We start from the raw sequence: 72,089 nt of genomic DNA, 5'->3' as shown, positions 1-72,089 counted from the left end.
CTCGTACTCCTTCTGTGACGCCAGTTCTATTTCGCCTAAAATTAGGGCAGGTTTCACCACAATTCCACCAGTTTCTGTGGCCTCAAAGAAATTTTCTCTTTACTTTGGGGCTCTTACCCCCAGGAGGTCTGATTACTTCTCTTTTAATGCCAGGCCAGTTCCAGAAAAGCCTATAGCTGCTTCTTGGGGTTACAAATTGAATGATAAAACATTTGTTAAACCCTTACAATGTTCCAGGCACTGTGCCAATCACTGAGATACAAATAAAAACGAGCAAGGCAGTCCCTGCCCTCAAGGAGCATGCATTCCAATGGGGGACAAAAATACATAACATGGAGTTATAATAGAGTGAGGCATGTGGGGGAAAGGAGTACAGGGAGGCATTATTTGAAAATGTCCAGGAAGTGGTGTGGAGGCTTGGTTTCAGGAAAGATACGGTGAAAATTCACTTCTCAGAGTCCAGGGTCCCAGAGGCAAATCCAGGATCTGGCGGGAAGGGGATGAAGAAGATGGCTAGAGTTGATGGCATGGTTTGGCAGAGGACAGGAAATAAATTTCATGGGAAGTTACATTTAGGTAAGACTCTGTACTTGCCTTCATGAAGCTGACAATCAAAGTAGGAGTGACTCATGGTTACAAACGTGAGATAAGAACAAAGGGAGATCTAGGCAATATTTTGTGAGAAATTTTAGGAGGAAGAAATCACTTTTACCTGGTTGTGGGAAGTGGTCAGGAAAGACTTCAAGGAGGAGGTGGCCCCTGACATGGGCCTTGAGGGAAGAATGGACTCCCACAGAGGCAGGGGTGGCATAGAGACTATTCTCACCTTAGGGATGAAGCAAGGAAAGGGTAAAGGGCAGGATGAGGAGGAAGGGTAAAGATTAGTAGAGTTTGGCAGAAACATAGCAGACATGGATCAATCAATCAACAAATAAGAAACATTTATTACATACCCATTGTATGTCAACCCTGTTCTAGATAATAGGGATAAAAAAAAAGTCCTTGCCCTCAAGGAGCTTACATTCCATGAGGAGAGACAATACATTGCCTTAACAACCTAAACACAAGAAATATAAGATAATTCTGGGATATGGTATTAGTATCTGGGAGACATGATTTGGTAAGATGACATATGGAGTTGAGCTGAGAACTGAAAGAAACTGGAGATTCTTTTTCACAGTAATTAATTATTTCCCCCAATCACATGTAAAAACAATTTTTACTATTCATTTATAAAATTGAATTCTAAATTCTCTCCCTTGCTTTCTCCTTACCAGGTTCCATTGAGAAGGCAAGCAGTTTGATAAAGGTGATATATGTATAATCAGGCAAAACATATACATTATAGTCATGCTGTGAAAGAAAACAGACAAAATACTCAAGAAAAATAAAGTAAAAAAAGCATATTTTAATCTGTATCCAGACACCATCAGTTCTTTCTCTGGGGATGGATATTGTTTTTCATCATAATACTTTCAGAGTTGTCTTGGATCATTGCATTGCTGAGAATAGTTAAGTCTTTCACAGCTGATCATCTTACAGTATTGCTGTTGCTTTGTACAGAGTGCATTTTACTTTGCATCGGCCCATGCAAGTCTTTTCAGGTCTTTCTGAGAGCATACTGTTCATCATTTACAATACAATAGTATTCCATCATAATCACATACCACAACTTGTTCAGCTATTCCCCAATTGATGAGCATCCTCACAATTTTTAATTCTTTGCCCCCAGATATGAGCTGCTATAAATATTTTTGTGCATATATATCCTTTTCCTTTTTCAAAAATATTTTTTGGGATACAGACCTAGTAGTGCTATTGCTAAGTCAAAGGGTATGCATGGTTTTATAGCTCTTTGGGCATAGTTCCAAGCTGCTCTACAGAATGGTTGAATCAATTCACAACTCCACCAATAGTACATTAATGTCTCGTTTTCTCCCACATCCCCTCCAACATTAGTCATTTAACTTTTCTGTCCTATTAGCCAATCTAATAGGTATGAAGTAATACCTCAGAATTGTTTTAACTTGTGTTTCTCCAATCAATAGTGACTTAGAGTACTTATTAATATGGCCATAGATGTATCACCTGAAAACCGATCCTGTCTTTTGATCATTTGTCAGTTGAGGAATGGCTCTTATTTTTATAAATTTGACTGAGTTCTCTATATGTTTGAGAAATGAGGCCTTTATCAGAGAAACTTGCTTCAAAATTTTTTCACAGTTACTATTGCTAACTGTATTTCCCTCCATCCCATCTTTCCTTCCCTGTTTATTCTATTCTCTCTCTCTCTCTCTCTCCTTTTACCCTGTCCCTCCTCAAAAGTGTTTTTCTTCTTACTACTCCCTCCCCCAATCTGCTTTCCCTATTTACTGCCCCCCCTTTTATCTTCTTCCCCTTTTACTTTTCTGTAAGGTAAGATAGATTTCTATGCCCCATTGAGTGTGTATCTTATTCCTTCTTTGAGCCAATTTTGATGAGAGTAAGATTCACTCACTGTCCCTCACCTCCACCTTCCTTTCTTCCACCATAAAAGCTTTTTCTTGCCTCTTTTATGTGAGATAATTTACGTCATTCTACTTCTCCCTTTCTTTTTCTTCCAGTACATTCCTCTCTCACGCTTTAATTTTACTTTTTTAGATATCTCCTCTTCATATTAAACTCACACCTGTGCCCTCTGTCTACCTTAACTACCTTAATAAGGAGAAAGGTCTTATGAGTTACAAATATCATCTTCCCATGTAGGAATGTAAACAGTTTAACCCTATTAAGTCCCTTTTAATTTCCCTTTCTTATTTACCTTTTTATGCTTCTCTTGAGTCTTATATTTGAAAGTCAAATTTTCTATTCAACTCTAATCTTTTCATCAAGAATGCTTGAGAGTCCTCTATCTCATTGAATATCCACTTTTTCCCCTGAAGGATTATATTCAGTTTTGCTGGGCAGGCAATTCTTGGTTGTAATACTAGCTCCTTTGCTCTCCAGAATATCATATTGTAACCCCTACAATCCTTTAATGTAGAAGCTGCTAAATCCTGTGTTATCCTGACTGTGGCTCCATAAAACTTGAATTATTTCTTTCTGGCTGCATGCAATATTTTCTCCTTGACCTGGTAACTATGGGATTTGGCTATAATATTCCAGTTTTCACTTTGGGATCTCTTTCAGGAGGTGATTGGTGGATTCTTTCCATTTCTATTTTACCCTCTCGTTCTAGAATGTCAGACCAGTTTTCCTTGATAATTTATTGAAAGATGATGTCTAGGCTCTTTTTAAAATCATAGCTTTCAGGTAGTCCAATAATTTTTAAATTGTCTCTCCTGGGTCTATTTTCTAGGTCAGTCATTTTTCCAATGAGACATTTTACATTGTCTTCCATTTTTTTCATTCTTTTGGTTTTGTTTTATTGTTTCCTGATTTCTCATAAAGTCATTAGCTTCCATTTGTTCCATTCTAATTTTTAAGGAATTATTTTCTTCATTGAGCTTTTGGACCTCCTTTCCCATTTGGCCAATTCTGCTTTTTAAGGCTTTCTTCGTCTTATTTGCTTTTTTGACCTCTTTTTACCATTTGGCCTAGTCTGTTTTTTTACGGTGTTATTTTCTTCAATAATTTTTTTGTGTCTCTTTTACCAAGCTGTTGACTCCTTTTTCATGATTTTCTTGCATTACTTTCATTTCTCTTCCCAATTCTTCTTCTGCCTTTCTTATTTGACTTTGAAAATTCTTTTTGAGCTCTTCCATGGCTTGAGGCCAATTCATATTTTTCTTGGAGGCTTGGATGTAGGAGCTTTGCCTTTACCGTCTTTTTCTAAGTGTGTGTTTTGATCTTCCTTGTTACCATACTAACTTTCTATAGTCAGAGTTTTTCCCCACTGTTTACTCATTTTTCCCAGCCTATTACTTGGCTTTTAACTGTTTGTTTAATAAGGCTCTACTTCCAGGATGGAGAGTGAATTGTCCCAAGGTTATGTGCAGCTGATTTAAGAAGTTCTTCTAGGGACCTGTAAGTCTTCAATTCTTCCAAGGTGGTATGATCCAAAGAGAGGTGTTTATTCCTTTCCTGGCCTGTGCTCTGGTCCCTGAGCAACCACAAGCACTCTTTTCTGCCCTGGAAATGTGAGGAGGGTCCCCCCTTCTCTGTGGCTGCAAACCCTGCTATGCTAGTGCTCCTCCTTGCCTTGGGACTGCCACCCAGGATTGTGACCCAGATCTGAGTATAGGCAAAGCAATAGAGTCCTGTCACAGTGCTAGCAAAGGGACCCCTCTAATCTCCTTCTGATCAATTGTTCAACCCCCTTACATTCTGTGTGTTGAGAGCTCCAGAAGCAGCTACTTCTGCTACTGATTCAGTCACTCCCAAGGTCTGCTCTTTGCTTGCTGGGGCTGGTGCTGTGCTGGTGTGGCCTGGGCTGGACTGTGCTCTACTCTTACCCAGGTGTGACAGACCTTTCCTGCTGGCCTTCCAAGTTGCCTTTGGTGTCTGTGGGTCCAGAGGTCCAGAAACTGCTACTGCTGCCAGTGATTCAGTCACTCCCAAGGCCTACTCCTTGTTTGCTGGGCCCCGACAACATAGGCATGACCTGTGCTTAATTGCGCTCCTCTCTTACCTTGGTGCAACAGACTTTTCCTGCCAACTTTCCAAGTGGTCTTGGGCTGGAAATTTGCTTCACTCCATCTTTTTGTGGGTTCTGCTGGTCTAGATTTTTTTTAGAGTCATTGCTTTTGTTTTAAAAATTAAATACATATTTTCCCTGATTTATTAATTTATTTGTCTTCAGTTTTCTAGAGTCATTTCTTACAGGTTTTTGTAGGGGTTTGAGGAAGAGTTCAGGTGAGTCCCTGCCTTCATTCCTCCATCTTGGCTCCACCTCAGAACAGGAGATTCTAAAAGGTAGAGTCTTCTAGACAGGACATTGCAGGCAATAACAGCCAATGCAAAAGCATAGAGATAGAAGATACAATGGGAAGAATAGCAAGAAGGCAAATATGACTAGACTTCAGAGTGTTTGAATGGGAGTTATATTTGATAAGGCTCTAAAGGGTACTTGTAAAGGGTTTTAAACACTCAACAAAGGAGTTTATATTTGACCCTAGAGGAAATTGGTATTGTTGTTCAGTCATGTCTGACTCTTTATGACCTCATTTTGCAGATTTCTTGGCAGAGATACTGGAATGATTTGTCATTTTCTCCTCCAGCTCTTTTTATAGAGGAGGAACTGAGGCAAACAGGGTTAAATGACTTGCCCGGTGTCACACAGCTGGTAATTGTCTGAGACCAGATTTGAACTCAAGAAGATGAATCTTCATAACTCCAGGCCCAGCAGTTTATCCACTCTGCTACCTACAGAACTATTATTAATGTATAGAAGGCAGATATGGTTAGACATGTGCTTTAGCAAAATCCTTTTGGCAGCTGAGCTGGAGAGAGGAGACCCATAAAGTAAGGGGACCAATTGGGAGGCAATTGTAATAATCCAAACAAAGGTTGACAAAGTCCTGTATTAAGGGGTGGCCATATGAATAGAGAAGGAGATTAATGGAAGAGATGATTGGCAGTAGACTAAACAATATTTGGCAACTAATTAGATATATGGAGGAAGGGGGAGAGAGAGAGAGACATATAGACAGAGAAAGACAGAGACAGAGACACAGAGACAGAGACAGACATATAGAGAGACAGAGACAGAGAGACAAAGAGACAGAGAGGAAATGATTGTGGTGGCCATCTGCTGGAGAGGAAGGGTTTAAAGATTTACATAGAGAGGTTGGCTTTGGCATGGAGAAGGGCTACCTCTTCATCAGAGGCTGAAATAAGGAGGAGAGTATGGAGGAAGGTGTCAAGAAGTTAGAGAGATTGAGAAGAGGAAGAGAGAGTTAATGTGGAATGATCTGTATTTCTCAGGAAATATGAGATATGATATGATAAATGGTGATATGGGAAGTGTGAGAGAAGTGAAAGTTTGAAACACCCACTGTGGCAAGTGGGATAGAGAAACAGTTAGAAATTAGCATATATATATATATATATATATATATATATATATATATATATATATTGTGCTATGAGGGCATGGCTGAGATTAGATAACATAAATTTGGTTTTTATTGAAATATATTTTAATTTTTTTCAATTAACAATATCCATCTTCTCTCCTCACTTTCCTTCTTCTCATTGAAAAAGAATAAAAAACAAAACCTTTGTAAAAAGAAACCATAGTCAAGAAAAATAGAAGCCTGCATTGGTTCTATGCAAAAATTGATGTCTAAATCTGCACCCTGAGTACATCATTTCCCCATCAGGAGTGGATAGCATGTGGGATCATGGTTGGTCATTGCAAATAACATAAATTTTTAGTGGACTTAATAATTTTTTATAACTTCTTCTTGATTTGTTTATCAGCACATGACTAAGAACAGAAGAGGTAGATGATAGTAGCAATCTAGAGATGGGGTTTGGTAAAGTATGATCACTAATAAGACAAGGGAAAAGGATTAAAGAGCAGAAGACAGTATAATATTTAACCAATTAAAAAAGTTAGGATTAGGAGTGGAAGAAAGTGAAGCTATGGTTGGGGTGATGGGCTGAGAAAGTACTAAGGGATGGAAGGGAACTCATGGTAGGAACCAAGATCAGATTGAGAAGGAAGATCTTTGGAGTGAGGTATAGAAAGAGATGGCATAATAGTTATGAAATTTCAGAATTCTTGATCATGGAAGTGGAAATTTTTGAGTGATGGCAAGGTCAAAGGTACTCCAATCTTTGCCTTTGTGTGGCTGAATTAACATGTAGGACTAAGCAAGGGGAGCTGAGAAGATTGAGAAACTGAGAGGCTAAAATATTTGAAGGAATATCAACATACATATAATATAACCTAGCATGACAGGAGTTAGAGTTGACTTGAGTAATGTGAGCCAAATATTGAACTTTTTGAGGAGAGAGGGAGAATGATCTCATCAGTAGGTAACTCTCAACTGATTTGGTTGTGTATTTGGATAGAGTGAGACTCAATGGAGGAGAGGATTAGTCAGTGTTCTATAGCAGCAGAAAATCATAATGGGAGTGAATGGTATTCTGACTCCTCCCAAGGACAAGTGAGGTTGAGTGATATGAGAAAAGGTACAACCAATATTGAAAAGGACATCCAAGGAATGCAGTGTCCTCTAGGGAAGGTCAGGTCTCAGTAAGGCTAGAAGATGGAAAGAGAAAGAGAAAGATGTCTATAATCAAAGCCATTCTGTGAATTAATTAAGGAACATCAAGCAAGAAAGAGGTCTAAAAGGAAGGTTTGTTAATTAAGGAAAAGGAATTCTGGAAGACACAATGGAAAGGTGGGCAAAGCTGGAGTAGTCCACCTTTATGTATGAAATCAGTTTGGGTGCAATTGGGACCATATTTCATGTCTTAATTTTGGTAGTGGGTTTGGATCAGTTGCTCAGGGTGCTATATCTGTGTGAGGCACCAGGTGGTACTCAAAGCTTACTAAACTCAATTTCAGGCACCAGTTCTAGTTCATCCCCAGTTTTTCCTTACAAGAGATTTCAATGCCCCTGAGTTCCTATCTAAGGGTTTGGATACTCCAATAACAACTCCTAACTCTCTTTGGCCACATAGCTCCCACCTGCTTGAACTCCATCTACTTTTCCTTCTTGGCATAAACAATTAGCCTACAGGCTAAGATTCCAGTATTTCATAAAAAGCAAAAATAGAATGTAATAAAAGATTTGAAGCAATCATGTCCACTCATGTTGAAGATGAATTTCCAAATCTCCACACCTTCCTCTGCTTCATGCCTCTCTAACACTCACAGAGGAAGGGGAGATCTTTGAAAAAAAAAACCCTTTCAAATCTCCCAACCTCAAAGTCACAATGGGAGGGTAATCATCACACTATGTTCTAACTTGCCTTATCTCACTGCTGTCAAAGAAAGTGAATTTAGTTCCTGGCTCACTGCCTGGTGACTGCTTCTCTGCTATGTGTCCTACCAGATTGATCAATAAATCAGAAGACTGGCTCTGGAAAAAACTCAATGCTATCAATGCAATCTCAACCCCTGCCTCCCTAACTTTTCACATGTAGCTTTTTGTAGGTGATTCGGTTGCTCATGGAGTGACCCTAGAGTTCCCCAGGCCAGCCTTATGGTAAAATGCAGGTCTTTAGAGAGCTGCAGGTTTGTAAAACACTTTATATATAGTATGTATTTTGATCTTCACAACAACCTTGTGAAGTAGGTGCTATTATCATCCCCACTTTACAGAAGAGGAAAGTAGACTGACAGAGGTTAGGTGACTTGCAGATTTGAAGTCAGGAAGACCTGACTTCAATTTCGGCACTTTATCCACTCTAGCACAAAATCTTGGTTTTGTGCCAGTGTCTGAGTAACACTCAGAGCAAATTTCAAACAGATGAGCTAAAAGTTCCCCACAGAAGGCTTCAAAATCTTTTTTAAAAATCCCACTTGAATGTGTAACATCTACATAGCCCCTTGTAGCCAGAATGTTACCAGAATATCCCTAAAGCCCACCCTCCACTGGGCTTCCATCTCTCTGGCTTCTAAAGCTCTTCCAGATGTAGGGGGAAGACAGCTTCAATTTGAAGCAGAAAGCCCCTTCAGACATGAATGCCATCTGTGATATTTCATGGGCCAGGATGTGATACATTGAAAGTAGCATGGATTTGGAATCCATAGACTTGAGATCAAATCCAGGCTCTCCTACTTATGACTTCCTCTATGACAATGGGCAAGAAAATCACTTAGTTTGTCTGGGCCTCAGTTTTCTCATTCGTAAGATGAAAAGATGGGATAGATGGTCACTGTGGCTCCTTCCAACTCTGAGTCCTAATTCATGGCTTCAGTCTGTACAGGACTTCCAGCTGCTGAAAGCACTTTCAGTCCTATACCAACTCTTGTCTCTTTTTCTTTTCCAAAGATCTGGGGAGTAGCCCATTGGCTCCATTTCAGATGATATCTCTGTTGCTGCTGGCTGTGGGCTAATTCCTTGAGGAATATGTTATAGTTATGTAGCTTGGTCAACTTCCTAACTCTTTCTGTGGATAGCACATTTGCCCCCTTTCAGCTGCATTTAGTAATGACCCATACAGATTATCAAGGTAATGGTCAGTCACAATGGCCAATTTGGAAGAGAAGGAAACAGAAAGCATACTTCTAAGGAAGAGAGAGGGGAAGATGTCATTATGAGGACTCAGGGACCCTAAAATGAGGACTGGAAATTAAAAAGTACAACCTTGGGAACTAGGGGTGGGAATCAACAAAATAGTATCCATTCCCACTGTCTTCAAGGAGTATGTGAGCACACAGCCCCCATCTTGAAGCATAATGCGGGTAATCTCATGGCACTGCTTCCAATTTCCTGTTTCTTCTTAGGTTCACCTTCTCTGCCTTTTTTTTTTTGGTGAGGCAATGGGGGTTAAGTGTCTTGCCCAGGGTCACACAGCTAGTAAGTATCAAGTCTCTGAGCCTGGATTTGAATTCAGGTTCTCCTGACTCTAGGGCCAGTGCTCTATTCACTGTGCCACCTAGCTGCCCCCTTCTCTGCCTCTTCTGCCCCTACTCTCACTTCTTCCTTACCCCTTCCTCAAAATCTCTTAGGTCAGGGGCTCACATTTCAGTAACCTGGTTAGACCACATTTAAAGTATCATGATTTTCTTTGGCACCACAACTTAGAAATGACATCGACAGCAGGAAAGTGATTAAATTACAAGCCTCTTTCTGCAAAATGTGAGCTGCTTGAGGGCAGGGATGGTTTTATTTTTGTCTCTGTATCTCCAATACTCGAAACAAAGATGTTCAACAAATAGTTGTTGAGTAGAATTAAATTAAAGTCTCGTAGTCTGGCTGTATCTTTCTGAGGCTCTCCTGAATTCTAAGCCCTGTTTAGACCTTTGTTGTTTCCTTTTCTCTTCCCATATTGCTCCTGGCCTCACCATCATGGGCTCCTACATTCTCTTCTTGTGCAGTCTCTGTAGATGAGACATAGGGGCTACCGGTGGGTTTGTGGTGGCTAGAAGAATATGAAAAGTTGTCCTTCAAGTCATAGGGAACCAGATTCTCTCCATTTCTCTTATTTCCTCCTCGAACCAGTAGTGTTCCACTATTCTATGACAGGGGCATAGGTGAAGATGCAGAAAAGTCAAGGTTGCAGCCATCCTTTGGGGGCTGAGGAACTCTTTTAAAAGTTTTTTTGTTTTTTTTAAATTTATAGAATAAAACAAGTATTTCCATGACATAGTATAATTTTTAAAAAAGATGATTGCACCTGAAACTGCAAATTTATTATGTGCTACTTGAAATTACTTTTTAAATACATAATAAAGTTATCATGTAAATTTCTTTTTTTCCTTTTTTCTTCCCCCCACCCTAGAGATAACTACCATTAGACAAAAATATGTGTACATATTTTAAATGATTCTGTACATACTTTTTCTATCATTTCTTACTCTGGATGAAAATAGAGTTTTCCTTCATATATCCTTTGTAGTTAATTTGGGTATTTGTAATAGTCAAAATGACTTGGTCACTCGAAGTTGTCCTTAAAACAATATTGCTGTTACTATACATAATGTTCTCTTGGTTCTGCTCATTTTACTCTTCATTATTTCATTCAAGTCTTTCTATGTTTTCTTTTTTGAAATCAACAAACTCATCCTTTCTTATAGCACAGTACTATTCCATCACAACCATATACCACTTGTTCAGCCATTCCCCGACTGATGGGCATCCCCTCAATTTTCAGTTCTTTGACACCACAAAGAGAGCTAATATAAATATTTTAAAATACAGAGGTGCTTTCCTTTTTTCCTAATCATCTTTGGAAATAGACATAGTAGTGGTATTGTTGGGTAAAAGAGTATAAGCAGTTGAATAACTCTTTGGACATTCCAGATTGCTCTCCAAAATATTTGGGTCAGTTCACAATTCCACCAACATTTAATTAGTATATGAATTTTTCTACATCTCTTCCAATATTTGTTGCTTTCCTCTTCAGTCATTTTAGCCAATCTGATAGGTATAAAATAACATCCCAAGGTTCCTTTCATTGATATTTCCCTAACCAATAATGATTTAGAGCACTTTTTCATATGACTATAAATTGGTTTGACTTCATCTGAAAATGGCCTGTTCATACCATTTGACCATTAGTCAATTGGGGAATGACTCATATTCCTAGAGAATTGACAAAGTTCTTTATACAATTTGAGATATGAGACCTTTATCTGAGGGAATGTCTATAAATTCTGTCCCCCCCTCCGATTTTCTGCTTTCCTTCTGATCTTTACTACATTGGCTTTATTTGCACAAAACTTTACTAATTTAATATAATCAAAATTATCCATTTTACACCTCATTATGTTCTTTATCTCTTGTTTATTCATAAATTGTTCACTTATCCCTAAGTCTGATAGGTAATATGTTCCATGTTCTTCAAATTTTCTTATAATATCTCTCTTTATACCAAGGTTGTGCATCCATTTTGACCTTATCTTGGCAAATGGTATAAGATATTGGTGTATGTCCAACTTCTGCCATTCTGCTTTCTATTTTTCCCAACAATTTTTTTTTACCAAATAATGAATTTTTGTCCTAAAATCTTAAGTCTTTACACTTGTCAAATACAAAGTTACTATATTTATTTGTTGGTGTAAATTATGTCTGCTATGTTCCATTGATCTACCTTTCTATTTCATAGCCAGTTCCAGATAGTTTTGATAATTATTGCCTTATAATATAGTATAAGATCTGGTATTGTTAAACTTCCTTCCTTTACATTTTTTCTCCCTTTAATTCCTTTAATCTTCTTGACCTTTTGTTTTTCCAAATGAATTTTGTTATTATTTTTTCTCACACAGTAAAATTATTTTTTGGTAATTTAATTGGGATGGCATTGAATATGTAAATTAGTTTAGGTAAAATCATTATTTTTATTATATTTGCCCTGCCTATCCATGAACAATTAATATTCTTCCAATTATTTTACTTTTATTTCATTTGTATACATTTTTAAAAATAATTTTGTCTAGATAGTTCCTGGGTTTGTTTTGGCATGTGTACTCCCAAGTATCTTGAGTTATTTTTCATTGTCTGGAGTATCTCTTGCTATTTCTTCATGGAGGGTTTTGTTTGTGATTTACACACAGGCACACACATGTATATATGAATGTAGATGATTTATGTAGCTTTATATCCTCTTACTTTGCTAAAATGATTAATTTGTTCAACTAAGTTTTTAGTTGATCTCTGGGATTTTCCAAGTATAACATCATATTGTCTGCAAAGAGAGATAGTTTTATTACCTCATTCCCTATTCTGATTCCTTCTATTTCTTTTTCTTCTCTTACTGTTATTGCTAGGATTTCCAATATGATACTGAATTATATTGATGGCAGTGGGCATCCTTGTTTCATATCTGATCTTACTGGGAAGGCTTCTAGTTATTCCCATTACAAATAATGCTTGTTGATGGTTTTAGATAAATGCCTTTTCTCAGTTAAAGGAAAAGTACACTTATACCTGTATTTCCAAGTGTTACTGATGGAAACAAGTATTGTACTTTATTAAAAGCTTTTTCTGCATCTATTAATATATTCCTATGATTTAAATTTTTTATTGAAGTAATCAATTATGTTGATAGTTTTCCTAATATTAAACTAGGGGTTGTGGCCTTAAGGCTGCAGGTTCCCAACACCTGTCATTTAGACCATCCTTGCATTCTTGGTATAAATCCCACTTGATCATAATGTTTAATCTTTGTAATATATTGTTGTAATCTTTTAGCTAGGATTTTATTTAGGATTTTGTATCCACATTCATTAATGAAATTGGCTTATAATTTTTTCTCTATTTTTACTCTTCCTGATTTATGCATGAGTATCTTATTTGTTTCACAAAAGAAGTCTGGTAGGCCCCCTTTGCCTATTATTCCAAGTAATTTATTTACTATGGGAATTAGTTGATGTTTAAATATTTGATAGAATTTACTTGTAAATCCATCTGGTCCTAGTGCTTTTTTCCTTTGGAAGCTCATTTATGAACTGTTCAATTTCTCTCTCTAAAATAAGTCTTTTTAGATATTTTATTTCTGCTAATCTAGGCAATTTTTATTTTTGTAAATATTCTTCCATTTCACTTAAATTTTAAAATTTATTGGCATATAATTGGGCAAAATAACTCCTTATAGTTGCTTTAATTTTATCTTTGTTAGTGGTATATTCACCCTTTTCATTTTTCATTCTAGTGATTTGGCTTTCTTCTCCCTTTTCCCCCATCAAATTAACAAATGGTTTATCTATTTTTCTTTCATAAAACCAACTCTTAGTTTTGTTTATTAACTAAATTTTTTACACTTGACTTTATTAATCTCACCTTTAATTTTTAGGATTTCTAATTTGGTATTTAATTGGGGATTTTTAGTTTGTTCTTTTTAAATTGCCAATTCATTGTTCTGCTCTTTCTCTCCTTGATTGACATAAGCATTTAGAGATATACATTTTCCTCTGATCACTGCTTTTGTTGTGATATGATGCCTTATTGTCATTCCTTTTAATGAAATTATTGATTGTTTCTATGATTTGTTCTTTAGGCCACTCATTCTTTAAGATTAGATTGTTTAATATCCATTATGATCTGAAAAGAATATTTTTTAATATTTCTGCTTTTAACTATAAAATTTTTATATCCTAATACATGGTTAATCTTTTAAAGGTACCATGAACTGCTGAGAAACAAAGGTGTATTCCTTCCTATTTCCATTCAATTCTCTCCAGCTTGTTAAAAATTCTATTCAATTCTTTGACTTGTTTCTTATTTATTTTTTGGTTAGATTTATCTAGTTCTTAAAGGAGAAGGTTTTAGTCCCCCACTATTGTGCTACTACTATCTATTGCCATCTGTAATTCATTTAACTTTTTTTAAAAAAATTAGATGTTATGGTATTTGGTGCATGTAGGTTCAGTATTGATACTGCTTCATTGTCTACAGTACACTTTATCAAAATGTAATTATCCTGTTTACCTCTTTTAATTAAATCTATTTTATTCATAGTTTTGTCCGAGATCATAATTGCTACCTGTACTTTTTTTTTTTTGCATCAGCTGAAGCATAATAAATTCTACTCTATCCCTCAATTTAAACTCAGTGTGTATTTCTCATTCTTAAATGTGTTTCTCGTAAACAACATATTGTTGGATTCTGATTTTTAATCCATTCTACTATCTGTTTCCATTTTATGGGTGAGTTAATCCCATTCATATTCAGTTATAATGACTATTTGTGACTTACCCTCCATCCTATTTTTACTCAGTATTGTCCTTCTCTGCCTTTTACAATATCCTTATCATATCCTCTCTCCTTTCTATCCCATTTTTATTCTACCCAACCTCTAAGAGTTCTTCCCTTATTCTCTCCCTCCACCCTTGTAAATCATAATCTACACAGCCTTCTAAAAGTCCCTCCCTTACCCTATCCCTTATTCCTCTTATTTCTTTATAAGTTTTGAAGACTTTTATACCCTTTTAGATGAATATATTATTCCCTCTTTAACTCAGATCCAATGAGAGTAAGTTTCCATCACTACCAGCCCTTCACTCCCACCTGCTTCCTCTGTACCAGTTCTTCCTTTCATACCCCATTTGTATGAGATAATAGCTTTTAAAAAACCTTTTCCTTGTAAATTTTGTTTTTTAGAATCACCCCTTCATACTCAGCTCAGCCCAAACTTTTCTTTCAAACTACCCGAGTAATGATGACAGTCTTAAGAATAATAATAACATTTTCAAATGTTAGAAGTAAACAGTTTGACCTTAATGAGTCTCTTATGAGTGTTTAATGTTTTCCTCATATTTCTTCTGGATTTATATATCAAATTTTCCATTTAGTTCTGGTCTTTTCATCAGAAATACCTGATTATTGATATATGATTATTAAAAGTCCATTTTTTTTTCATTCAGGATGCTAATCAACTTTTCTGGGTAAGTTATTCTTGGTCACAGCTTTAGTTCTTTTGCTCTTTGAAATACAATGTTCCAAGACCTGCTGTCTTTTAGTGCAGAACTGCTAGGTCTTGTGAAATCCTCATTGTATCTCTCCAGAATTTTTTTTCTTTTTGCTTGCAATTCCCCCCTCCCTTAATCAGGGAGTTTTGAAACTTGACTGTGATATATTCCTGTAATTTTCCTCTTGGAATCTCTTTCAGGTGGTGAACAGTAGATTTTTTTTTCCTATTTCTACTTTACCCTCTTCTTTTAGAACTTCAGGGTAATTTGCTTTAATAATTTCTTGTAATACTGTATCAAGATATTTTTTTTGATCATAACTTTCAGGTAGCCTTACAATTCATATGTTGTCTCTCTTCAATCTATTCTCTAGATCATTTGTTTTTCTAATGAGATGTTTCAAATTGTCTTCTATTTATTTTTATTTTTAGTATTTCTTGGTGTCTTGTATTGTTGTTTGATTCCCCTTGTCCAATTCTAGTTTTCAAGGAGTTTTTTCCTTCCTTAAGATTTTGGACCTCTTTTTCCAATTGGTTAACTTTCTTTTCATAATTTTCATGGATTGCTTATATTTTTTCCTATTTTTTTTCTTGATTTGTCTTATTGGATATTTGAAGTCCTTTCTGAAGTTCTTCCAAATACTCTTTTTGGGCTTGTGACTATTTGATGTAGCTCTTTGGGGTAGGAGTGACTTTTTTTTTAATCTCACTTACTTCCTCTTATGAACCCAGTTTGAACCCAGTTCTTCTTTTATACCATAGTAGTTATCTATGGTGAGATTCTTTTCCTTTGTTTACTCATTTTAATTTGGTTTTATTTTATTTTAGCAGCTTATTATTGTAATCAGGTTTTAATCCTGACTTGTGGGTAATGATGTTCCAGGCCTGAGGTCTTCCTTACTGTTATTTTCTGTCCAGGGGTTCAACCTCAGGCACTCTTCTCCTCCCCTAAGCCATAGTTAGGGCCCCCAGGCACATGCTGAAAATATTCTTGCTTCCTGAAGTAACTCATTCACTGGCATGTGCTTGCTCCTCCTTGCCCGCAGTTGCAGCTTGGGATCCTGTCTGGTCAGCAGAACCTGGTATCCAGAAATAGCAGAGGTCCTAAAATCTTCCCCCACACAGCCATCTGATCCCCCAGCTGTTTGTTAGATGAAAGTTTGTGAGGTGAAATTTCTTGAGGCCTAGTCCACTTCCTGAAGGAGTTGCCTCCAGGGCCTGCTGTTTGTTGATTCGGCAGAGTTTGCCTGGAGGTGTCTATACTCACTCAGGTCAAACCTCAGCCTCTGGAGGTCCTGTCTTTCCTGAGGTCCTCTCAAGTTGTCTTAGGAAGACGACTGTGTTACCCCTTTATTTTTGCTGCTCTACATTCATTCTGTGGTGATGTCCTGTCTGTTTGTGGAGGAAATTTGGAGAGCCTGGAAATTTCACTCTGCTCTTCACTTCAGCTCCTGACACTGGGCATCTCTACCTTATCCTCCATCTTCCCAGAATGCTTCATCTAGGAGATTTTTTCAGTACTTTTTTTCAGGTCAGTTCCCTGGCTGTGTGAGATCAATGGGATCCTGGCTGTGACTTGTGCATTTGAAATTGAAGTGACCCTTTATTACCTGTGAATACGACATAAATGCAGAGGTAAGAAGGGGATAAGTGGTGCAGCAATGTGTTGGAATCATAGGATGATAATAAAGCTCCAGCTGGGCAATCCCTAAGCAACCCAGATCCTGTGGGTCCACTAGTCTTTGTGCTGTCCTGACTCCTTCTAGCTCCGGGTAGCCCTGGTCTGTATTTGCCCCTCCACCCCCAACTCTGAACATATCAGATCTGGGCACATCTCAGCCCACGTGCTGTCATGAACTCTGATTGGGTTCCAGTCTCTGCCTATTTCTGGCCCCCTTGTGTCCCCCAGTCCATGTGTAGGCATCCTTCTAAGTGTTCCCTGACCCTGAATTTTTTCCTACACTCTTTGCAAAACTGATCCAAATCTCCCGGTCTTCACATAGTCTTGACCCCCAAGTGTGACCTATTCCCTGAGCTCAGTGTCCTCCCCCACCCTCTTCAATGTACATACCTAAAGTGTGGAGGACTGGGACCCTTCCAAGTCTAGATTAATTCAAATGGAATGTGGTGCATAAGAATCCATGTCTAGAACCCAGGGAGGGACTTGGAGAGGACTCAGAGGGCCCAAGGTTCTGCCAAGGGGCCAGAAACAGATATTCCCAGCCCTCTTTCCCCAGGAGAGCTGGCAAGGGTCATCTTGTTTCTTCTTAACGTCAGCTCATGGGTCCTTTTTGGCTTACAGGGTTTCTTTATAAGGAGTTATCAGTTTGGCATGACTGGAAATTTATAGGGGCAGTTTTCATGTTGGTAATTTTAAAGAGTGTTCTGGTTTTAATGGAAATCATATTAATTGTGAGACCATATGTATTAAGAATGTTCTGTCACCACACCTCACCAGGACCCAGAACTGATAATAAGGTAATTTCAGGTAGGACCTGCATTTGACTTAATTACAGGTGAACATCCCCATGGGCAGCTGATGAAAGACCAAGTTGAGCCTAGGGGATATGTGGTTAGTTGGGGGTAGAGGTAGGTTTGGTATAGAAGTGGAAAAGGATGAAAGGGAAGGGACAAATCACAAGAAGGTCAGTGGGAGGCTTGGGGGCATGGACCAGGCTGAGGAAGACTGTGGACCTTCCTCAGACTGGGCTGGGAAGAGGACAGGAGGGGCAGGTCAAAGAGAGGTCACTCTCCCTCTCTTCTTCCCACTTTCCTTTCCTCCCATTTTCCTTAGGCCCTTTGTCCTGTCTCCTCCCTGCACTCTCCCTCTTCTCTCCTTCTCTGCTTCTTTCTGGTGTTTCTCTTTTCTATTTTCCCTCCATACATTTCTCTCTTTCCTCATCCCTCTCTTCTTTTCTCTATGCATCTTCTTTTCAAACATATGCCTCATCACTGAGCTGAGTCAGCCTGATCCAGTATACAAGCTTGTTTCACTCCCTTTTTCCTGATTGGGATCAAGGGAGCAGATGCCATGTCCAGGTCTCTGAGTTGCAGTAGGAGTTGGGGGTGGGGTTGTATGTTAGGTGAAACCCCTTTGTCTTTTCTTTCTAGGCGAGTGGCTGAGGACCACCTTCCCCTGCTAGGCTCCCCAGTCCTTGATTTGCTTAAAGCCCTTGACAGTCAGCTCTAACCTCTCAGTCACTCACTATCTGCATTTCTTCCCTGTGGGTCAAGTTTTATGGCTCATGGTAGTTAGTCCCTCGGTAAATATTTGTTATATACCTACTATGTGCCAGGCACTTTACTAAGCCCTGGTGTTATAAAGAATAGCAGAAGACAGTCTTTGTTCTCAGGAAGCTCACCATTTAAAGGGGAAGCAACATGCAAACCATCATATACAAACATATACAATCATATACAAATCATATACAAAAGTGATATGCAGGATAAATTGGAGAAAATCAGCACAGGAAAGTCACTAGAATTAAAGGGGAAGAGGAATGTGTTTTCATAGGAGGTGTTATTTAGCTGACACTTGAAGGAAGCCAGAGAAATTGGGTAGCTAAGATGAGAAGAGAGAGAATTCCAGACATGAAGGACAGCCAGTGAAAATCCCTGGAGTTGGGATACGGAGTATCTTGTTCAGGGAACAGGAAGGTCAGTGTCACTTGGTCACAGAGGACATGCGGTAGAGTTGTAAGAAGACTGGAAAGAGAGTGGCAGGTTATAAACCTGCCAAACAGAGGATTTTATATTAGATCTCCCTTGCAACCTGAACCTCTGTTCTTCATTCTTACCATCACCTCCATCCATCAGCCCCTCAGTTCTTTCCCAGACCATCACTCCTATAGTTGTTGCACTCTTCTCTTCCCTATTTTATTCCCTATTCCCTGGAAAACCAGTTGAGCTCTCTACTTTCCTCTTCTCTTGAGTCCCTTTTCTCCTTTGCCTAGCTTGCCTTGCAAAGCTTCAGCTTTGGATCACTCGCCCCATCTTGTGCCTTTGTGCCTACACACCTGCAGGTAACAGAAGCTGGAGAGAATCACAAAGCCATGCTAATGGGGTCCACTATAAAAGTGAAAACAATTACATTACAATTACATTGTTTCAACTCAGACTCACTGCTGCAAGGCAGTCCTTTTAAATTTCCCCAATTGTTTCACTATCCCCTTCACCACAGTAGCTCTTCCAAATCTTTTCATCCCTCCACAGGCGGACCCTCCCCCCACCCTCTCAGCTGAAACATAGCCTCATATTTAACTAAAAAATTGAGAGACATCTCCAAGAGATCTCTTTTCTCCCCTCTTCTTCATCTGACATCACTTTGATGCCTCCTGTCACTGTCTCCTCCTTCACCCATGTCTCACACAAAGGAGTGGCTCTTCTTGCCAAGGCAAACCCCTCTCCATGTACAAGTGGTCCCTTTCTGTTCTGCCTCCTCCAGCAGATTTCCCCCTTTATCACTGTCACTCTCTCATTCATCTTCAATCTCTCTGTATCTGCTTGCTGATTCCTCTTTGCCTATGAACATACACATGTTTCCTCCATTCACAAAAAAACCCCAACTGATCATCCATCTCTGCTAGCTATTGTCATATCTCCCCTCCCTTTTGTAGCTAAACTCTTTGAGATGCATCTATAATAGGTGCCTACTTCTTACTCTTCCTAACTCTCTACGATTTGGCTTCTCAGCTCATCATGGAAAAGAAACTCCTCTCTTCAAAATTGCTAACAATCTTCTAATTGTCAGATCTAATGGCCTTTTATCAAACTTCATCCTTCTGGATTTCTCTACAGTTTTTGATACTGTTGAGGCCTTTTCTTTTGTCTGTTGTTATTTCCAACTCTTTGTGACCCCGTTTTGCAGTTTTCTTGGCAAAGATACTAGAATGGTTTGCCATTTCCTTCTCCAGCTCCTATTTACTGTCGAGGAAACTGAGGCAAACAGGATTAAGTGACTTGCCCAGTGTCACACAGCTAGTACGCGTCTGAAGTCAGATTTGATCTCATGAAAATGAGTCTTCCTGATTCCAAGCCCAGTGCTCCATCCACTGCAGCACCTGGCTGCCACTTTCTTTTCTCTAGATTTTTCTGATACTGCTCTATCCTGGTTCTCCTCCTTCATGTCTGACCAGTCACCTTCATTGGATCTTTATCTGGGCCATGTCTATTAACCATGAGTGTCTGACAGGGTTCTGTTGTGGACCTTCTCTTCTCCATTTATTCTATTTCACTCAGCGATCTAATCATCTCAGGTGGATTCAATTATAATCTCTTTCCTGATAATTCTCTTATCTATTTGTTCATTCTTAACCTCTCTCCTGACCTCCAGTCTTGTATATCCAACAACCTATTAGACATCTCTAAACCAATGTTTCATAGACGTCTTATGGTCAATATGCTCAAAACTGACCTAACCCCCCCTCCCCATCCTCCTTTTTCTTACCTTCACTCTTCTATTCGATGGTATCACTATCTTCCCAGCCATCCTGGTTAGCAACCTAGGGGTCATCCTTAACTCGTCAGTTTCTCTGACCTCTCCCCCATCTCCAATCTCTTGATGAAGTCTTTCATTTTTACCTTTGTAACATCTCTCCTATATGGTCCCTTCTCTCTGACACTGCTATCACCCGGGGAAGGCCCTTATCACCTCATACCTGGACTCTTGCAAATGCCTGCTACTGGATTTCTCTGCTTCAAGTCTCTTACCATGCCGCTCCAGAACATATACATCACCAAATTCACTAAATTCTAGTGGCTCCCTATTACCTCCAGTATCAAACATACAATCCTCTCTTTGCCTTTGAAAGACCTTCCAAATTTGACTCCTTCCTACCTTTGCAATTTTCTTATACCTTTCCTGCCTCCGTGTTCTCTGCAATCCTGTGATACTGGCCTCCTGGCTGTTTCTTGGACTTTTCACTCCAGTTCCTGACACTGGGCATTTCTACTTACTGTCCCCCATGCCTGCAATTCCCTCTCTCTCCTTACCTTATCCTCCTGCCTTCCCTGGCTTCCTTCCAGTCCTAGTTAAAATCTATAGATATCACAATCCCTAGTCACCAACGGATAGGCTATGTGAAGTGAGAGACTTAGGAATTAGCCACCCAAATGATACTTCACTCTGAACAACTGTCATGGTCCCTCCTCCTCCCTAGCACTCCTTCCTTCCTAGTCCTGACAACTTTTGTATCCCATGATTGTGCTTCCCATTTAGTTTTGTCACTTCCCCCTCATTAGTCAATCCCTGTGGAACAAGGGCCCTTTGACTTCCCTACCTCCCACCAGGTGGCATGCTCAGTAATTATTCTTGTATCTAGGTGACTACATGGAAGCCTGGGGGCAGTGCTGCATTCAGCCAGGAATGACTGTTCTATGAAGGATTTGCAATGGTAGATGACTGCTGAGCTAGAACAGATGAAGCCTCATCAAATGTACAAAAAGCAAGCTGCTAACCTCCTGGACTCTTCCCTTCTAGTCTTCAAGTTTGAGGTCTCTTTACTGTTGCAACTGAAGAATCAGGTTGGGGAAGGGATGATTGTCCTGTTTTCCACCCAGCTGCCATGTATCTATGATCACACAGCCACTTCTACATCTTGTGTGTTGATATTGTCCTGACTTTAGCAAATAAGTTTCCCCTGCTGGATTTGTCAAGCACTGGCTGGGACCTTGTGATTTGAAATTCCTAAATTCCAGTGAGCAATTGGATATCAAAAGGGACCATTGCTACATCAGAAAAGGTGCCACCTGAAAGATGTCTGGCCCAAGCTCGGCATTTGATCTGTCAGAACTGAAATGTAAAGTGTCTGCTTAATGTATTGCAAACTGCCTTACAGGACAACCAGGTGGCAGAGTGGATAGAGGGCTGGCTCTGAAGTTAGGAAAATTCATCTTTGTGAATCAAATCTGGCCTCAGACACTTACTAGCTGTGTGATCCCAAGCCAGTGACAACCCTGTTTGCCTCAGTTTCTCATCCATAAAATGAGATGGAGAAGGAAATACTATAGTAATCCTGCCAAGAAAATCCCAAATGGGTTTACAAAGAGTTGGACATGACTTAAAAATAAAAACTGCCTTATGCTTTGATATAGTTTAAATATTGGCCTCCCAGCCTATTGTGCATGTAAGGATAAGTTACTGAAGTCTTTTCTAATCACATTGTTTATGCGTACTATGATTTGTCTATACTTAGCATTCTTTTTTGTGAGTAGGAACAAACTACTTGTCCCATTCTTGATTTATATTGTACTTTAAATACCTTTGTTACTCTCCCCTTCTGAAGGAAACTAAGACTTGAAAGAAATAATCTTATTTTCTTTGAACTTCGTGGTAGAGATTTGTTAACCACCCAATGCATGTGAAAAAAGGGAACCTTCTCTTAGCAGAGGCCCAGCTGCATAGAGCTGAAGCCAAGTCAACCACATGCATAGTACAAGACAGAGAAGAATGAATGCGCCAGCACCTGTGGTTTCAGTCAGTCATATTTCTAGGTTTTTCCTAGCATCTCTGTACCTGTGATATCAGAGAAAGGAAACCCACCACAGCACCTGGGGGAAAATAGTCCCATAAGCCTCATGACCTTTGGCTACTCAGAGAGCTACCCTCCTGTGAATATTCCCACGACCTTTGACTTAAAAGGAGGGGGGAGAACTCAGTGGAGCTGGGTATGCTTTTCCTAAGAATCATTGCTGATCCCCTCTCACACTTTCCTTCCTTCTATGTTGACCCTAAGACCAGGGATACCTTATCTCAAAGTGACAGCTCTGGTTTTATCCATCTCTTGATGCCCCTACTTCCCCATGCTCTGACCCAGTCATATTTAATTTTAGGTTTCAGTCTTTCCTTTGTAAGTGTGATAGGAACAGCAGTTTCCTGAGGCTGCTTCCCCAACTTCCTGACCTAGCTTCCTCCCCTCCACAAAATCCTGATTGGTCCAGTTTCCCTGATACAGCTTCCTGGTCTTGGGGCACCAAGGTCCCTGCCATATGTAGTAGTCACCTCTCAGAGGTGGTGGGTGCTTGAGACTGTGTGAGTTACCATATCCTGGCAATTGACTGACCACATGCATTTCCAGAGGAGACAAAGGGGACTGCATCCAGAGGAGCCAAGTGCCACTGTGTCCTTGTTACATATCCTTGCTGTGTTGGGGCAAATGTTTTTAAATGTGTAGTGTTAAATAGTCAGTGACTTGCAAGTGTCTCATTTTTTCTCAACATTAAACCTGAACCTGAGAGGGTTAGTAGGCTGGTATTAGAGTCATGCCACTAAGACATTACTATGCAATGATGAAGGATCTAAGAGGCAGCATGATGTAGTGGTCAGGAGGCCAGGTTTGGGCTCAGAAAGTTCTGTCTCTGGCAGACACCCCAGCTCTGTGACCATGGGCAAGTCGTTTAACCCCTCATTGTCCCAAGCCATTCTCCAAGGTAATTGTATTACTAGCAGAGGATATTTCCATACCAGTCATTCCCTAAACATTCCTAGTACCAGACCAAAATAAAGGAAATAGTCCCCAATTGATACATGAATAGTCTATCTTATTCTTTTGTGAAAATGGCTCCAAGTTTGGAAGGCATCATACTATAATGGAAAGAGGGTCACATGTAGAGCAGGAGTCTATTAAGTAAAGTCATCAAAATCTATTAAGCATCTTATATGTGCCAGGCACCCTGCCTGGGGATATAAAAAAAGGAACTCTCAGCCTAATGGGACATCTCCTGAACAGACAGATATAGCAATGGAGAGGAGCAGTCAGAGGACATAAGCCCTGGAAGGAGCAAGTAAGGGTTTGTGTATTGTGGTGGGAGTAGCCTGCGTTACATCATACTGACACCACAGGAGGTGTGGAACAGGTTTCAGAAGGGGGAGTAGAAACTGGAGAGACCTGGGCTCTGTTCTAGGGGATCTCCTGTTTTGAGCTTAAATGTGTCTGCTCATGCCCTGCCTGGGGAAAGGAGGAGGTCCGGGGGATAGAGGAGGCAGAAGTGAATGGTGAAGTGATTTGTTTCCAATACAAATGACTGGCTCCCAGCCCATATAGCACCTAGGAGAGATCCTCCTATTTAAGAGACTGCACACAGGTCAGCAAACACAGGTATTCAGCATTGTCCCTCAGCTCAGCTCAGCACAGGTGAGGAGGTAAGTCTGGCTTTAACCTCAGTCTTCCTCCTCCATTTTCCCCCTCCTCCCATCTCCCCACCCATCATCCTCAGCTCACACTGGCTCTTTCTGGGTCCCTAAACCCTGGGCATGGGGGCAAAGGAATCCTTTCCATTCAGCATAATGTCAGGGTTCAGATACAAATCATGGTGTACATCGTCCCTGGGCCTGAACAGTTATTCTAGCCACCCTGGTTCTCATGTGCTGGATGAGATCTAAGGGGACAGAGGTGGAACAGATCATTACAGGCTGTTACAATCAAGGTGGGCTGAGTGAGGAGAAGTGAATGCAGAAGGGTACAGCAGATGGGGGGTGGGTGTGGATGGGACAGACTAGTGGAAGTGCCATGAGCATTACAAAAGTGAGGGGACAGAGTAGCTAGAAAGGATTGCATGGGGCGGAGGACACAGAGTGGATGGAGTGGAATCAGGCTGCATTGAGCAGCATTGTGCACAGTAGATAGGAAGGGATTGGGTCATTGTGAGCTGCCTGGCTCAAAGTCTAGAGCATCATCTTTCGTTTTGGGTGCTACATTTCAGGAAGGCCAAAACTACCTTAAAAAGCATGTAGAGGATGACTGGGTTGGGAAAGAGCCCAGAGATTCAGAAACTGGCAATGTTGAGTCTTCCTAATCCCAGGCTGGCACAGCACCTTGCAAATACTTCTCCATGGGATTTTATACAGAATAGAGGGTAACAAATAGAATGGAAGCTTTTTGGGGGAAGGAAATGTCTTTCTGTTTGTATTTGTAATGCCAGTGCTTAGCACATTGTCTGACAAATAATAAGCACTAAAAATGCTTTTTAAATGTGAATAAACATATGAATTAATTTGGGTAAAAATGTCATTTTTATTATATTGGTTCTGCTTACCCACAAACAATGCATATTTCCCCAGTTATTTAAGTCTGATGTTATTTGTATAAAAAGGTTTATTTTTAAATATAATTTTGTTTATATAGTTTCTGGGTTTGTTTTGGCAGTGGTACTCTCAGATATTTAATGTTGTCTAGATTTATTTTACATAGCACATCTATTACTATCTCTTCTTGAATATTGATGATTTATGTGGATTTGCTTTATATCCTGCCACTTTGCTAAAATTATAAATTGTTTTAACTAACATTTTAGCTCATTCTGTGGGATTTTCTAAGTATATCATCATTTTGTCTGAAAAAAAGATAGTTTTGTTACCTCATTCCCTGTTCTGATTCATTCTATTTCTTTTTTTCTCTTATTGCTATTGGTAGGATTTCCAAGACAATATTGAACAATATGGATGATAATGGGTATCCTTGTTTCACACCTGATCATATTGGGAAGGCTTTTAACTTAACCCTGTTACAAATAATGCTTCCTGGTAGTTTTAAATACTTTTTATTAATTTAAGGAAAAATCCATTTATATCTATACTTTCAAGTGCTTTTAACAGAATTGATTGTTGAGCTTTATCAAGAGATTTTTTCTGCATCTGTTGACATAATCATATGATTTTTAAACTTTTATTATCGATGCAATGGATTATGTTACTAGTTTTCCTCATGTTAAGCCATCCCAGCATTCCTAGTATAAACCACACTTGAGCATCACATATAATATTTGTGATATATTGTTGCAATCTTTTAGCTACTATTTTATTTAGGGTTTTTGTATCCTTAAAGATATTGGTTTATAATTTTATTTTTTTACTCTTCCTGGTTTAGGTGTCAGTATCATATTTGTTTCATAAAAGAAGTTTGGTAAGACCCTCTGCTTATTATTCCAAATAATTTAATTAATTATTTTCAAAAAAATCAAGATTATTTTAAAAAATCATTCTGTTATATTAGAAAAAATAATAACAATTCATTGGAAAGAACAGAAAGTTAAGAATATCAAAGGAACTAATGAAAAAAGATGTAAAGGAAGGTTTAGAATATCAGATCTTATAAGGCAGTAATTATCAAAACTATCTGATACAGGCTAAGAAATAGAAAGGTAGTTCAATGGAGTGGAATAAACATATAATTTACAGCCATAAGTAAGTATAATAACCTTATATTTGAGAAGTGTAAAGACTTAAAATTTTGGGTTAAGAATTCATTATTTGGTAAAAAAAACTGTTGGGAAAGCTGGAAAGCAATATGGCAGAAATTGAGCATAGACCAATATCTTACACTATTACCAAGATAAATTCAAAATGAATATATGATCTAGGTATAAAGAGAGATATTACAAGAAAATTAGAACATGAAACATATTACCAATCAGACTTATGGATAGGTGAACAATTTATGAATAAACAAGAGATAGTAAGCAAAGTAAAGTATAAAATGGATATTTTTGATTATATTAAATTAAAAAGGTTTTGTAGAAATAAAACAAATGTAGCCAAGATCTGAAGGAAACCAGAAAATTTTTGGGGGAAATTTTATAGGTAGTTTCTCAGAAAAAGGTGTCATATCTCAAATACTTAAAGAATTTTGTCTAATCTGCAAGAATATGAATCATTCCTCAACTGATAAATGGGTCAAAGGATATGAATAGGCAGTTTTCCAATGAAGAAATCAAAACAATTCATAGTCATCTGAAAAAATACTCTAAATCATAATTGATTAGATAAATGCAAATTAAAAGATGTCATTTTACACCTATCAGATTGACTTATATGATTGAAGGGAAAAGGACAAATGTAGGGGATGTAGAAAAATTGGGACACTAATTCATTGTTGGTGGAACTGTGAAATGATCCAACCATTTTGGAGAGCAATCTGGAATTATGCCCAAAGAGTTATTCAACTGCCTATACATTTTGATCCAGCAATACCACTAGTACATCTATTTCCAAAGATGATTAGGGAAAAAGGAAAAGGACCTATATGTTCTTAAATATTTATAGTAGCTCTCTTTGTGGTGGCAAAGAACTGGAAATTGAGGGGATGCCTGTCAATTGGGGAATGGCTTAACAAACTGTGGTGTATAATTGTGATTGAATACTACTGTACTATAAGAAATGATGGGGATACCCTTTGACTCTGGGTGTCAGTATAAAATAACTGATATAATGATAAAAAACATAATTAGGAGATATAAAGTGATGGTTCTGGAAGAAGAGGTAAGGAGGTAGTAGAAAAGGGTAAATTACATCACATGAAGAGGCACAAAAACATAGTAGAGGGAAAGAAGGAAGGAAGAAGAGTAGTATATGAGCTTTACTCTCATCAGATTTGGTTCAAGAAGAGAATAACATACTTTGATAAGTATAGGAATCAAACTTCTCCTACAGTCAGTAGGAGGGGAAAGGGGAAAGAAATGGGGGGGTGGTCAGAAGGGAGGGAAGAAGTAGCAAGGGGAAAAGGGTAAGATAAGGGAGGGGAATCAAGAGGGAGGGTAAATTGAGAAAGGTGGTGGTCAAAAGCAAAACTCTTTTGAGGAGTGGAAGGGAGAAGGGAGAAATAAAAGCATAAACAGGGTGGGGGAATAGGATGGAGAAAAAGACACAACTTGTAATCATAAGTATGAATGTAAATGGGATGAACTCTCCCTTAAAACAGAGGCAGATAGCAGAATGGATTAAAAACCATTATCCTACAATATGTTGTTTACAAGAAACACATTTGAAATGGAGGGATACACACAGGGTAAAAGTAAAAGACTAGAGTAGAATATATTGTGCTTCAGCTCAAGTGTAAAAAAGCAAGAGTAGGGGCATCTAGGTGGCACAATGAGTAGAGCACCAGCCCTGGAGTCAGGAGGACCTGACTTCAAATCTGGCCTCAGATAGTTGACACACTTACTAGCTGTGTGACCTTGGGCAATTCACTTAACCCCAATTGCCTTGCCTTCCCTCTTCAAAAGCAAACAAACAAACAAAAGCAAGAGTGGCAATCCTAATCTCAGACAAAGCAAAAGCAAAGATAAATCTAATTAAAAGAGATAAGGAAGGACACTATGTCCTCCTAAAGGGCTCCATAAGCAATGAAGCAATATCATTATTTAACATATATGCACCAAGTGGTATAGCATGCAAATTCTTAGAGGAGAAGTTAAGGGAGTTACAGGAAGAAATAGACAGCAAAACCATACTAGTGGGGGACTTCGGCCTCCCCCCATCTGAACTTGATAAATCTAACTTCAAAATAAACAAGAAAGAAGTTAAGGAGGTGAATAGAATTTTAGAAAAGGCAGATATGATAGACATCTGGAGAAAACTGAATGGGGATAAAAAGGAATATACTTTTTTCTCAGTGTTACATGGCACATACTCAAAAATTGACCATGTACTAGGGCATAAAAATCTTACAATCCAGTGCAGAAAGGCAGAAACAGTCAATGCATCCTTCTCAGATCATGATGCAATAAAAATTACTTGTAATAAAGGACCATGGAAAGATAACTAAAAATTATTGGAAACTAAATAATCTAATCCTAAAGAATGAGTAGGTCAAAGAACAAATCATAGAAACAATTAATAACTTCATTCAAGAGAATAACAATAATGAGAAAACATACCAAAACTCATGGGATGCAGCAAAAGCAGTTCTTAGGGGGAGCTTTATATCTCTAAATGTTTACTTGAATAAAATAGATAAAAAGGAGATCAATGAAATGGACATGCAACTGAAAAAGCTAGAAAAAGAACAAATTGAAAATCCCCAATTAGATACCAAATTAGAAATACTGAAAATCAAAGGAGAGATTAATAAAATTAGAATCAAGAAAACTATTGAACTAATAAACAAAACTAAGAGCTGGTTTTATGAAAAAAAAAACAATAAAATTGATAAACCCTTAGTCAATTTGATAAAAAAAAGAAGAAACACAAATTACCAGTATCAAATATGAAAAGGGTGAATTCACCTCCAATGAAGAGGAAATTAAAACAATAATTAGGAATTATTTTGTCCAATTGTATGCCCATAAATTTGACAACCTTAGGGAAATGGATGACTATTTACAAAAATACAAATTGCCCAGGTTAACAGAAGAGGAAGTAAATTACCTAAATAACCCCATCTAAGAAAAAAAATTGAGCAAGCCATCAATGAACTCCCTAGGAAAAAATTTCCAGGGCCAGATGTTTTTACATGTGAATTCTATCAAACATTTAAAGAACAATTAATTCCCATAGACTATTTGGGAAAATAGGTAAAGAAGGAGTCCTGCCAAATTCTTTTTATGACACAAATATGGTACTAATACCTAAATCAGGAAGAGTCAAAGCAGAGAAAGAAAATTATTGACCAATTTCCCTAATGAATATTGATGCAAAACTTTTAAATAAAATATCAGGAACTTATCAGGAGAATAATACACTATGACCAGGTAGGATTTATTCCAGGAATGCAAGGCTGGTTCAATATTAGGAAAACTATTAGCATTATTGATCATATCAATACAACACCCATTCCTATTAAAAACACTAGAATGCATAGGAATAAATGGAGTCTTCCTTAAAATTATAAGTAGCATCTACCTAAAACCATCAGCAAGCATTATATGTAATGGGGATAAGCTAGATGCATTCCCAATAAGATCCCGGATGAAACAACGATGTCCATTATCACCCCTATTATTCAATTTGGTACTATAAATGTTAACTTTAGCATTAAGAGAAGAAAAAGAAATTGAAGGAATTAGAATAGGCAAAGAAGAAACTAAATTATCACTTTTTGCAGATGACATAATGATTTACTTAGAGAATCCTAGAGAATCAAGTAAAAAACTACTTGAAATAATAAAAAACTTTAACAAATTTGCAGGATATAAAATAAACCAACATAAATCCTCAGGATTCCTATATATTATTAACAAAGCCCAACAGCAAGAGGTAGAAAGAGAAATTCCATTTAAAGTTACTGTAGACACTATAAAATATTTGGGGGTCTACCTGCCAAGACAAACCCAAGAACTATATGAACACAATTATAAAACACTTTTCACACAAATAAAATCAGCTCTAAATAAATGGAATAACATCAGTTGTTCATGGTTAGGCCAAGCTAATATAATAAAAATGACAATTTTACCTAAATTAATTTACTTACTCAGTGCCACACCAATCAAACTACCAAAAATTATTTTATAGAGCTGGATAAAATAATAAAAAAATTCATCTGGAAGAACAGAAAGTCCAGAGTATCAAGGGAATTAATGAAAAGAAATGTTAGGGAAGGTGGCCTAACCATATCAGATATCAAACTGTACTATAAAGGAGCAGTCATCAAAACTACCTGGTACTGGCTAAGAAACAGAGTGGTGGATCAGTGGAATAGGTTAGGTATGCAAGACACAGTAGTCAATGACTATAGCAATGTACTCTTTGATAAACCCAAAGAATCCAGCTTCTGTGCTAAGAGTTCACTATTCCACAAAAACTGCTGGGAAAATTGGAAAATGGTATGGCAGAAACCAGACGTAGACCAATATCTTACACCATATACCAAAATAAAGTCAAAATTTGTTCATGATTTAGGAATAAAGGCTGATACTATAAGCATTTTGGGAGAGCATAGAATAGTTTACCTATCAGATCAATGGGAAAGGGAAGAATTCATGACCCAACAAGAGATAGAGAGCATTACAAAATGCAAAATGGATAATTTTGATTATGTTAAACTGAAAAATTTTTGTATAAACAAAGTCAAAGAAGACTTCTAAAACTCTTCAGATATATATGTTGTTTCCTCTTCAATCCAGATGAAATTAAGCCTCTGATATTACCAGTCCTCCACGCCCCCCCCGCTTCCTCTATATTAGATCTTCATTTAATGCCCTGTTTTTATGAGCTAATTTCTCCTTTTAACCTTTTCCTGCCCAATTTTGTTTTTTAGAATCACTTCATCATATACAACTCAGCCCCAACCTTTCTTTCAAACTACCTTAGTAATGACAACTGTTTTAAGAATATTATTACTACTAATAATAACAAATAATTACTAATATTAATAGCATCTTCATATATCATAAATAAACAATTCAACCTTAATCAGGGTCTTATAATTTGTATTTAATGATTTCCTTATATAGATAAGGGAGAGACTTTCGGGGAGTAGGGCAAAATAAAGAATAAGAGGGTAAGAGGAGAAGATAAGGTAACAGGGATAGGATGAAAAGAGAGGTTGAGAAGGAAAATAGTGAGTAAAAATAAGATGGAGGCAAGTTCACAAATAGCAATTACAACTTTGAATGCAAATAGAAAACAAACTGGGGAATGGCTGAACAAGTTGTGGTATATAATTGTGATGGAATACTACAGTGCTATAAGAAAGGATGAGCTCAATGATTTTAGAAAAGTATGTTATGAATTCCATGAAATAATGAAGAGCAAAATGAGCAGAATCAAAAGAATATCGTATACAGTAATAGTAATATTCTTTTAAGAATGATTTTGAACAAATAAGTTGTCTATTATAAATATACAAATGTTTCCAACATTTTCATCAGTGCATGGAGTACAGTATGAGATAGCTTACAACCAGTAATAGAAATGGTGGCTAGGAAAATAGTATCATCAGAATGGATTTGGGTCTTAGTGAGAGCCAGATGTTGTAGGGAAGAAAAGGAAAAGGTTTAAATGAAATTGTGTTTGTTAATTATGGAGCAAGCATCTTAGAGAGCACAGTGGAAACATCTGGTAGATCTTGGTTAGGACATTTAGGAGTTAGTTTTGAAGACAACAGGAGTAAAAGAGACAGCAGTAAAGGATGGAGAACAGAGTTTGTATATTGACAAACAGGATTTCAGAATCACTCCACTGGATAGAGAGAGAAGGTGGGATGATGCTAATCACTGAAAAATGTGTCCAAGCCAAATATCAGTGGAGAGAGTTCTGCTGGGGCAGAGAGATGATTTCATATAAGATCATTCGTCTAAGACCAACCTTATAACAGGTGGAGAGATTCAATCCTGAGATGATCAGGAGGGCTACCTTAGAGCAGGCATGACCAGGAGAAGGTGTGACCTGGGGGATTCTAGACAGGAGGTTAGAGTTGGAAATATGAGGTTGATGTGATCTGAGAAAATCCTCTGGAGCACTGGTGAAGGCTCTAGGGAGAAGAGTAAGGCCACAGATTCGGTTCTGGGTTCAAGGCTGATACAGGACATTTTGGGTAGGCTTTGGCATCAGGTAGCCCTGAATGGGATTGATAGAAGTCACTGACAACCATCACACTGATGATTCCCTATGTCCTTTTCATAACTGTTGATGCCCTGTGTCCTAGTCATAGCCAATGATCTCCAATGTTATCATCAATCACAGTCTTTCTGTGTCCCTGTCAGAGATACTGATCGCAATTAGTCATTGGCTTCCTGTTTCCTTGTCACAATGTTCCCACTCTCTCTGTCATAGTCATTTACCAGCACATGCCCAAATTCCCATCAATCAATAATGTCTCCCCCTTCCTATGTATTCTCCAAGGTTTGATGGAGATTCTCAGTCTTTCAGGCTCCCTTCTCTCCAGTTTTGTGATTACCTTCATTCTCCTCCTCAAGAAGCCAACATTGGCCTCAGGTAAGAGTATTTACTTCTCTTTGACTCTCAGGGGTGAGGAGTGAGGTTCTAAACACTAAGGGTTGACCATATAGAAATTTTATCCCACCCTAGTACCCTCCTAAACCATTCCCTAATGCTTTCCTAGTCTCTTCATGAGATTTTCTCAGTTTTTCCCTTTTCTTTTTCCTATGGTCTTCTCATTGTCCTTATATACTGTCCCCTCTTTTAGTTGCTTCCTTAATATTTTCCCCATCCTCCCTCACTCTCTCCTTTCATTTTCCCCTCTCCCCATGCCATTTTAGTGTTCTGTCCTTCACACCCTTCTTGCATAAACCTTGTATATCTTTCCACCTTCTGCTGTTCTTTTCTCTGACCCTCTGTCTCTTCTTCCTGCCTGATTGAATAGGACAGTTCTCAGTGATTGGACCTGCAAGACCCATCAAGACCCCACTTGGGGGAGAGGCAGAGTTACCATGTTACCTGTCCCCACCTCAGAGTGCTCAGCACATGGAGGTGGTCTGGTTGCAATCCACTCGAGTGGTACATCTCTATCATGATGGGGAGGATCAGTTTGGAGACCAGACCCCTGATTACCGAGGGAGGACAGAACTAGTGAGAGATGGTATCACAAATGGGAATGTCACCCTGAAGATACGAGATGTAAGACTCTTAGATTCAGGAAGGTACAAGTGTCTCTTTGAGGACGGTTTTCACCAAGAGGAAGCTTATGTGGAGCTGAAGGTCTTAGGTGAGGAGCTGGGGCCTGGAATGGGCATGTTCATACACATGTATGGGGGAGGAGAGATGTCTTTTTCAGCTCTGTCATTAAGAGAATCACAGGATATCCTACTTGGAAGTGAACTCAAACATTTCTTAACAAGAAACCTCTTTCTACTTCTCCTATATCCTTGGCCCCTAATCTGGGACCTAGTACATGGAAGATGCTTAATGAATGATTGTTGAATTTGATAGAGTTTTTGGTCTTTGCTCAAAGACGTCTAATGAGAAGTCCTTTTGCTTTCTTGGGGGAGGTGGCCCTCTCCAGTTCTGGATAAATTTAGTCATTAAGAATTTTTTGCTGATGTCAAGCTTAACTCATCCTCTCTGAAGCTTTCATCCATTGTTACTCTAATTCTGTTCCAGAGGCACAAGTGGAACAAGTTAATTCCATTTTCCATTTGTACTATCTTTGCAAACCTGGACAAATCATTTTGCTTTTTTCTGTCTCAGTTTCCTCATCTGTAATAAGAGAGGGTTGGGCTTGACAGTTGTATTTGTCTCTTTTAGGTTTAAAGCTATGATCTTATGATAAGTATGAAGTGATTTTCTCATCTTACTCTTCCAGAGTAAGGCTAGCTACATCTCCTCTCAGGCAACTAGGAGGAACAACGGGGTTACCCTTCTCTAATGCTTTTAGAACCACCATCTTATTGTGTTTCCTCCATTGTTAACTGCCAGTGACTTATTAGGACCCCAGTTCTATTTAGCCAATTAATGTCAATTAACTTTTACAAAGGAATATTTACTAAAATATTGAAAGAACAGAATTACAAATATTTCCTCTTTTGGGCACACTCTTCCTGATACCACCCCAGTCCCTGGGAATTGTAAGGAGAGTAGGCTCAAACCAATGGAAATTTCTACATAGCATGGATCCAAATGTGACTTAGCCTATGAAAGGATGTCTGCTCCCATGCTTCTACTGTACTGAGTTCTTTAGGTTCCTTGGGACTTTGCTTTTCACTGTCTGGCTACTAGCAGATCCTTGCAAGGACTCCAACCCCCAGATACTCTGATGGTGTCTTTTGAAGCTCACAAGGTTATATCCATTTTAAAGACTCTTTACCTGAAAGCAGGGAAAGTGCCTACACTAGAGACAGAAGTAACAGCATGGCCATGTCTTCTCAGCTTCAAGTTGGCTCTGGGTGAAAGGCACTTCAAAGTCCCTCTTCCCATCCAGAGACCCACCGAAGCTAGGTTTCATAGCAGCTTGTCTTCTCTGAACACCAAATTCAGAGAAGCAAGTTTAGGCTTGGTGTATGGAAAAACTGCCCAACCAATGCCAAATAGGGCAATACCAAAGTAAAAGAGGCCCCCGTAGGAGTTACTTAGCTACCCTTCCTTGTGCGACTTAAATCAAAGGCTGGAAGATCACTTGTAGGGAGAGACTCAAGACAGAGTCTGATTAAAGTGTGTGTTGAACAAGATGGGCCTCTGAGTTTCCTTCCAAATCTCAGATCCTGTGAGTATAACATCCATTCAAAAGTACATAAAACTGGTCCTCAATTTTACTTATACTTACTGGTACAATAAGTGCAGCCTAATGATGTATCTCACAAATAAGTGGGGCTAAAACCAGGTGATGTGGCCTGAGCTGGGGATGGAGAAAGGAGATATGGGTACAGAGATGTCATTGGTGGAAGGGGGAGGAGTGTCTGCTGTGGGGTGTAAAGTTGGAGTAGGGAGCAGCAGGGGTCAGGGGGACCCAGAATTTGACCATAGAGATGACCTCGCCTTCTGCTCAGTGGGGGTGTGAGGGTGGGAGGTAGGGAGCAAAGATTGGTGCATTACTTCTCTGATTCTGAGACTTATGTGCAATTGCGTTTTAGGTCAAGAACTTGAGTCACACATTATGCCACCAATTTACTTTTTGTTCCTCCTTATGATTTGTGTGGTGATATATTTATCAGTTTCATTGTGGATGCTGCAATTCCAAGGTAATTATGAGGGGAAACTGGGGCAAAGGCTTCCTATCCGGCTCATTAGGCATTTTGGAACCCAGAGTCTTGGGAAGCTGACTTTTTACCTTCTCCACGTTTACTTGCAAAGGGTTATACTTTGTCCACCCAGGACACTCTACATTTCATGTTCTTCAATAATACCCATAGAACCCTGCTCCTCCCAACTACCTTTGTAGTTATGTGACCACATGAATTCTCCCTCTCATCCCATCCCCTACTCTACATTTTTGGAGGCCCTCTGAGAAGGACTGCTCCTGTGTATCCATGGCTTTCTTTCCCCAACCATTCATTCATCATATGTTGGTCAACTGGACATGTCGAAGTAAGTACTAGGCTTCATGGGATTAAAAAAATTATTTCATTCCTCTCCCTCAGTTGCAATTCATGCCCCTGGGTAGGGTAGGCAATGTAAGGGTCTAAATAAAGATCATCTTTGACTTTTAAAGCAATTGAAAATAGTTTAAATTAACCAGCATTTTTAAGAACTGACTTATGCTTTGCTTTGAAGTATGGGCTGAAAAAAGAAGTTGACATTTTCATAACTTGATTCTCTCCCTTGGTAACTCAGGAACTTGTCCTTGCTCTCATAGAGCTAACAATCTCTGTGAGAGTGAGTCATGGATACAAAACTGAGATAAGTATAAAGGGAAGATCTGGGTAATATATTGTGAGAAATCTGAAGAGGGAGAAATAAATTTTACCTGGTGATAGGAAGGGGTGAAGAAAGGTTTCAATGAGAAGGAGAATGGACTTAGATAGGAGTGGAGGTCCCTTGGGAATGAAGCAAGGAAAGGGGAGAGGACAGAGTGAAGAGGAAAGACAGAGACTAGTACAGTTTCTATAAAATTTAACCTACTTGAATTAGCTAATCAAGAAATAAGTATTTATTAAGTACCTACCATAGGCTTGGCATTATACTAGGTACTGGGGATACAAAGATAAATAAGGAATATCCTTGCCCTCAAAGAGCTTACATTCTCTCAGGGGAGACAAAGTGCATAAACCTAACAAATGAATACAAGATAATTAGGGAGGGGAGGTACCAGCATCTGGTTAGATGACATTTGGAAAGATGGGGTGTGGATGGTGGCAGTTGAGCTAATATTTGAAAAAAAACTAAGGATTATAAAAAGTAAAATTTAGGAGTGCATTTCAGGGAAAGGTGACAGCCTGTACAAATGCATTGAGTTGGAAAATGGACTGGGCGGGGGACAGCAGGAAGGAGACCATAGAAGACCTTAGAATGTTTGAAGAGAAATCATGCACCATACAGCTCTAAATGTAGGGCCAGGTTGTAAAAAAGTTTAATGCCAAACAAAAGAGTTTATATTTGACCCTAAATGGAATAGGGAGTCACTAGGGTTTGTTGTACAGAAGAGAGGCATAGTTAGATTTGTGCTTTAGCAAAATCACTTTGGCACCTTAGTGGATAATGGATTGGAGAGGAGAGACCTTTGAAGCAAGGAGATTAATTGACAGGTCATTGTAATAATCCAAGCAAGAACTGAGTAAGGCCTTTATTAGATGGTGGCCATGTGAGCAGAGAAGGAGACTAATAATGTGATGTGTTGGAATTAAAATTAACAAGATTTGGCAACTGATTGCATATATGGGGTGAGGGAGAGTAAGGGACCATAGTTTACATTACAATCTTGAATCTGTGTGACAGGAAGAATCGAAGTATTCTTGAGAGGATTAGGGTAGTTTGAAAGAGAGTTGTATTTTGAGGGTTAGACAATGATTTAATGTTTAGCTGGTTAACTATAAAGTCAACATTAGGAACAGAAGAAAGGGAAGTCATGTCAGAGATGATAATCTAGAAAAAGTGTTAAGGGGTGAAAAGATGAGAGGTCATGGTGAAGAAAAAGATTAGATTTAGAAGGAACAAGGCACAGGGAAAAATAGTATGAATAGAAATTTGCAGGTGATGGGAAAATCAAGGGTGTGACTATGTGATATTTATCTGGTAGAGTTGGAGTGGAAGACTAAACCTTGGGACCTGAAGAGTTTAAAAAATTGAGAAGCTAATGTGTTTGAAGGAAAATCAACACAGATGTAGACATGTCCTTGTATGACAAGAGTTGCAGTAGAAAGAAATACTGTGATCTAGGTACTTTCTCATTGAGAAAGGAAGAATGATCTGGAGGCCAATAGGAAACTGTTGACTAATTGGGTTGTGTATTCAGATAGAGTGAGCCTCAAAGGAAGAGTGATAGCAAGAGAGTTAGAGTGTGGATGTAGCGATTGAAGTGAATGGCTTTCTGAGTCTCTCTCAAAGACATGACTCCCTATACCCTCTGGGGTCAAATATAAACTCCTTTGTTTTGTATTAAACCCCTTTTCAACCTGGCCTCACGTTTAGAGCCATATTGTATGTGACAAATATTGGAAAAGACATCCAAAGGATAAAGTATCCTTGAGGGGCAGCCAAGTCTCACTGAGTGCCAGAAGATGGAAGGAATAAGAGAGAGAAAGATAAAAAATGAAAATTTTCTGAATTAATTAAGGAGCAAGAAGCAAGAAAGAGATTCAAAATGAAGAAACACTTGTTACTAAGGAGCAGAAATTCCAAAGGGCACAATGGAAGGGGGAACGGACCACTTGTATTATATGAAGTTCAGTTTGGGTGCCACAGGGACCATGTTTCATCTATCATCCTAGGTTGGTGTAGCTGCTAAGGATGATGTATCCATGTGTGCAACCAAATTGTACTTGAAGCTTGCTATGGGGAGGGGACAGCAGAGAAAACAAAATCATAGTCATGCTCTCGGGATGGGGGGCTTCTTTCAGTATATTTTCGCAGGTCCAGACCCTGGATGGGTGAGATTAGTGGGGTTCTGATTCTGACTTGTGCATTTGAAATTGAAATGTGTATTTTTTACTTGTGGACACGGCACAGATGCAGAGGTAAGAAGGGAGTGGGGACCAAGGTGATAGAATCATGGGATGATAATAACGTTTCAATTGTGCAATCCCTAAGCAGCTTGGAATCTGAGTGTACCTCAGTCTTTGTGCAATCCTTACCCCTCCTTGTTCAGTATAACCTGATCTGTATTTGCTCCTCAGCCCCCAAACATAAGTATTTCTCACCTGTGTAGTCCTCAGCCTGTGTATTGCCCTGACCCCTGATTGGGCTCCAATGTAAGCACTGCTCCAATTCCTTTGTGTCCCCGAATTCATATGCAGCCATCCTTCTGAGTGTGCCTGAATTCTGAGTGTGACTCATTTTCTTTGCAGCCCAGACCCTGAATTTCCCCTCACTCTTTTTAAAAACTGATCAAAGTACCCTGGTCTCCACATAGTCTTGACCCCCTAAGTGTGGCTAGTCCCTGTGTAACCTTGAGTGCTAGACTGATTCTCTGCCATCTTCTATGTCCTTACCCAAAGTATTGAGGCCTGGGACCCTGCTGAGTATGAATTAACTAAGATAGAGAGAGTGTGGCACATAAGGTACGTTTGTATTCTGTACGGAGAGGCCTGAGGGCTCAGGGCTGCCAAGGGACCAGAGACAGATAGTCCCAGCCCTCCTTACCCAGGAGAGCTGTGAAGGGATATTTTATTGATGCTCATTGGTCCTTTCTCATACGCAGGTTTTTTTTTTGATGAAACATCATTTTTGAAAGAATGGAAATTTGCAATAGCAATCATTTTGCTGGTGATTACAAAGATGACTCCCATTGTACTTCAAATAAAATACTTCTGTCAACAATTCCACCATCACCACAGCATCTAAGCAGTCAGTCCCCAGAGCTGACAATAAGGTAATTTCAGGTTGGGTGTGCATTTTACTCAATAAGAGGTAGGGTTATTTTTTTTAATTTTTTTTGCTTTTTTGGCAGGGCAATCGGGGTTAAGTGACTTGCCCAAGGTCACACAGCTAGTACATGTGTCAAGTGTCTGAGGCCAGATTTGAAATCGGGGTTAAGTGACTTGCCCAAGGTCACACAGCTAGTACATGTGTCAAGTGTCTGAGGCCAGATTTGAACTCAGGTCCTCCTGACTCCAGGGCCGGTGCTCTACTCACTGCACCACCTAGCTGCCCCCAGTAGGGTTATTTTTGCAGCAAACTAGTGAGGAACAAACCAAGGGACACGAATTCTGAGTTGAGGGTGGTGCAGGAGTGGAAGAGGATAAAAGGAAAGAGGAGACTCATAACAATGAGCTTGGTGGGAGGCTTGGGAGTATGAGACAGGCTGAGGAAGGCAGTGGGCCTGACTCAGACTGGGCTGGGAGGAGGACAGTATCAAGGAAGTTAGACACTATTCTCCTGCTTTTCTTTCCATTCTCCTCCCCTCCTTATCAACTCACTCACATGCCTGTTGCTATCTTCTTCTTAGCCCCTACCTCACATAATAAAGTGGCCTTTTCCTCGCCAAGGTCAATTCCTCTTCATTCATCAATGATTCCTTTCCATCCTGTCTCATCCAGTATATTACCTCCTATGATTGCCATTCTCTCACTTATCTTCAATCTTTCTCTGCCTATTGGCTGCTTCCCTACAGCCTGCAATCATGCTCATGTCTCCCCTATCCTTAAAAAAATTGTCACTTAATCCGTCCATCCCTTTAGTAATTGTTCCATATCTTTCCTTCCTTTTGTCACTAAAATCCTTGAGAAGATCACCTACAAGAGGTGCCTCCACATCTTTTCCTTTCACTCTCTTCTTACCTCTACAATCTGGTTTCTTATTTTATGATTCAACTGAAACTACTTATTCTAAAGTTACCAAAACTTTTTCAATTGACAAATCCAATAACTTTTTTTTTTCAATTCGCATCCATCTTAAACTTGTGGCAGCCTTTGAGACTACCACTCAGCCTCTTCTCCTTGATACTCTATTCTTTCTACATTTTCAGGATAGTACTCTTTCTTGGTTCTCCTCTTACCTATCAGAATGCTTCTTCTCAGTTCTTGTTGCTGGATCTTCATTCAGGCTATGCCCAACAACTATGGGTTATCCCACGGGGTTCTGTTCTGATCCCTTGGCCTTTTCTTTTTCCTCTTTACTATTTCACTTGATGATCTCATCAGCAACTATGGATTCAATTACCATCTCTATGCTAATGATTCTCAAATCTACTTATCCAGTCCTAATCCCAGTTCCTCATCTCCAATAATCTATTGGACATCTGAAATGTGTATGTCCTATAACCATCTTAGTTTTAACATGTCCAAAATTTAACTCACTATCTTTGCCCCCAAATCATTCCTTCTTCCTATCTTCCCTATTACTGTACAAGATTCCACCTTCTTCCTAGTCATTCAGCCTCACAAACTAAGTGTCATCCTCATCTCTTTTCTCTCTCTCATCCCTCTAACTGCCAACATATCTGATTTGTTGCCAAGGCTTGCCTACTTCACATTTGTAACATCTATGCTATATAACCCCTTCACTTCTTTAACAATGCCACTCTGGAACATGTCTTAATTGGGATTATTTGAATAGCCTGATTGGTCTCCTTGCTACAACACTTTCCCCCCACTCCAGTCCATCTTCCAAGCAGCACGCAAAGTGATCTTCCTAAAGTATAGTCAGTCACGGGTCTTGAGGACAATTTATTGTCTTTCAGGGGATAGATAGGTTTCATAATATGCTGGTTGATCTTATATATATTGTTGACCTCAGGTGCCCAAGATAGGTCAGACTCTGTTTTTTTGGTTGGCTTTTCCAAAGATATGGGGTTTAAAAAAAAAGGAAAAACAGGAATCAGATGTAACTACCTATTTACACTAAAACATAGGCACATTCTAGTATGGTTTCATTTATGTCAAGAAAGGCAGAATACTTTGACCTTCTCTGCATCAGATAAAAGGAAATTTGAGAGGGAGAGCACTAAGCATTAGAGGGCATCAGAGAAGTGTCACAGAGAGTTGATACTTGAGCTGAGCCTTAAAGAAAGACAAGAATTCTGAGAGGCATAGAGGAGAAAAGGGTGCATTTGAACCAAAAGGGACAGATTGAGTAAAGTCATGGCAATGGGAGAGGCACTGTCAGGCTCAGAGAGCAGGTGGTAGTCCAGTTTGACTGGAATATGGAGAAGAAGTATATAAAAGACTGTGAGATCCATAATATTCACTTGCCTGAGGATTGCCTTTTCTCTGCACATCTATTGTGTTTTCTATTCCTAACTAATACTCCTTCTTCCTCCCCCCTCTAGGTAACTTTCATTCAGATTTGTGCTTCCTATTTATTTCAGCCATTTCTATAACATTAGCCAACAGCCAGGCAACAGGGATCCTTTGCGTTCCCCACCTCCTATCATATAGCATGCTCAGTAATTATTCCTGTTTCTAGGTGACTACAAGGAAGTTTTAGAAGTAGTGCTACATCAGGCTATGTTGAGTCATCACTGAAAGGCTTGCAATGGTAGATGAGGATGAGAGTCCTCTGACTGTTGAGTCAGAAGAGCTCATCACTCATCAGATGAACAAAAGCAAGCTAATGATCTCCCTGACTCTCTTCCATTCCAGTTTTGAAGCATGAGCACTGTTTCATTTTGTATTGGGAAAGTCAGATTGGGAAAGAGGTGATTGCCTATTTCCCACCCAGCCTCCATGATCACAGGGATCATATGGCCATTTCTACATCTTTTATGTTTATTCTTTTTTCAGGCCAACAAATTTCCCATGTTGTACTTGTCAAGGGCTCCTACATCCAAAGTCTCAAAGAAAAATATGAATTGGTCCCAGGCCATGGAAGAGCTCAAAAGGATTTTTAAATCAAATAAAAGAGGTAGAGGAAATATTGGGAAGAGAAATGAGAGTGATGCAAGAAAATAATGAAAAGAGTCAACAGCTTGGTAAGGAGGCACACACACACACACAAATACTGAATAGCATCCAAACAAGAGAATAGGCCAAATGATAAAAGAGGCACAAAAATCCAATGGAGAGAAGAATGCCTTGAAAAGAAGAATTGGTCATATGGAAAAAAAGAGGTACAAAAATTCATTGAAGAGAAGAACTCCTTAAAAAGCAGAATTGGCCAATTGGCAGAGGAGGTAGGAAAGGTCAATGAAGAAAATAATTCTTTAAAAATTACAGTTGGGGAAGTGGGTGCTAATGACTTTATGCCACATCAAGAAACAGTAAAACAAAATCAAAACAATGGAAAAATAGAAGAAAATATGAAATATCTCATTGGTAAAACAACTGACCTAGAAAATAGATCCAGTAGAGATAATTTAAGAATTATTGGACTACCCAAAAACCATGATAAAAAAGAGCCTAGATATTATCTTTCAAGAAACTATCAAAGAAAACTGCCTTGATATTCTAAATCAGAGGGGAAAAAAGAAATTGAAAGAATCCCCCAATCACCACCTGGAAGAGATTGCAAAATGAAAGCTCCCAGGAACATTAAGACAAATTGCAAAGCTCCCATGTCAGAGAGGAAATATTGCAAACAGACAAAAAGAAACAATTCAAATATTGTGGAATCACAGTCAGGATAACAGAAGATTTAGCAGTTTTTACATTAAAGGCTCAGATCATTAGGAATATGATATTCTGATGGGCAAAAGATCTAGGATTACAATAAAGAATCACCTACTCAGCAAAATTGAGCATCACCATTCAGGGAGGAAAAAAAGACATCAAATGAAATGGAGGACTTTCAAGCATTCCTGTTGAAAAGACCAGAGCTGAATTGAAAATTTGACTTTCAAATACAAGACTCAAAAGAAGTATAAAAATGTAAACACAGGAAAGAGAAATAATGAGGGATTCAGTAAGGTTGAACTGTTTACATTACTACAGGGAAAAATGATATTTGTGACTCCTAAAAACTTTCTCATTATTAAGGCAGTTAGAATGAGTATACATAGACAGAGGTCACTGGTGTGATTTGAATATGATGCAATGATTGTCTAAAAAAATAAAATTAAGGGGTTAGAAAGAAGAACACATTGAGAGAAGAAGAAAGGCAGATGTAGAATGGAAGAATTTTCTGATATAAAAGAATCCAGAAAGAGATTTCACAGTGGAGAGAAATATAGGGGAAGGAGGAGAGCATGTTAACCTTACTCTCATTGGAATTGGCTCAAAGAGGGAGTAACATATACACTCAGTTTGCTGTGGAAATCTATTTTAAAGGAAGGTAGAGGGGGAAAGGGATAAGATAAGTGGTTGGGCTGATAAAAGGGAGGGCAGATTGGGGGAGGTAAAAGTCAGAAGTAAATCATTTTTGAGAATGGACAGAGTGAAAGGAGAGAGAATAGAATAAACAGGGGGAAGGTAGGTTGGAGGGAAATATATAGTTGGTAATCATTACTGTGAAAAAAATTTACAGCAAGATTCTTGGACAAAGACCTCATTTCGCAAATATATAGGAAACTGAGTTAAATTTATAGAAATAAGAGCCATTACTCAACAGATAAATGGTCAAAGGATATGTAAGGCAGTTTTCAAAGTAATCAAAGCTATCTATAGTCATATGAAAAAATGCTTAACATCATTTTTGATTAGAGAAATACAAATTAAAACAATTCTGAGGCACTACCTCATACCTATCAGCTTGGCTAATATGACAGAAAAGGAAAATGACAAATGTTGTAGATGTGTGAAAATTAAAACCCTAATGGAGTGGCGGTGGAGTTGTGAACTGTTCCAACCATTCTGTAAAGCAATTTGGAATTGTGTCCAAAGGGCTATAAAAACATGCATACCCTTTGACCTAGCAATACTATTACCAGATCTGTATCCCAAAAGAGATAAAAAACAAAAAGGAAAAGGACATATATGTACAAAAATATTTATAGCAGTTTTTTAGTGTTGGTAAATAATTGGAAATTGAGGGAATGCCCATCAATTGGGGAATTGCTGAGCAAATTGTACTTTGTGATTGTTATAGACTACTATAGTACTATAAGAAGTGATGTGCAGAATGCTCTCAGAAAAACCTGGAAAGACTTGCATGAACTGAAACAAAATAAAATGCACTGTGTACAAAGTAACAGCAATATTGTAAGATGATCAATTGTGAATGACTTAGCTATTCACAGCAATATAATTGTTCAAGCCAACTCTATAGGACTTATGATGAAAAATGGTATCCATCTCCCAAAGAAGAACTGATGGTGTCTGAGTATAGATTGAAGCATACTTTTTAAACCTTTCATTATTTTTCTTGAGGTTTTTTTGATCCATGTTTTCTTTCACTACATGATTATCATGGAAATGTTTTGCATGCCTACACAATTATAACCTATATCAAACTGCTTGCCTTATCAATGAGGAGGCTGTGGATGGAGGGAGAGAATTTGGAACTCAAAGTTTTAAAAATGAATGTTAATATTGTTTTTATATGTAACTGGGGAAAAACAAAATACTAAGTAAAAATTTGAAAAGAAATGAGAATGATGCAAGAATATTATTAAAAGAGAAATAACAACTTGATAAAAAGAGGCACAAAGAATATTAAAGAACTCCTTAAAAAGCAGAATTTGCCAAATGGAAAAAAAGGCACAAATCCTCACTGAATAAAATAAAAATTTAAAAGTTACAATTGGTCAAATGGAGGTTAATGACTCCATGAGACAACAAGAAACAATAAAACAAAGTCAAAAGATAAAAAATAGAAGAAAGTATGAAATATCTCATTCAAAAAACAACTGACCTGGAAAATAAATAGAAGAGAAATAGTTTAAGAATTATTGAACTACCTGAAAGCCATAATAAAAAGAACCTAGACATCATATTTCAAGAAATTGTAAAGGAAAATTGTCCAGACATCTTAGAACTGGAAGGTGATATAGAAATCAAAAGAATGGGCCACCTTGGTGGAACAGTTGATAGAGCACCAGCCCTGGCGTCAGGAGGACCTGAGTTCAAGTCCAGCCTCAGACACTTGACACACTAGCTGTATGACCCTGGGCAAGCCATTTAACCCCAAATGCCTCAAACACCACCCCCCCCCCAAATAAATTGAAAGAATATAGCAATCACCTCCTGAAAGAGATCCCATAATGAAAATTCCAAGGAATATTATAGTCTAATTCCAGAACTCCCAGGTCAAAAAGAAAATATTCCGAATATCTGATGAAATACAGGACTTACAAACATTCCTGAAGAAAAGACCAGAACTGAATAGAAAAAATTGACATTCAAACACAAGACTCAAGAGAAGCCTAAAAAGGCAAACATGAAAGAAAAGCCAGAAGGACTGTACAAGGTTAAATTGTTTACATTCCTACTTGGAAAGATAAAATATGTCGCTCCCAAGAACTTTATCATTAATAGGGCATTTAGAAGGCGTCTACATAGACAGACCACACAGACATGAGTCAATTATATTGAGAAGATCTCAAAAAAAAAGAGGTGAGAAAGAGAGATGCATTGGGAGAAGGCAGAAAGGAGAAAAAGAATGAAGAAAAGTATTTACATACAAGAGGCATGCAAGAAAGAGATTTTACAGTAGAGGGGAAGAAGAGGCTGTAGCAGACAATATTTGAACCTCATTCTCATTGCAATTGCTTCAAGGAGGGAAGAATATATGAACAAACTCAGTTAGGTATAGAAATCTATCTCACTCAACAGGGAAGGAGGGAAATGGAACAAAAGAAAAATGGGAGTGATAAAAATGAGGGCAAATTAAGGGAGGCAGTGGTCAGAAGCAAAACTGACTTTAGAGGAAGAAAGGGTAAAAAAGAGAAAGATTAACAAAAGAAAATAGAATTGAGAGAAATATGCAATCATCATAATTACGAATATAAATGGAATAAACTCACCCATAAAAAAGAAATAGATAGCAGGATCGATTAAAAAACAGAATCCAACAATATGTTGTTTACAAGAAACACACTTGATACAGAGACACATGTAGAGTTAAAGTAAAGGCCTGGAGCAAAATTTGTTATTCTTCAGCTGAGGCAGGGGAGGCAATTATTCTCAAACAAAGCAAAAGCAAAACTTGGCCTAATTAAAAGAGATAAACAAGGAAACTACATTTTCCTAAAAGATTCTATAGACAATAAAGTAACATCAATACTAAATATATATGCACCAAATGACATAGCATCCAAAATTTTAAAGGAAAAGTTAAATGAGTTACAGGAGGAAATAAACAGTAAAACTATACTAATGGGGGACCTCAACTTCACCCTCTCAGAACTAGATAAATGTAACCATAAAATTAATAATAAAAAAGTCATGGAGATGAATAGAATTTTAGAAAAGTTTGACATGATAGATTTCTGGAGAACAAATGAATGGGAATCGATAGGAGTATACCTTTGGTGAGCTGTACATGTCACCTTCACAAAATTGACCAAGTATGAGGACATAAAAGACTCATAAGCAAATGCGGAAAGGCAAAAATGTTAAATATACTGTTTTCTGACCATAATTCAATATAATTTACATTCATATTTTAAATTAAATGGAAACAAAATAATCTAATGCTGAAGAATGAATGGGTCAAAGAACAAATCATAAAAACAAGAATTTCATTAAAGATAATAACAACAATGTGTCAACATGCCAACATCTGTGGGATGCAGCCAAAGCACTACTTAGGGGGAAAATGTATATCTTTAAATGTGTACATCAATAAAAAAGAAAAGAACAAATCAATAAATCGAGCATAGAATTTTTTAAAAAAGAGAAAGGACAAATGAAAATTTTCCAATTAAACATTAAAATGGAAATCCTGAAAATCAAAGCAGAAATTAATAAAATTGAAAGGAAAGCAAACAAAAAATGATTGAACTAGGAAAACTAAAGTCCAGTTTTGTGAAAGTAAAAAAGAAAACAGAAAAAGTTCATTTGATTAAAAAAAAAAAGAAAGAAGAAAACCAAATCACCAGTATCGAAAATGAAAAGGGTAAGTGTATGACCAATGAAAATTAAATTAAAGCAATTATTAGGAGTTATTTTGCCCAATTGTATGTCAGTAAAACTGATAATCTAAGGGAAGTGGATGAACATTTATAAAAATGTAAATCCTCAGATTAAGTGAAAAGGAAATAGTATGGTTATAAACCCCATCTTAAAAAAAAAATTGAACAAGAAATCAAATAGCTCCCTTAAAAATATCCCCTAGACCAGACGGATTACAAGAACATTTTAATTACAACTTAAAAAACAATTTAGTCCAATACTATATATATTATTTGAAAAAAGAGGTAAAGAAGGAGCTCTACCAAATTCCTTCTATGGCATAAATATAGTTTTGATACCTAAACCAAAGCGAGCAAAAGCAGGGAAAGAAAACTATGGGCCAATGTCCCCAATGAATATTGATGCAAAAGAAATTAAATAAAATACTATCAAGAGAATTACAGCAATATATCATAAAGACCATACATTATTACCAGGTGGGACTTATGCCAGGAATGCAAGGCTAGTTCAATATTAAGAAAACTATTGGCAAAATTGACCATATCAATAAAAAAAACAAAACAAAAATCATAAGATTACGTCAATTGATGCAGAAAAATCTTTTGACAAAACACAGCACTCCTTACTATTAAAAAAACAGTAGAAAGCATAAGAATAAATGGAGCTTTTTAAAAAATGATAAGTAGTAGCTATCTAAAAGCAAGAGCAAGCATTATCTGTAATAGGAATAAATTAGAAGTCTTCTCAGTAAGCTCAGAAGTGAAGCAATGATGTCCATTATCACCAGTATTATGTAATACTGTACTAAAAGTGCTAGGTATTAGCAATAAGACCAAAAAAAAAGGAAAGAAATTGAAGGAATAAGACTAGACCATGAGGAAAGAAAACTATCACTCTTTGCAAATGATATGATGGTATATTTAGAAGAAGAGAGAAACCTAGAGAATCAACAAAAAAAGTTGAAAAATTAACAACTTTAGTTGTTAATTGCAGAATTTAATTGCAGAATAATTGCAGAATATAAAATCCACAAAAATCATCAGCAGTTTAAGATATTACCAGCAAAATCCAGCAGCAAGAGATAGAAAGAGAAATTCCATTTAAAATAATTTCGTACAATATAAAATACTTGAGAGTCTACCTGCCAATTACAAAATACTGTTCATACAAATATAGGCAGATCTAAACAACTGGAGAAATATTAATTGCTCATGGGTAGGCTGAACCAATGTAATAAAAATGTCTACTATACCTAAATTAAATTATTTCAGTGCCATACCAATCAAACTACTAAAGAACTATTTTTTAGATCTAAAAAAAATAACAAAATTCATCTGGAAGGAAAAAAAAGATTAAGAATATCAAGGGAACCAGTTTTTAAATAGTGAAGGAAGGTGGCTTAGTTGTATCAAATTTCAAACTATATTACAAAGTGGTAAACAAAACAATCTGGTACTGGCTAAGAAATAAAGTGATAGATCTGTAGAATAGATTAGGTGCACAAACATACAATAGTAAATGTCCATAGTAATCTAGTGTTTGATAGTCCCAAAGATCCAAGTCTTTAGGGTGAGAACTCACCATTTAACAAAAATTGCAAAGAAAACTAAAAAGCAGAAACTAGAAATAAACCCAACCTCTCACACCATATGCCAAAGTAAGGTCAAAATGGGCAGATAATTTATACATAAAGGGTGATATCACTGGCAAAGTAAGGGAACATGGAAATTTTTACCTTTCAAATCTATGGACTGACCAAACAAGAAATGGAGAGGATCAAAAGGAAAAAAGGGGATAGTTTTGGTTGTTTTTATCCAGTCATACAGTCATGTTCAACTCTTTATGTCTCCATGGACCATAACATGCCAGGCCCTCCTATCCTCCACTGTCTCTCAAAGTTTGTCAAAGCTCATGCTGGTTGCTTCCATGACACTATCTATCCATCTCAACCTCTGCTGTGCCCTTCTCCTTTTGCCTTTCCAATGAGTCCTGTCTTTTCATGAGGTGGCCAAAGCTTCAGCATTTGACATTCGAGTTAATAGTCTGAAATAATTTCTTTAAGTATCAACTGATTAGATCTCTTTATTGTCCAAGGGATTCTCAAAAATCTTCTTCAGCACCAGAATTTGAAAAGCATCGATTCTCTGATGATCACCTTTCCTTATGGTCCAATCATCATAGTTATACTACTAGAAAAACCATGGCTTTGATTATATGGACCTTTGTGGCAAGGTGATGTTTCTGCTTTTTAGTATGCTGTCCAGATTTTTCCAGCAAGTACTTTTAATTTCATAGCTGCAGTCCCCATCTACAGTGATCTTTGAGTCCAAGCATATAAAATCTGAAAATGCCTCAATTTCTTCTTCCTTTATTTGCCAGGAAATAATGTTGTAACATAGTGTAATGTTAATAGAAGATCTTCCCCATCCATTAATAGGTTTGTGTGACCACATGTGTTCATTCACAGCTGTAATACATCCTGAGTCCAACAGAGTGTACTGGGGGAGAAACTTGCCTAAAGAGGAGCTTGTGTAGAGGGAGGTTTGCTTATGAGAAGACTTGCTTGTAGAAAGGCTTTCACACCTTTTGGTACTAAACTAATTAGGCACTGAGTCACATGGATTGTGATGCCTTCTGGCTCTGGGAAGAGTATATATACTCTAAGGTGAGATTTTGCTTTTGGGAGTTTGCTTATGAGAAGGACCTTTTGATTCCCCTGGATGGGACTCTGAGTAGCTGTTTGTTCAGTTCCTGGCCCCGCCCCTCTCCCCCCCCCCCCACTACTCAGACGTATCTGATCCCTTCTGATCCAGTGGTGTATGTAGATGGTTGTATTACTTTGTTCAGACAGCTGGAGCTCTGTCTGTTGGTCTTTGTATTAATTTCTCTGCTTATATTTTCTCCATGTTCAGGGTGCTGACTTTGCCAAGATTTCAGTTTTTTTATGTTAATTTTAAGCCAGCTTTTATACAATCCTCTTTCACCCTCATCAAGAGGCTTCTTAATTCTTCTTCACTTTCTGCCATCAGAGTGGTATTATCTATATATCTGAGACTATTATTTCTCCCAGCAACCTTAATTCTGGCTTTTGATTTATCCAGCCCAACATTTCAGATAATGTACTGTGCATATAAGTAGGTAAGGTGACAATATATAGGCTCATTATTGATTAGAAAAATGTAAATTGAAACAACTCTGAGATGCCATATCACACTTTCAAATTGGCTAACATGACAGAAAAGAAAAATGACAAGTATTAGAGCATATGTGGAAAAGCAGGGACACCAATGCACTATTGGTATAAGTTGTAATCTTGTTCAATCATTCTGGAGAGTAATTTGGAACTATGCCTGAGAGCTGTTAAAGTGTGCATACCCTTTGACCCAGCAATACTACTAGTAGGACTGTATCCCAAAGAAATCAAAGGAAAAGGAGCCATATTTACAAAAATATTTATAGCAGCTATGTTTGTGGTAGCAAAGAATTGGAAATTGAGGAGATACCCATCAATTGGGGAATGGCTGAACAAGTTGTAATATATGGTTTTGATGGAACTCTATTGTACTTTAAGAAATGAGTAGTAGAATTGTTTCAGGAAAACCTGTAAGATCTAGATGAATTTATGCAGAGTGAAGTGAGCAGAACCAGGAGGTCATTGTGCAATCTGTGAAAGACTTGGCTACTCTGATCAATACAATGATCCAAAACAGTTCCAAAAAACTCCTGATGAAAAATCCTATCCACCTGTAAATAGTGAACTAATTAACTCTATGTGCAAATTGAAGTATAATTTTTTCACTTTATTTTCTTGCTTTCCTGAAATGTGGATAATATGGAAATATGCTTTGTATGATTTCAAATGCATGATTTATACCATGCTACTCACCTTCTTAGTAGAATGAGAGAATTTGGGGGACAGAGTCAAAACTTCCGAGAGAAGCCAGGAAGTTGCCTAACTCTCCCCAGTATCCCTTGGAAACAACATTAAATCAAGCCTCTAACTTGATTCTGGAGTGACAGAACCTACAAAAAAGATGGAGTGAAACAATTTTCTGCCTTAAGATACCTTAGAAAGACTTCAGAAAAGGGCTGTCTCACTTGGATGCAAGGGTAGTTCAGCCCAGCACAGATGATGTCTGGGCAGACAAGGAGGAGGTTCTTAGCCGCAGCGCAGATCAGCGACTGAGGCTCCTTTGTTTTGTATCAGCAGGCCAATGGCACAGCAGGCCTGCTGTGGGGCCTCCAGCCCCAGTACATAAGGCAAATTGCCAGCTCTGGAAATCAGGCAACCACAGGTGCAACTAGGCTGGGCCACCCCAGCACAGTGAGCAAGCTGCCAGTATCTGAGGCCCCAGGGCACAAAGTTAGTGATGAAACCTCTGGCCTCCAGTACAAGAAGCTTGAGACAGTGCCCCCTATGCCCCAGGAGCAGAGTTCAACTTTAAAGCCACTAAATCGGCAAAAATATGAGCAGAAAGCAAAAAAGAACCTTGACCATAGAGAGCTTTTATGGTGACAGGGAAGATCAAAACACAAACTCAGAAAAGGACAACAATATCATAATGGCTACATGTGAAATGTCAAAGGGGAATATGAATTGGTCTGAAGCCCAAAAAGCCTTATTGGAAGAGCTAAAAAAGGATTTTAAAAGTCAAATAAGAGATGTAGAAGAAAAATTGGGAAAAGAAATGAGAGGATGCAAGAGAGTCAATAGCTTGGAAAAGGAAGGACAAAAATTGATGGAAGAAAACAATTACTTAAAAAATACAATTGGCCAAGTGGAACAAAAAAAACATCCGGTGAAGAAAACAACTCCTTAAAAAGTAGAATTGGGTAAATGGAAAAGGAGGTGCAAAAACTAGCTGAAGAAAATAATTACTTAAAAATTAGAGTTGGGCAAATGGAAGCTAATGACTCTGTGAGACATCAAGAATCAGTCAAACAAAATCAAAAGGATGAAAAAATACAAGAAAATGTAAAATAGCTCCTTGGAAAAAAACAACTGACCTGGAAAAGAGATCCAGGGGACATAATTTAAGAATTATTGGTCTACCCAAAAGCCATGATTAAAAAAGGAGCCTGGATAGTATTTTTCAAAAAATTACCAAGGAAAACTTCCCAGATATCCTTGAATGAGAGGGTGAAACAATTATTGAAAGAATCCACCGATCACCTACTGAATGAGATCCCAAAATGAAAACTCCAAGGAATATTGGAGCCAAATTCCAGAATTATCAAATCAAGGAGAAAATATTGTAAGCAGCCACAAAGAAACAATTCAAATATCATGAAGCCAAATCAGGCTGTAGGCCTCCACCTTCCCAAGAAGGAACACGTGACCTTGTGGAAATTCTTCTAATGTAGAGGCCAGTGAAGATGCCTTCCACAAGTAAGGTTTATTTTTTTTTCTGGATACATTTTATTTAATATTTTAGTTTTCAAGATTGATTTCCACAAGATTTTGAGTTACAAATTTTCTCCTCATTTCTACCCTCCCCCCATTCCAAGATGGCATATATTCTGATTGCCTCATTCCCCAGTTGGCCCTCCCCTCTTTCACCACACTCCCCCCCCACCCTGCCATCACCTTTCCCCTTACTTTCTTGCAGGGCAGGATAAATTTCTATGCCCCATTCCCTATATAGCTTGTTTCCCATCTGCATGCAAAACATTTTTTAAAAAATTTTTAAGCATCTGCTTTTAAAACTTTGAGTTCCAAATTCTCTCCCCTCTTCCCTTCCCACCCACCCTCCTTAGGAAGGCAAGCAATACAACATATATCACACATGTATCATTATGCAAAACACTTCCACAATGCTCATGTTGTGAAAGGCTAATTATATTTACTTCCATCCTATCCTGCCCCCTTTATTCAATTTTCTCCCTTGACCCTGTCCCTTTTCAAATGTGTTTCCTTTTGATTACCTCCTCCCCCTATCTGCCCTCCCTTCTATCATCCCCCCTTTTTATCCCCTTCTCCTTACTTTCCTGTGGAGTAAGGTACCCAGTTGAGTGTGTATGTTATTCTCTCCTCAAGTTAAATCCGATGAGAGTAAGATTCACTCATTCCCCCTCACCTGCTCCCTCTTCCCTTCCAACAGAACTGCTTTTTCTTGGCACTTTTATGCAAGATAATTTACCCCATTCCTTCTCTCCCTTTCTCCCTCTCTCAATATATTCCTCTCTCACTACTTAAATTTATTTCATTCTTTTAGATATCATCCTTTCATATTCAACTTATCCTGTGCCTTCTGTCTATTTTCCCTTCAACTCCCCTAATACTGAGAAAGGTCTCCTGAATTACACACATCATCTTTCCATGTAGGAATGTAAACATAACAGTTCGACTTTAGTAAGTCCCATACAAATTCTCTTTCTTGTTTACCTTTTCATGCTTCTCTTGATTTTTGTATTTGAAAGTCAAATTTTCTATTCAGCTCTGGTCTTTTCATTGAGAAAGCCTGAAAGTCCTCTATTTAATTGAAAATCCATATTTTGCCTTGGAGCATTATACTCAGTTTTGATGAGTAGGTGATTCTAGGTTTTAATCCTAGCTCCTTTGACCTCTGGAATATCATATTCCAAGCCCTTGGATCCCTTAATGTAGAAGGTGCTAGATCTTGTATTATTCTGATTGTGTTTCCCCAATATTCAAATTGTTTCTTTCTGACTGCTTGCAGTATTTTCTCCTTGACCTGGAAACTCTGCAATTTGGTGACAATATTCCTAGGAGTTTTCTTTTGGGGATCTGTTTCAGGAGGCAATCGGTGGATTCTTTCAATTTCTATTTTACCCTCTGGCTCTAGAATATCCGGGCAGTTTTCCTTGATAATTTCTTGAAAGATGATATATAGGTTCTTTTTTTTGATCATGACTTTCAGGTAGTCAAATCATTTTAAAATTATCTCTCCTGGATCTATTTTCCAGGTCAGTGGTTTTTCCAATGAGATATTTCACATTGTCTTCCATTTTTTCATTCCTTTGGTTCTGTTTTATAATATCTTGATTTCTCATAAAGCCACTAGCTTCCACTTGCTCCAATCTAATTTTTAAGGTAGTATTTTCTTCAGTGGTCTTTTGGACCTCCTTTTCCATTTGGCTAATTCTGCTTTTCAAGGCATTCTTCTTCTCATTGACTTTTTGGAGCTCTTTTACCAGTTGAGTTAGTCTATTCTTTAAGGTGTTATTTTCTTCAGTATTTTTTTGGGTCTCCTTTAGCAAATCGTTAAGTTGTTTTTAATGGTTTTCTTGCATCACTCTTATTTCTCTTCCTAATTTTCCCTCTACTTCTCTAACTTGCTTTTCCAAATGCTTTTTGAGCTCTTCCATGGCCTGAGACCAATTCATATCTTTCTTGGAGGCTTTTGATGTAGGCTCTTTGACTTTGTTGACTTCTTCTGCCTGTATGATTTGATCTTCTTTGTCACCAAAAAAGGAATCTAGAGTTTGAGGTGAGTCTGAGTCCATTTTGACTGCCTGTTCATATTCCCAGCCAACTACTTGACCCTTGAGCTTTTTGTCAGGATACGGTTGCTTGTAGAGTAGAGACTACTTTGTCCTAAGCTTTAGGGTCCAAGCACTGCTGTTTTCAGAGCTACTTCTACTCCACCTTTACCCCAAGCTCTGTTACAGCAGCTCTCCTCCTCCCCCAAAAACTGCCCACCAGGACTGCCATTCAGATCCAAGCAGGGCACAGCAAGAGAATCTGCCTTTGTGCTCACAAAGCACTCCTTGCATTTCCGCTCTGATCCACTGCTAGATTCCTCCCACTGTGTGAGCCAGGGACTGGGGAAGCTGCTGATGCTGGCACTCTGGAGGCAGCCTCAGAAGCTTTCTGCTCCTGCAACTGCAGTGGCTGCATGACCTCCTCCACCCCCAGAGCTGGTAGCTGGACCACTCTGAACTCAATCCTACAGTTTCCCCCTAACCTGCTCTTTGGCATTTGAGGGTTGAGAAGTCTGGTGACTGCCACAGCTCACTGTTTCATGGCCTCAAGGCCTGTTCCAGCTGGCTGCTTCTGGGTCTGGTCTGTCCCAGTGCGGCCCACGCTGGGCTGCCCTCAGCTCTTAGCACTGTGCGACAGACCCTTCCTGGGAACCATCCAGGCTCTCCTGGGATGGAGATGTATTTCCCTCTGCTATTTTCTGGGTTCTGGAGCTCTAGAATTTGTTCAGAGCCATTTTTTACAGGTGTTTGGAGGGATTTGGGAGAGAGCTTAAGCAAGTCCCTGCTTTCCTGCTGCCATCTTGGCTCTGCACCCCAAGTAAGGGTTTTTTACTATGGATGGCAGGAGTCCAGGAAGTTTTTCTGTATGCAGAAGCACTTGCCACCCATCTTTGCTTAGGTTCTTTTTATATCTATAGTTTAAAATATGAAATAATTCCTGTGCCATATTTCATTTATTTAATCCTAAATTATCTCATTTGTCCCATGCCTAGAGTTTAGGCTCAAAGAAAACCTCCAAGCAGAGTTTATCCCCATTTCTCATTGATTTTTATTTCTTTCACAATTTATTATGACCAGAAAGGAAAACATTCACTTTATAGGTTAAAGTACACTTATGGTATGAAATTGAAATCACAACGACTTAGTATTCAACTTTAAGCCACTGCATGACCCTGGTAAAGATACGAAGAACGTCTCCCTTTATACTCCACAGTTCTTAGCTAAGTATATCCTTGGAAACTCAGTGACCTATTAGGAACACATATTCCTTAGCTCCACATTCATAGTCCACTAGGAAAATGGATTATTGTCCTTAACAGGGAAGCAAGGGGATGAAGTTCTTACAATGCCAGGTCTGAAGGCAGGAAGACTCATTTTCCTGAGTTCAAATCTGGCCTTTGACACTTACTAGCTGTGTGACCCTGGGTGAGTCACTTAACCCTGTTTGCCTCAATTCTTCATCTATAAAATGATCTGGAGAAGGAAGTGGCAAAACCATTCCAGCCTATTTTCCAATAAACCTCCTAACGGGGTCACAAAGAATCAGATAAGACTGAAATGACTGAACAACAGATTGTGTTTGTCATTTGTTTTCAAAGAGGACCATGATGTCAGGAAAATGATGACATGACTTGCAATTGACTTTGATTTGAGTGAGTGAGGGCTGTGCAAGGTTACCAGCCTCACTTTCTCCTCCAGAACCATCTGGGTCCAGTGGTCTGATATTCACCAGGATGACTGGAGATGGCCCAGGATGCAATGGGAGACCGACTGAACAACAAAAGTTTTCTTAACATACAGTCTAACTCCAAGGGGCTGATTGAGTGATTAATCTGAGAATTCTAGGGCAATAACCATTTCTGTCTTCTCCCAAGGACAGGCATTCTACATTCCCAGGCCTGCCCTTAGAATTTGAGCTCAGCACCATACCAGACTGTCTGCACCTTCTCCAGCTAGTCTCTATTAGGCCTCCTTGATGTCTCTAGCATGATTGATACTGCAACCATGTTGCTGCCATGTCCTGTCTCTCTATGATGCATTTCTAGCCTGGTGATCCATCCATTCCCCTGAATGTGTCCTGTCTCTGGGAGAGAAGGTCAAGGCCTCATGTTTGAATGACCAAATTAACCCCTTTTAAAGCAGCTGAATCATCCAACTCCACGTGGGTCTCAATTAGTGCAAATAATGCCTCTCTGAAGTAGTCCTGTACATTCAAATTTGTGCTATTTGAAGTTACAGCTCTGTAAAATATGGTCATTGGTTCTAGCCCAATGGATATGTGCACTGTAGATTTGAATTATGCTACTGCTTTCAGACATTCATTATTAGCTCTAATCTGGAGCCAGTTATACATACCACTCTCACATTTATTCCTGTGGTGCCTAATCCAGAAGCAGAAGGAAACAACTGTGTCCTGGAACAAATCCCAGTCATTTCAAAATGACAAAAAATCAGAGAAAAAAGGGGGAAATGGCAGTGAGTTGGAATGAATGTTCTGACCCAAAGTAAATGGCAACTGAGATTTCATAGCAATTGCCAACGGTCTGGTCCACCTCTGTCTCTCACTGTGCTCTCTGATTCATAATACCACCCTAATACCTTGGTCCCATCTCCATCCCAGGATCTCTGTCTCAGCCACTGCAGCGATCTAAGATCTGTCCCAGCTGTCTAAGCCATTTAGGAGTTCAATGGTAGCAGCAGTAATCCATTCTGTGCCCAGGTACTAGGAAGAAATCGAATGAAGGGAAGGCCAGCAGTCTTCCCAAAGGGGTAATAGTTATGAAAAATTTCACTCTGTCATCCAACCTTTCAATTTCTGTCTGAAATTTGTGCTCAAGTAATTTTGCTTTTAGTGCCCTACTGACTCAGTTTCCCCTGTGGTAGACCCTAGGGCCCTTTCTGGCTTCCATAGAAATTAAACATGTTGCAGGTCCAGAGTGAAACCTAAGTGGATCTTAGAGGCACAATGGCCAGAATGAAGGGAAAACAAAAATAGTCCTGCTATCTTTTACCCTGATTGGACCACAAATTCAATGTTGTTTCCTTTTTTGGACACTTTAGCACAGCTTATATAAATGCTAAAGATCCTTATCCCAACTCCCATTCTCACTTATGGGTCTCCAGTCCAGAAGTAAGGCTATATCTCCTTATAGCTAATTAATTTCATGCTAAGTCATACTTCCCTATCTCTGAACTTAGTTCAGAACTTCAGCTGGCCTGTGATGGGTTAAGTTTAGAAATCCAGTTCTCCTACTAATCACTGTTCTATTATTGCCTCACGTAAATCTGTTATCCATGAGAGATGAAGGTGGACACCAAGAAGTCTGGTCCACTCTCTCTTGCAGGCAGACTCAAACAATGAACATTTCTTAGCCACAGGAATTTAGCTTCCCTCTGAGTTAGTTTAAAGTTATAATTAATGGGAAAACTGTTATCTATCATACCTTCAGCTCCTAGGAAAATACGAAGACGTCTTGTGTTATCTTTAAGTCCTGCAGTTAGCTCTAAGGGATACATTGTCCATCCTTGCCTGTCCTTGTCCTATTAAGGAGGGTCCCATCTCCCTCCTTGGATTCAGATAGTATGCTATCCTTGGTCCTCTATCAATAGTCACAGGATGCAGATAGATCCCATAAATCAACAAAGTATTCTCCTATGACAGAGAGGAGTGGTTACTAGCCCCACATGGGTGCTTGTTGTCTTGACTCCCATGGATTTCATTGTTTTCCCCACCCACCCAGCTCTGTTCTTTGTTCTCAAGTAGTTCCCCAAACTACATGAAAGCTAGTAAGTCCTACCTTAGGGTTTTTGTCATAGAGTGAGGCCATTGATTCAATTTGTTTGTTATTGATAGCCTAACTCACAAATTGCTCATGCTCAGATCATTGTCTCTCAGTTTATTTAACTTTTTTAGAACTTTGATAATATTTTATTTTTTTTCTGATTTCATGTTAAGAAAATTTTCAACATAAGCTTTTATAAGATTTTGAGTTCCAAACTTTTTTCTCCTTCTCTTCCTCTCCTTCCCCCTCCCCAAGAGACAGGCAATATGACATAGAGTATACATGTAAAATCATATTAAACATATTTACATGTTAGTCATATTATGAAAGAATAATAACAAAAGGGAAAAATCAAGAGAAAAAAAAGCAAACAAAAAAAGGTGAATATAATATGCTTTGGATCCACATTCAGACTTCATAGTTTTTTCTCTGGATATGGATAGTATTTTCCATCATGAGTCTTTTGCAATTATCTTAGATTATTATGTTGCTGAGAAGAGCCAAATCTATCAAAGTTGATCATCACACAATGTTGCTGTTACTGTGTATAATGTTCTCCTGGTTCTGCTCATTTCACTCAACATCAATTAATTTAAATCTTTCCAGATTTTTCTGAAATCTGACCACTCATCATTTTGTATAATACAATAGTATTCTATTACATTCATATACCATGACTTGTTCAGCCATTCCCCAATCGATGGGCATCCTATCAATTTCCAATGCTTTGCCACCACAAAAAGAGCTGTTATAAATATTTTTGTGCATGTGAGTCTTTCCCCCTTTTTTTGATCTTTTTGGGATACAGACCTAGTAGTGGTATTGCTGGATCAAAGGGTATGCACAATTTTATAGCTTTTTGGGCATAGTTCAAATTGCTCTCCAGAATGGTTGGATCAGTTCACAAGTTCACCAAGAGTGCTTTAGTGTCCCAGTTTTCCCACATCTTCTCCAACATTTGTTGTTTTCCTTTTTTTTGTCATATTAGCCAATATGCTAGGTGTGAGGTGATACATCAGAGCTGTTTTAATTTGCATTTCTCTAATAAAAAATGATTTAGAGCACGTCTTCATATGACTATAGCTAGCTTTGATTTCTTCATCAGAAAACTGCCTGTTCATATCCGTTGACCATTTGCCAATTGGGGAATGGCTTGTATTCTTATAAATTTGACTCAGTTCTTTATATATTTAAGAAATGAAGCCTTTATCAGAGACACTGTAAAGATTGCTTCCCAGCCTTCTGCTTTCTTTCTAATCCTGGTTGCATAGGTTTTGTTTGCACAAAACGTTTTTATTTTAGTATAATCAAAATTATCTATTTTACATTTCATAATGCTCTCTATCTCTTGTTTGGTCATGACTTCTATCTTCTCCTGGATCTGATTTTTTAGCAAGATGTAGCTTCCTCCTTCATCTCTTTTAATTAGGTCTATTTTTGCTTTGTCTGAGATCAGGGGTGCAACCCCTGCATTTTTTTTTCACTTCAGATGAAGCATAATAGATTCTGTACCAGCCCCTTACCTTTACTCTGTGTGTATCTCTCTGCTTTAATTTTGTTTCTTATACACAACATATTGTTTTCGATCCACTCTGCTATCTGCTTCCATTTCATGGGAGAGTTCATCTACTTCACATTCACAGTTATAATTACTAACTGTGCATTTCTCTCCATCCTATATTTCCTCCTCTTTTTCCTTTCTCTCCTTTTATTCTTTCCTTTCTTGACAATATTTTCATTCTGTCTTCCACCTCCCCTAGTCTGCCCTCTCCTCTGTGAGCTCCATCTCCCCCCCACCTCCCACTTTAGTTAATCTCCTCCCCTCCTACTTTCCTGTTGAGTAATATAGATTTCTATATTCACTCGATTGTGTATATTATTGCCACTTTGAACCAATACTGATGAGACTAAGGTTCAAGCGATGCCTGTCACACATCCTCCCATCTTTCACTCCACTGGAATAGGTTTTTTATTTGAAATAATTTACCTCATTCTACCTCTACTTTCCTTCTGCAGTGTACTCCACTTTCTCATTCATTAATTATTTTTTCTGTCATCCCCTGAAATTCATCTTGTGTCTGTACCACTGTCTGTGTATATTCCTTCTAGCTGTAGTATTAGTGGTACAATTTTTAAGAATTATAAGTATCATCTTTCCATATGGGGATGTAAACAGTTCACCTCTATTGAATCCTTTGTGTTTTCTTTTACCTTTTTAGGCTTCTCATATGTCTTGACATTAGAGACAAACAAATATTAAGCTCCTTTTCCAACTCTTTCATGCGTTCTTTCTGGGCTTGAGACCACTTCCCATTTTTCTTTGGGGCTTTGCCCATAGATATTTTGACATTGTTGTCCTCTTCTAAGTTTGTGTCTTGATCTTCCCTGTCAACATAATACCTTTCTGTGGTCAGATCCTTTTTTTTTTTTTGTTATTTTTTGCTCATCTTTTCTGGCCCTTTCCCTTACTTTGAAATTTGAGCTCTCCTCCTTGCGTAGAAGGGGTACTATCTCAGGCTTCTTATGCTAGGGGTTTCAGGCCCTTCTGTTCACATGGTGCTGCACTGATGTTTATATTTCCCTAAGGCCCACAGGGGATCCTAATGGCTGGTGCTGTGCTGAGGAGGTGAGGGTGGGAGGGAAGCTAGTGCTACTGGAGGCTATAGGGTTCTGGCAGATTACCTAGTGCTGAGTCAGGGTGCTATCATTGGTGTCTGGCAAGTGCTGAGGCATGTGAAATATTTCTGCTTTTCCCCAGGCTACACTGATGCACTCAGTGGTCTAGCTGCTATCAGTTGTCTATTTGCCCAGAGGTATGCTAGAATGTGTGGCAGTTCTTGGAGCTGGAGTCTGCCGATTCCTCTGGCTATACTGAAACTTCTGGTGGTGGGGCCTGGTGTTGGCATTTATCTGTTCCACCACACTGGGGCTCAAGATCTCCTGCTGGTTTGCTGGGGTCAAACTTGCCACTGGCTTGCTGGGACACTTCCTGTCCTGGATTGTGCTCCTTTTTTACCTGAGTGAGAGAGATCTTTCCTGCTTATCTTCCAAGTTCCTGGGATAAAATATTATTTCATCCTGTCTTTTTTCTGGTTCCCCTGTTCCAGCATTTGTTTTGGGGCACTTTTTCATGGTCATTTGGAGGTGAATATTGGAGAGTTATGATTTACTGCTTACTGTGCCATTTTGGCTCCCAGAAGTCCTAATATCTCTCTGTATTCTGTTAATGTTTTTGTAGTCTTTCATCTCCTTTAAATAAACATTTTGTATTCATTTTTATCTATCGTATTTGTATCTATGTCTACACCCTAAGTAATTTTCTCTTCAGCTCTTCCTTGGAGCATAAAGGAGTCAACAAAGCAAATCAACACATTGAATAGTCTGAAACCATCAATTGCTCCACAAGTATTTATTGAGTGCCTACTGTGTGGTAGGCACTAGGGATCCAAAGACAAAGAGAAAGCAGTTCTTATCCTTGAGAAGCTTTCATTCTATCCTGCAGAGGCAGCATATACCTACATAGGAACAGGCCATCACCTCTCTGCCAAGACGTGGTAAGAAGGCTTCATCATCAATCCTTTGAAATAGTGGTGTCAAACTCAAATAGAAACCTGTGACCACGTATTGACTTAGAAAACCACAAATTAACATTATCTATGTTGTATTGAGGGGCAACTAGGTGGTGCAGTGGATGGAGCACATCCCTGAGTCAGGAAGACTAATTTTCCTAAATTCAAATCTGGCCTCAGCTACTCATGGGTGAGGAGACAGGAAGCCCAAGGCTCAAGAGTGAAGAGGTTTCTTTTGCCAACATTCAACACACCACACTTGGAACATGGGAAATATATTGGCTAACTTCTAATGGTTGGTCTAGTTGCTGCAGGAAAGACAACCATTTTGTACAAACTGAAGCTAGGTGAAATAATAAGTACTATTCTTACTACAGGTTTCAATGTAGAAACTGTAGAACATGAAAGCATTAGCTTCACAGTGTGGGATGTAAGTGGCCAGAACAAGTTCCAAGCCATATGGTGCCATCATTTTCAGAACAGACAAGGACTTATTTTTGTGGTTGGCAAAAATAATAGAGAATGAGTGAATGAGGTGCAAGAAGAACTGGTTAGAATGTTGGCAGAGCTTAGAGATACCATCTTACTAGTGTTTGCTAACAAACAGGATCTTCCCAATGCCATGAATGCTGTTGAAATCACATATAAACTTAGACTGCATTCTCTTCATCATAGAAACTGGTACATCCAAGCCACCTGTGCCACTAGTGGGGATGGGTTCTATGAAGGACTGGACTGATTATCCAATCAGCTCCAAAACCAGAAAGGAAACAATAAAAGTTCTCTCCTTATTTAACTCTTACTCACCCTTTGAATCTATGTGGCAAACTGTGCTACTTTGTGGTATTGAGTGCTCAAAGCTAATTTTTCCTACCCCTTGTCACAGTCTGTATTGCACCATGTTATAAATGTGGCAAATACAGCCTTGAAAACAGGTTTCTTATTTAATGTAAATAGTTTTTGTTTTCAATGTGGGCAGTTTCTGGCACTCTTATGAAATATTGCTCAGCTTTTTTAAAATTGTAAAATAATCAACTCACCATTTAGTACTGGGAAGGGTTTTTAAGCAAATTGACACTTGGGTTGCAGAAGCAGAGCTGAGTGCTACTCCCACTGGCTTATGAAATCTGTGTTGAGATCCATTTTGGTAGTTGGTTTTTAATTCTCCACCGTACTTGAATAACTCTAAGGAAGGACACAATGATGGCTGGTTATAAATATCAAGAAGAGTTTTCTGACGTATTTGGACAGCAAAAAAACAGCCTTTTAATGTTGGTCAAGTGTGTGGTGTTTCCGTTTGAAACCTCTCCACAGTAAGAGCAGCCTATGTTAGCCTCAAAGCTTGGCTGGAGATATTTAAAAAACACAGTCAAGAACACTAAGCATCTCTCTATGGTGTCTAGGTTTTGAAAAAAATAAATTGAGCATGAGAGCTTGTGGAGTCATTCCATTCTAGAAGTATTTGGTTACATTTTGAAAGAATCCCCCCTATCTGTATAAGTGTGAAATGTCCTTTACTACCCCTCAATACTGTAAGGGTTATATTTGCCATCTGAAAAAAAAGGATCTTTACTTTTTTTTCTTTTGTATTTTGATAAACTCTGAAGAAGCTGGAGCTGTTAAGTTTTATCTTAGGAAAAGCTCAGAACTGGTTTGTTTGGTGTTGTGGAAACTCTTACTACTTTCAATACACAATTAGTAATTGACTGTTTTGTATACTTGTTTTCAGTTTTCACTTTAACAGACAAGCACTGTAATTAAAACTATTAGAATCAAATCTCAACTATTAAAAAAAAGAAAATAGGGCAATGAGAATTAATTTAATAATCATTGTGCTACTAGAAAGCCATGACCAGAAAAGAGTCTGGACATGATATTTTAAGAAATCATGAAAAGAAAACTGCCCAGATCCATTAGATCAAGATGACCATAAGAAAATAGAAAAAACATAGTCATAATCTTCTGAAAGAAAGCCCAAAATGAAAACTTTCAGGAACATCATAGCCAAATCCATATGATCCTAAGATATTATTAAAATAATTCCTTAATGATGTTGATAAATTAAAATTGTAGATAAACTGCATGCTTGGATACTGAAAGAACTAGGCAATGTGTTTGCTGAGTCACTCTCAGAGATATCTGAAAAAACAACCACTTGGAAAATGGAAGAGTGACCTCTGGCTTGGAAAGAGGCAAATGTGTCCCCTACCCCCCTTTTTTTTGAAAAAGAAGAGGATAGAACCTTTAGAGTATAGGCAAATTACCTTAGTGTCAATTCTTAGGAATATTCTAGAACTCTAAGATATTGAGGAGATGGTTATTGAACAGTGACAAACCAAAGTGGTGATCATCTGGGGTCTTTATGGCTTCATCTAGAGTAGGTCAAACACTAACTATATTTCCTTTGTTGATAGGTTTACTATAACTGGTAGATTAGGGGAATCCTGAAAGTATAGTTTATATAGATTTTTAGGAGAGAAAAAGACATAGTACTTTATGCTTTTCTTGTGGAGGAGATGAACAAATGTAGGATAGACAATAAATAGTACAACTGGATGGATTTGGAGCTGGCTGAGTGATAGGACTCAAGGAATGGTTAATTTCCAAACACAACTTGGATGCAAGGATGCAGAGGAATGCCCCAGGGATTTCTATTTGGCCCTATGTTATGTTACATCTTTATCAATAAATTAGATAAAAGAACAAATGACATGCTTGTCAGTCAACATAAAGCTAGGAACCTTAGTTAATAACCTAGATGTCTGTGTTAAGCTAACAAAAGATCTTAGACAGGATGGAGCAATGGATCTCAAAGTGTGGTCTGGGAATATCTTGAGGTCTCTGGGACACTTTCGAGGGGTTTTTATTTTTATAATAATAATGGCATTCTAATTTTTAACAAGGTCAATATCAAACTATTGATATAATACCAGTATCAAAATGATCAAAACAAAAGATTTTTGTGAAGCCCTCAATAATTTTTTATGGGCAGCTAAGTGGCACAGTGAATAGAGTACCAGACCTAGAGTCAGGAAAACCCAAGTTCAAATCCAGCCTCAGACACTTACTGCCTCTGTGACCCTGAGGAAGTCACTTAACCTGGTTTGCCTCCATTTCCTCATCTGAAGAAATGAGCTGGAGAAAGAAATGGTAAACCATTCCAGTACCTTTGGCAAGAAAAACCCAAACAGGGTCATGAAGCATAAGACATAACCAAAATGACTGAGCAACAACAATACTTTTTTAAGAGTATAACAACAACATCAAAAGATGTCCCGAGACCAAAAAAATTGAGAATCCCTAAGATATAGAATTAGAATGAATCTAGTAAGAAGAATGTTCATAGCAACAAATGTAAAATAATAGAGAGAAAGGTATGTTCTGCTATACATGGGTTCAAAGAATCAACTTCAACTTCATAGAGAATAAGGAGGCATGGTTAGATGGTAGTTTGACTGAAAAGAAATTAGCAGTTTTAGTGGACTGCAAGTTCAATATGGGATAGCAATGTGTCATGGCACCATAATAGTTCATTTGATCTTGAATTACATCGAGAGAGACATCATATCCAGGAGTAGAGATTGCTTCTTTGATCAGACCACAGCTGAAGTATTTTGTTCAGTTTAGAAGGGACACCGATAAGTTGGAGGGGGCCCCAAGGAAGGAAACTAACTTTCTGAAGGGTCTTGAGACCATGCTATTTGAATATCAATTGAAAGAATTGGGGATATTTAGCTTGTAGAAGAGAAAATTGGCATGGAGTGGGAGGCAGGCATGACAGTTGTGTTCAAGTATGTTTAATACCTCTTACATCAGAACCTTTTTTCTCCATTCACCCCAGCTGCCACCTTATTTCATGCCCTTATCACCCCTTGCCTACATTATTGCAACAAATTCCCAATTGGTCTCCCTGCCTCAAGTCTCTAATCACTCTAATACGTCATAGACATTACTAGCAAGGGAGGAAGGGAATAAGCATTTATATGGTGCCCAATAAGTGTCAGGAACTGAAATATGCACTTTATAAATAGTCTTTTTTGGTTACAACCTTGTGAGGTAGCTGCTTATATTATCCCTGTTTTACAGGTGAGGAAAATTAGGAAGTTAGAGGTCAAGTGACTTGTCCAAGGTCATACAGACAGAAATTGTCTGGTGTTGGAATTGAGCTCAGGTCTTCCTAATTCTAGTCCCAGCTCTCTTTCCACTTTGCTACCTAGCTGCCAGAATAATTTTCTTTAAATGGAGATCTGACCATGTGACTGCCCTACTCAGCTAATTCCATGACTTTCTAGTAGTTCTAAGATAACATATAAATTCTTTCTTTTTAAAGCCCTGTGCAATTGCCTCCAGGCTATCTTTCTAGCTTCACTTGGCCATTATCTGCACTGTTCTCTTCCTCTCCAACTCTGAAATCGAGTCAAATCACTCTTTTTTCTGTTCCTCATACAAAAAAACACCACCTGCCACTTCCATGTCTTTGCACTGGTCATTACCCATGCCTGAAATGCACTCCTCCCTCAACTTTGCCTCATTGACCCCCTCTCCTCTTTAAGATGCAGTACAATCACCTTCAATCACCAGTCTTTTACCTGTAGTCTTTGCTGATCTTCCCAATTGCTAGTGCCCACCCTCCCTAATTATCTTGTACTTTAGATACCTTGCATTTATTTTCCTTCTATTCACAATGTATTAGTTATAGATGCGCTTTCTGTTTTCTCATTCTGAGGGAGAGACTGTTTGGAAGTAGAAATTTATTGTGGATATAGGCTGTTTCCCCTTCTTATTTCTGTAACCCCAGCACCCAAGATAGCTCCTGGCTCCTAGGTGATGCTTAATAACTTCTTGTTATTTGGTGGGTTATATTGTGGTTTCCCTGGAACTCTGGATAGCAATTGTTTCATAGCTTACCAAAGTGCCTCTGCCATTTTTTGTTATCGTAGATCAAAACTGTTGACCTTAAAGCCAGGACAACCAGAGCTCAAGTTCCCCTTGACTAAGAATATAAGTTTCAGAGAAAATGCTGACCTGCAAAGTAATGAGAGTTTCCTCACCTAGAAATTCCTTATATCAATGAAATCACAAGATTGAGCTCCTTTACCTATTGGTGAAATGTCTCCGAAGATTCAACAGGAAAGCCTGAGTTGTAAACCCCTCATTATTATTATCTACAAATACCATCACCATTTGGCTTCACATTCTCCATCTGTAAAATAGGTGCTGTAATGCCTGCAGGCCTTGGTTGGCAGGATTGATGTCAGGCTCATTTGAGATAATATGTGGAAAATGTTTTTGCAGATCCTAAAGCCCTCTCTGATGCCAGCTCTCTTCTGTGCAAACCGCTGATGCTTAATTGGCCCAGTCTACTCTTTCCAGGGATGTAGATTTATAGCACTGCATTTCGGCATTTGTCTCTTATGCAAATTAATTCCCCTTTTCTGGTTCCTTGCTTACAATACTCTAAGCAAGTGACTCGGCGTATTGGGGCAGCAAGGTGGCCCTGTAACTAGAATTCTGGGCTTGGAGTTAAAAAGATTGAATTCAAATATGACCTCAGACCATTACTAGATATATGACCCTCGGCAAGTCACTTAATCTCTATCTGCCTCAGTCTTTTTTCACCTGTAAAATGGGTAGTAAAAGTACATACTCCTAAGGTTATTGTGAAGATTACATGAGATCATATTTGTGCTTGGTATATTGTAGTTCACTTCATACATATTTCCTTCCTTCCCTCCCTCCTTCTTTCCTTCTTCCCTCCCTCCCTGGACAGGGTCTAGTTTCTTAATGATATTCTTGAAATATGAGGGCCAGAAATGAACACAATATTCCCAAAGTGGTCTTAGCAGGGCAGGGCAAAGTATCTGTGACAGGAGGAGAGGCAATGAAGGTGACAAGGATGTTTGCAAGATGAAGAGTTGATGACAGCCATATAGTTGCTCTGTGTCTCAGAGGAGCAGGGAGGGCCAGAATCTCTGATCCAGGAAGCTCAGTAACTAAAAGAGGGTTTTATGGGGTTAATGAAACATTGTGAAAACATTACAGAGGTCAGTGTCCACAAAACACACACAGAATTGTTAATGTCTGTGACAGCAACATCAGGTGACCTGTGTCTGTAACGGACCAGGGACTGCTATGACTTTGAGAGGTAGACAGGGAATCTGGGAATGAGTCTGCTTGGATCATTTTTCACAGGCAGTGTGGAATAACAGAGAAAGTAGGACTTGGAAATCAGAAGGCATTTGGGTTTGTAATTCACCTGTGACATTTAACTAGTTGTATGATCCTTTGATAAGTCATGCAAACTTTATGAGTTTCTTCATGTGTGAAGTGAGGATCATAACATTGTGAAACCCAAATGAAATAGTTTATCTAAATCTTTCAGCAAAACTTAAAGCACCATATAAACTTTAAAGGTCATCTTGCTACCCCCACCCCAGTGCTCAGAGAAGTGGGCAGGACCAGAGAGTGATATAGGGGACAACAGTTTGTGGTTGGGGCAACAGGGTATATTGTGGGAAGAAATCAAAAGGAAAAGGTTTTTTCTATTCCTCAATTCTTTGATCTAGTGAACTTGTGTGGGAGAAGACTATTTGCCCTCCAAGTACACTCCTTTTTGGCCCTCTTTGACCAGAGGCTGGGGGCAGGGATGAGAATTAGATTGAGAATTAGGGTAGAAGGAGGAAGGTTGGACTTCCTTTGTTCTTTAGAAGGGGCTGGGTTATGGTTTATATCTTTCTGTCTGTCAGGAAATTCCTCTAACTGGGGCAGAGCTATTCCTTTGCAGAGTATGGTGTGTGTGTGTGTGTGTGTGTGTGTATTTTCCCTGTGTCTTTGTAGAGGCTCAGCTTCCTCTGAAAGGATGTGGTCTACTCTCAATAAGATCTTTTCATTTGAGGAACCTGGGTTGGGTCTCAGCTCCTTTAGTGTGGAAGGTTTCCTCCTTCCATGAATGGCCTTTACTTGGGTGAGTGAGCATTATTGGAGGGACTGATTCTCTGCTTCCTTATGGGGCGAAGTTTTCTCATTTCTGTAACCATGCTGTGATAGTATGCACCTGGGCACGGTCCACTTTGTCCCCATCCTTAGATTTAATAGCTTCAAAGACAAGGAGGAGCAAGCAACCCAAAAAAAGCAGGCTCTGGGATTATGTTAGAGGATATTTCTGTAAGCAGATGGACCCCAGGAGGAAGTAAAGGCTTGGGGATAGTAGGCCATGAGTGACAATTGGATCTGGCAAAGGGAAAGGAGAAGTGTTCACAATGTCTGATCCTTGCCATGTAGCTGAACTGCTTTTAATCCTCACTCCTATAGTCTAGGGATCTTTCTGCACACCCTCAGTATGTTTAATCTGAAATCAGATTCCTGATAAGCTCACTGAGGCCTTGGCCCCTCATTCTCTTGAATCCCTTCATTCTCCTGGGTCTTTTAGTCATTTGGCCATTTGAATCTGTTGAATTCTATCATTTTCTTATTTTCTAAATCCCACAGTCCTTTGAGTCTCTCAGTTCTGGTCCTAGGGTCCCAGACAAGACCTGGTGAGACTCCAGATTTTACCAGGGCAGAGTTTATAGATTAGTTTGATTTTGTGAGCATCTGATTCTAAAAGTATCATTTTGAGTCTCACTGTAGAAAAGGCTAGGCTTTTTCCCTATGTCTAGTATGTAGAAACTGGAAATAGACCAATATCTTACATCATTTACCAAGTTAATGTTGAATGCATATATGATCTAGATATAAAGAGAATAAAGAATATTTGAAGAACATGGAACATATAACTTATCAGACTTATGGACAGGCAAACAATTTATAAACAAACTAGAGATAGAAAGCAAAGTTAGGTGGAAAATTGACAATTTCAAATATATTAAATTAAAAAGCTTTTGTATAAATAAAGCAAATGTAGCCAAGATTAGAAGGAAAGTAGAAAATTGTGGGAAAAAATTTATAGACAGTTTATAAGATAAAGGTCTCATGTGAAAAATATATGAAGAACTTTGCCTAATCTATAAGAATATGAGTCATTTCACAATTGATAAATGGTCAGATGATATGAATAGGTAGTTTCCAGATGAGTAAATCAAAACAATTTATAGTTGCATGAAAAATGTTCTAAGACACTATTGATTAGAGAAATGCAAATGAAAACAACCTTGAGATATCATTTTACACCTACCAGATTGGCTAAAATGATTGAAGGAAAGAGAAAAATGTTGGAAAGGATGTGAAAAAATTGGGGACACTTATTTATTGTTGGTGGAATTGTGAAGTGTTTCAATCATTTTGGGGAACAATCTAGAATTATTCCCAAAGAGTTATTCAACTTCCTATACTTTTTGATCCAGCAATACTACTAGTAGGTCTATTTCTAAAGATGATTAGGGAAAAAGGAAAAAAACTATATGTTCTTAATTATTTATAGCAGCTGTCTTTGTGGTGACAAAGAGCTGGAAATTGCAAGGATGTCCATCAGTTGTGGAATGGCTGAACAAATTGTGGCATATGATTGTGATGGAATACTACTGTGCTGTAAGAAATGATGAGCTCAATTATCTAGAAAAACATGGAAAAACTTGCATGAAATAATGAAGAGCAAATTGAGCAGAACCAAGGGAATATTGTACAGGGTAACAGAAGTATTATTTTAAGACTAACTTCAAAATGGCCACATCTGGGAAAGATCTCTAACTGGCACCACTGTCAACTTTGGGGTAGTTCCCCATAGTGTAGGTACAGAAATGAGGAAGATTTCACTAGCCTCTGGGGACAATCTTGGGAATCCACTCCTGTTTCACTGACACAGGTTGTCCTTATGTATGTCCTGGCCCACTTATATGAACTGGCCCAGCCCACTACTTTTCCAAATCTCACCTCCTCTTTTACTCCTGCCTCCTTTCCAAAGCCTTTCCAGGTTACTCACTGATTTCCTCACTCTGAAAACCTTTAGAGCACTCAGGCCACATATTCAGTGCTTAGTGACAAAGCATTAAATTCTCTCTCTCTCTCACTCTCTCTCTCTCTGTCTGTCTTTGTCTCTGTCTGTCTGTCTTTGTCTCCCTCTCTCTGTCTTTCTTTCTCTCTCTCCCCTTTGAAGACACAAGAATTTTCAGCATTCACAACAATTAATGCTTTGTAATGAAACTCTTGAAGGTGCATTTTAGGGATGGAATATGGTTGGCATTAGTTCATGTAGCATTTTGGGAAGGAATAGGCAAGACACAGCAGTTTTTCACCTTGAGGGAGAGACCTATGGAATGCAGGACAGGTACTCCTGACATTTCCTCCTGTCTACTTGCACCCAGATAGATTATGAGAACCACAGGGTGGGCAGGTGCAGCTGGGTGAAGGGATCTCTGTGGTGTGGATTGAAGTAGAGGTGACTTCCTTCCTTCCTGGAGCAGAGGGAGCAGGATGCTGATGAACTTCCCTATCTCTGGTGTCTAAGCAGGAAGCCTCTTCCTGCCCCTTGCAGTCAGCAAGTCACCAGCTATCATTTCTTTTTGGCTGATCAATTCCTTCCCTCATTGAATATTCTATTCCCTCTGCACTTTGTGTTCTAATTCATTCTCCCCAATATATAAAAATAGTTTAACCTACTAGCCTTGGTTATGTGATTACTGGGACAGTGGTCCTGGAGAGGTTGGGAGCTAGAACTTGTCTGGAATAAATGCAATATACCCTCTACATGCAAGATAGCAGTTAGGTTCAGATCGGGACCCAACTGTCAAATATTGGGCCCCCTTCAAAGAATTTTCCAACTCTGTGGGGCTGTCTGTGCTTGCTTTCTATCCTGGTAAAAGTTATAAGCAGCATAAATAAAGACCAAATCAAATCTGGATTCCCCACAGACAACCCCCATACATATATTTTATATACATAATTTCAGTAGCCAAAGATCAAAAAGGGGGAATAAAGGGGAGTGAGTACACTTTCCTGGCTTCTTCTACAGCTAGAACTCAACCCCATGATATAGATGGGGCTAAACGTTGGGACTTGATTTCACACCCCCTCCCCTCCACTTCTTTTTAGATTGAGTCTCCTATCATATTTAGCCTTGGAATTTCAGTGGTGATTT

The 72,089-nt window shown here is 38.6% G+C and overlaps 1 protein-coding gene and 1 pseudogene across 1 annotated transcript; both read left to right on the top strand.

Annotated features, from left to right (window-relative positions):
- Positions 1–32,571: 32,571 nt before the first annotated feature.
- Positions 32,572–41,736, top strand: LOC118833658 (myelin-oligodendrocyte glycoprotein-like). Its single transcript, XM_036741035.1, has 4 exons — positions 32,572–32,659; positions 33,048–33,389; positions 38,173–38,289; positions 41,678–41,736. The coding sequence occupies exons 1-4, from the start codon at positions 32,572–32,574 to the stop codon at positions 41,734–41,736; spliced, it is 606 nt and encodes a 201-aa protein (XP_036596930.1).
- An 11,145-nt stretch (positions 41,737–52,881) lies between these two features.
- LOC118833648 lies at positions 52,882–62,813 on the top strand (annotated as a pseudogene).
- The last annotated feature ends 9,276 nt before the right edge of the window (positions 62,814–72,089 follow it).

This window comes from Trichosurus vulpecula, chromosome 1 (assembly GCF_011100635.1).
Source record: "Trichosurus vulpecula isolate mTriVul1 chromosome 1, mTriVul1.pri, whole genome shotgun sequence".
NCBI lineage: Eukaryota > Metazoa > Chordata > Mammalia > Diprotodontia > Phalangeridae > Trichosurus > Trichosurus vulpecula.
This window is presented reverse-complemented; position numbering and strand designations above follow the sequence as displayed.

Bases quoted from the DNA above. Each gene is read 5' to 3' on its own strand.
- LOC118833658 (XM_036741035.1), top strand. From the start codon at position 32,572: ATGGAGATTCTCAGTCTTTCAGGCTCCCTTCTCTCCAGTTTTGTGATT. The intron at 32,660-33,047 runs GTAAGAGTATTT...CTGATTGAATAG, and splicing joins GAAGCCAACATTGGCCTCAG to GACAGTTCTCAGTGATTGGA. The intron at 38,290-41,677 runs GTAAGAAGGGAG...TCCTGTTTCTAG, and splicing joins GACACGGCACAGATGCAGAG to GTGACTACAAGGAAGTTTTA.